General features: G+C 39.5%; 1 protein-coding gene across 10 annotated transcripts; it reads left to right on the forward strand.

The window, feature by feature from the left end:
* The first annotated feature begins 25,935 nt into the window (after positions 1-25,935).
* Positions 25,936-60,716, forward strand: elavl2 (ELAV like neuron-specific RNA binding protein 2). 10 transcript variants are annotated; one of them, XM_078936185.1, is made up of 8 exons: positions 25,936-26,471; positions 41,169-41,259; positions 42,454-42,694; positions 46,932-47,035; positions 52,374-52,527; positions 55,337-55,523; positions 56,223-56,261; positions 58,210-60,716. In XM_078936185.1, the coding sequence occupies exons 2-8, from the start codon at positions 41,188-41,190 to the stop codon at positions 58,538-58,540; spliced, it is 1,128 nt and encodes a 375-aa protein (XP_078792311.1). In that variant the 5' UTR covers positions 25,936-26,471; positions 41,169-41,187; the 3' UTR covers positions 58,541-60,716. The 10 variants fall into 10 exon arrangements, with proteins under 10 accessions (XP_078792311.1, XP_011485642.1, XP_020567219.1 ...); XM_011487340.4 differs by having other exon boundaries at positions 25,937-26,471; positions 42,451-42,694; positions 55,337-55,562; XM_020711560.3 differs by having other exon boundaries at positions 25,939-26,471; positions 42,451-42,694.
* The last annotated feature ends 232 nt before the right edge of the window (positions 60,717-60,948 follow it).

Consider the following 60,948-nt stretch of genomic DNA (forward strand, 5'->3'; position numbering starts at 1 on the left):
GAAATCACTGCAAACTTTGTCACACATGTGCAGATTAGTGCTCAAATATACAGTATATATATATATATAAAACCAAAAAACACTTTTTCTCTCTGCACACTTTCAGCTAAAATGCTTTTTTAACAAGCCTGTTAACATTACCCAGGGTTACCATGGCAGCCACATAATGACTGACAACAGGAGCGCGCTATTTCAGGCTGGATATACTCAGGATTAATGCGAGTTCATTTGAGGTCAAGATTAACTTCTGACACTGTAGTGCGGCTACATCAGCACACCTTTAGTTAGTGAGGAGCAAAAGATAAAAACTGATAAAAATCTGTCTTTTTTGCCGCAGTCTAAACCCATATGTTTCCTCCAATTTGATTTCCTAGTAAACAAAAACAAAAACAGGAATCAGTCATTTCACAGGCAAGAATGAAAGGCCACGCTGTCCTTTATGGTCATCGATTTATTCCCTGTTTTCCCGCTTTGGTGCAGGTGGGAGTTTGTTTTCAGCGCCAAACATGAAATATAGAAGAAGGTTAAAAGAAAAGTGGGAGAAAAAAAAGGTGCAGGCATCGACATCTGAAGTTCAAATCAACACTGTCAAGTAGGTCAATGCCACACGCCTGGACTGGTTTCTTCCCCCTCTTGTGCTGTTGTTGTGGTTTTTTTGTTGGGGCTCTCGGTGCAGCGGTTAATTCACCTGCTTGATCGGGCTTACACAAATGTGGGCGGAGCCTCAGTATTGCACGGGAGAGATCTTCTGGGGCGTCGCTTTTTGTCCACAGCAATGGAATATTCCATCACTTTAAGCCAAAGTCCCATGCACCCGTAAGGGGGCTGACCTGTGCGGGTGCTGCGGGTTCGTGAGTTGTCCGGGACACTGGAGGGTCGCAGAGAGGCGCGGCATCTTTAGGGGAGCGCCAGTATGCCTTACAGTTCCCTTACTACCAGCTTAATGCTGAATTCACACCGAATGCGATTCGCACGGCCTCTTTGCGTGGGCCACCTCTCTCGGTGGGCGGCGAATTCTGACCAAAAATCTGTTCTTTTAAGCTTGCTACTGTGGCTGCGTTTGGGAGGAGCTACCAGCTGATATTTAAAGCCTGATCGCTACATGGAGCCGTTCCTGTGCTTACAGTATCTCACTGACAATGCATGGAAGACACGGGTGATGTTGAGAGATCAGGTTTATTTATTTTGAAGAGTTCCACGTCTCCATGTTTGGGATCATTCTGCCTTCTGTCCCGCTGATGTGTCTAAAGGACAACCAGTTCCGCGGTCTCTCCGACTGAGTTTGAAGGCCTGCTGTCCTAGAACAAGAATACAATCGGGGGACCTTTTTTCTTATTGTCTCGATGAAAAAAAAGAAAACTATCGTTAAGTTCAGGAGGGCTGAGCAGGCTGGCTCCCCTTCCTGCAGCAGGTTTCTGTCTGGGCGCGCACCAGTTCGCCTGTTGGGGGCCGCATAGCGAGCTCAATCGCTCCAGCGCCATCGGCCTTGGAACAGACTGTTGAACCCTTGTTCTATCTTAGATGACCCCACCCTTACATTGACGTCTTCGTCCTACCATGACAAAGGTGGATAAAGGTGGAAAAATTTCATGTAATCCATGGACACCAGTGAAGATCACAAATCATTGAAGAAAAAAGGTTCAGAGCACTGTCTAGTGCAGAGGTGGGCACTGAGGGCCGCATTCCTGCATGTTTTCCAGCATACCCTGCACTGGCATGTTCTAATTGGCTGGACACACCTGAACCAGGTAATCAGCCATGAGTAGGGCAAGATTATTGGCTGGACACACCTCAACCAGGTAATCAGCCATGAGTAGGGCAAGACTATCTGGAAATCATGCAGACACACCGGCCCTCGAGGCCTGGAATTGCCCACCCCTGGTCTAGTGGGTCTAGATGACCCAACTCCCAATGGTAAAGTGCCTAGGATAGCACAAGGGGTAAGGTGTAGCCGCCTTCGCCCAATAGCATCTGGGACATGCTCCGACAACCCTGCAGCGCCAAAATGGGATATAACTGGTTTAAAAAAAGGAATGGGAGTTCAGGAGAATTATGGATCGATTCACTATATTGCATGTGTTTTCTGCCCAAAATTGAGTCCCTGATTGGTTGATGCTAAGTGGCAACCTCCACAGAGTTCAGAATTTTCTTTGAACTCTGGCCCACCGCAGCCATCGCCCAATTCGCGCTGTTGCCAGAGCTACGCACCGCGCCAGGACCTCAGATGGTGACTGTACCGTTGACTTAATATTGAAACTGGCCGCCTCCGCCGTGCGAATCGTGTTCGGTGTGAGCACAGCGTAAGGGACGTCATGAAAATAGAACGTGGGACTGACGCATGTAACAGTCAAAGGGTTGGAGTAGTTCTTTTGGGACTTTCAGTTGTTCCTAACACAACACTGTATTTCCTCCGGCTGGATAGGGAGACCCAGACCTAGGCCCCCTTGTGGCTATATGGTAATATCCTTACCAAATACTTCACAATACACTTATTGCATGCATAATTCAATTCAATTTCAATTAATCTTTGTCTATATAGCCCAATATTTACGACTATAGTCATCTCAATGGGCTGCATAACAATGCACAACATTTTTATGATGCCCCTTGAGGTGGCCGTGCGCGTCAAGACACACTTAAGACGCAGCTGCACAAACCAAAAATCCTGCAGCACCTGAACGGGTCCAATAGAATAAGGCCTAAGGTGCGGGGACGGGCCCCCTCAGAGCACCAATGGAGATTGCACATTATGCACAAGTGGGCACCCACACAAACTGCACTCTGATCTTCTAATTTCCTAATTTCTTACAGTCCGGCTGCATGTATTTATCAGGAGCCCATACTTATTACATGAACGGAGTCCTTGTACAGTGTGCAGGCTTTAGGGGGGGTTTAAAAAAGAAAAAATACACACGACGTGCAGCCCATACTTCACCCCTACTTGTATAAGTGTTCACTACAACCTGTCACTAGTAGTTTGGCTGTGAACATATACGAATATTTTCCCTCCACAGGTTCACCAAGTGGTCTAAGACTTTGATATTTCAGTTTGTCCATTTTCCGCCCGTCTCCACCCGTGAGGGCAGTTGTGACTGAGGCTTTAGGCAAGCGTAGGGATCACCCAATCACACACAAAGAAAGAAAATGTAATGAAGTTCATCCGAAGTTCATCAAATGCCACTGGACATCTGATGGTCTTTAAGCTTGGGTGCCTTTTTTGTTTTTTTCGTCTTTCCTCCCAAGTATAGATAATCTCCATGGGTACCAGCTGAGCCATTCTGGTTGGAGTCATCTTCCTCCACAATTGTACATTTTGCAAAGTGCACGGCATAATGACTTGCACCCTCCACTTCATAAGCCCTCTTCCTGCACACTCAGCTGCTCCAAAAAAGACCCACATCTGACTCATAATAGACCTCATTAGACTTGTATTGAATAAGCCTTGAGCCGGCGTAACCCAGGCTCACTGCAAGTTACTTTTTTTTTTGGTATAATCTCTATTAGAGAATTAAAGATTAATTGCAAAATTTCTCCACTTTAAAGCATTGATTAATTACAGTGAGAATCACTAGTAAATTCAGAAGATTAATGTCAGGAGATTCGCCCCGTTTTTAGATAGCTATTGATTTTGGTTTGCTCCAAAAAAAAAAAAAAAAAAGAAGTGTTTTCTTCCCAGGAGGGCAGGCAGCCTGTGAATGACTTTCTGTAAAGCTTGGCTTTAAATACGAGCATTAGGTATTAACATTCACTTAATTGGACTGCAAGCGGTTTTACTAAAGAGGTTACCAAGGGCAACAAAGAATGAACAGCTGCATTTCGGATAAAAATGGTTCTGCTTAAATTGGATATTACCTAAAGAAGGGATTAAATGTAACCCAAGTTTAAAAAAAAAGACATCTTTGGGGATTTTCATTGTTTCACAGCAAAATACCTATTTAAAGATTTCAAATTCTGTTGTCTCCTCTTGCCGACATGTGAGCAACAATGAGGAAAATTGCCTTTCTTTCTGTTTGTCACACTTTCGCTGCTCAATCTCAGTCTCAGTCACAACAAATCAAAGCTGGCGAAGCGTTCTTGTCTGTTGGGGAAATAAGGTAAGCGAGCATCACAGAGGTCGCCTCCTGAACGGCGAGGATTAGGCTCTTTGTGATCTGCCTTAACGCGCCACATTAGCCACATTCTCCTGAAATCACATGAAAGCCACTTTGAAACATGGCATGCCAGCATGTCAGGGGGAATCTGGCAGCATTAGTTATCTCTGATTCAATTATGAATCCATCTTCTGTGAGATCTCTTTACTGTAAAAAATCCCAAATTTGAAGGCTTTGAAATGGAAATGGTGGCAGTCACAGTATGTGATATAAAGTGAAAGTGTTGTATCCAACGGATTTGCTCTGCTGATTTCTGTCAGGCGTAAATCCCCCCTTTTTTCTTTAGTGTATATATATCTTTGCATGTGAACGAGGGGTTGAGAAAAGTGATGGTAAATTGCCTTCAGCCTGGCGCTCCATCGTGAACGGCGTAGAGACGTGTTGAGGAGTCATGCGGTGCGTTTCCAGCGTCAGGCGCGGCGGTCTGGCAGCAGCGCATTTCACCTCGATGTGTCCAGTGTTTAAATATTCAAAGTTTTGGTGAAGAATTTGTGTTGCCTCAACCAATCAGAAACTCTGCTATGGCCTGTGACGTGTTGATGATGTGAGCAGTAGGTGGAGTCCAAAACCAACATTATTATTTTTATCAAGACAACAATAAAAAGGTCGTGAATTTTACTTTTATTTGAATTTTTTTCACTTATCAGACAGACACAGGACAGAAACTCCTCCAACCGAATCACAGCAAGATGGAAGTACCGCTGAAAGCGTCCGTCATTCAGACGTAGCCTCTGCAGTAGATGGTGAAGTTCACCGTACTGACAGTCTCTGAATGATGTTATAAACCCAGACACGATTACCGATGTTTTTGTAGAGCTCTTCAAAATAAATCTGGTCCAAGTTGGTCTAAGTCATTGTTTCTATGGCAACCACTCTCGTCAATCAGAAGTGCAGCCAGCAAGGCCAAGTGGGCCCCATATGCTTTCAAAGCGGGCAGAAAATGTGGGCCCCAGATGGGTTTGTCCACGGTTTCCATGGTGGCCCCACCGCTGTTTGCTTTAGTGTGCACTCAATGTGTCCACTGGGCAGCTGGTTTGCGTAGCGAGCCAGCTCACTGAATGTCCACTTAAACCAATGTGGGCAAACACAGGTGGTGCCACCATGGAAACTGCGGACAAACCCATCACATTTTCTGCCCACTTTGAAACCATAAGGGGCCCACTTGGCCTTGCTGGCTGCGGTCCACACCTCTACAACTTGGAAGGGGGCTACACGAAATCTGTTAAAGATTTCAAACGTTGGACGTGGGGGGCCAGCAGTCACCACTTACTTTTAATGAGGCATCTGATTGGTCAGTTTATAACTAAAATAACTTGCACTACGGAAAATATAGTCATCTATGTAATGTAGTCATCTAGTCCGGATGCCTCCTGGACGCCTCCCTAGGGAGGTGTTCCGGGCATGTCCCACTGGGTGGAGGCCCTAGGGAAGACCCAGGACACGCTGGAAAGACCACGTCTCTACGGCCTTGGAACTACAGCCTGGGAACGCTTCGTGGTCCCCCCAGAGGAGCTGGAGGAAGTGGCCGGGGTGAGGGAAGTCTGGGCATCTCTGCTAAGACTTTTGACCCCGCAACCCGGTCCCGCATAAGTGAAGGAAGATGGATGTGTGGATGGATGGATGGATGGAAAAAAATGTAATGAAAAAAATTAAGATTATCATGCTTACAACAAGGCATCAAAGCGATAATAGTTATTCTGGCAGATACAGTAACTGATTATATGCTGTTTATTTCTCTATAAAAGTCTATGGGATTTCTGCTTCTTGGAACCAGCGGGTACTTCCTGTTTGGAACATGAGGAAGGAGGGGGTCATTCAGTCCAGTTCCCATATACAGTCAATGGAGCAGTGCCACAAAAGCTTTCTCTTTTCCTTGCCTTGCTGAGAGCAATGAATGACCTTTTAATGGCTGCAGACTCAGGAAAACTATCGATTTTAGTTCTTTTAGATCTCAGTGCAGCATTTGATGCAGTTGACCACTGAATTTTATTACAACGTCTAAAATCTTGGGTTAGTTTTTTTGGCACAGTTCTTAACTGTTTTTATTCTTATTTATCGGACAGGTTTTTTAATGTTTTCATCTGCAATTCTTGCTCATCTAAGGTGAAAATGACATGTGGCATTCCCCAGGGTTCAGTACTGGCAGCTCTGTAATTTCAATTTACATGCTACCACTGGGGTAGATAATACGCTGACATAACCTTAATTTTCATTTTTATGCCGATGATACAGCTGCATTGCTGATATTAAAACCTGGATGGCCCAAAATTTTCTGCAGTTGAATATGGACAAAACTGGTGTAATTATATTTGGTTCAGTTGAGGCCCGAAATGGTGTGGCTCAGAAATTGGAGTCTCTGTCTAACAAGAAATCTGGGAGTGATATTTGATACCAATTTGAACCTTGTTTCTGGCAAATACATAGGTTATACAGGATAACCCCTCTCCTCTCAAAAAAATGTCTTGAGATGGTGATTCACGCTTTTATTTTTTCCCGTTTGGACTATTGTAACGCACTCTACACATGCCTTTCACAGCAGAGTGTGTATCAACTTCAGTTAGTCCAAAATGCTGCCACCAGACTCCTAACCAAAACCAGAATGACAGACCATATCACTCCAGTTTTAGCATCTCTGCACTGGCTCCCAGTCCGTTATAGATTTTAAGGTTTTAATGGTTTCTTTTAAAGCACTCTGTGGTCTGGCACTATGGAGATCTACATATAAGCGGATCTCCTCATTCCTTACGTACCTGGTCGCAATCTTAGATCTTCGGCAAAAGGCCTTTTAACAATCCTACAATCTAGATTGAAGACCAGGGGAGACAGGGCCTTTGCTGCAACTCTGGAAAGGTCTCCATGAAGAGATCAGGCTCGCCGAGTCCCTACCAGTTTTTAAGTCTCTTTTAAAAACCCACCTCTATAGGCGTGCTTTTAATGATTTTACTGATCCTTAGATTTAAACATATGATTTTATTGATGTTATTGATTTTACTGATTCTATTGATTTTATTGATTTTAACCCGCTATCGCTGTTCTGTGTGTGCTGGGTTTTATTTCTACATACTGTAAACTGTTTTTAATCTTGATTTTGTCTCATATTAATTGTACAGCAATTTGTAATCTTGATTTCGAAAAGTGCTATATAAATAAAGTTTATTAATATTATTTTTAATTTATAGACACCGACTCACCTTTGACTTTGAAGTGAAGCCGTTTGAAACCCACCACCCCAAACCTGTTGATCTTCATCAATGTCGCTTAGATGGAATATTGGTTGCAGGTCACGTAGGCTATGCTGAGGGAATGTTTCATTCTGTGATTGAACCATCCCTCCCCTTGACGCCACGCTAATTGAGCTCTCTGTAATCACACGCAGGTCCCTATGATCAGCTGCCGTGCAAACGGCGCCTGACATGATTCTGTTGTCTGGATGTTCCATTTGGCTGCTGTAATCGAAATAGATTTTTGCCCTTTTTTCTCTCTTCTGACAGTTTCTGACTGACAACCTAAATATCTCAGACTTGCCCAATGACAAACGTTGAGGCATCGCTTTTTCCCCGGCATGGCAGCCAGTCGATAGATCAGTTTCTGGTTTTGACGGAAAAATCCAGGTAAAAATATCCAGGATGCCGACGGAAGCAGCTTTAATGATTTTCACCGTGGCCTGACCTTTTAATAAGAGTCGCTCCATCCTGACAACAAACTTTGAATCGAACCAGAGGTGGAATCCTTTAAAAAGGGGATCTTTTTTGTACCTGAATGTAGACTTCTGTGACAAAAGTTTTTACTATTAAGCCTTAAAGCTTAATTTTTCCTGTCACTTCCATGGTATATGACTTAATGCACATGTGGACATGCACACCAATTATACAAACCTTTATGAAAGAACGGGTCGCTCTTTGGAGCTCAGGGAATTCCAGGGTAGTTCAGTGAGAGGATCCTACCAGAGCAAAAGGTCTACCTGTTAAATATCTACTCTTTAAACGGAAGTGAAGTTGGAAGCAACAGCAAAAAAATGACAGGTCACTTAAAAATGGGGGGAAAAAATGATCCAATGGGTTAGAGGCGATGTGCATGCTGTGCAGAGTTTGGAAACTTCTGCAGCTTTTTCAGCAAAAACCAGCAGACCTGATATGGCCTGTAGATTAGTACGTAGGCAGCTTCATGGAACGGCATTTCTAGTGTCACACTGCTGCATCAAAGCCCCCCCCCCAGACACCAATGAAAACCTTTAGGCCTCTGGGTTTAATCCGTTAGCACCGGAGACATCTAAATAACACAAAAAACTCCAAGAGATAACAGTAGTTTTTAAAAAAAATAAAAACCTTAAACAAAAAAAAAAACACTTAAAATGCCTTGTTCCGCATTATCACACCCAACAGAGTTCCACAACATTTGACAGATTCTAGAGGGCTAAAAAGGAACCACCTTGGGAGTATTTCAGGCAGGTAACTCGTGCAGCGCACTTACCTGGTTACTCCTCCCTGAGGGCGGTTCTGTCTAATCAACTCACCTGTTCAGCGTCCTACTTAAGTTCCAGGTGTGCGGTCCATTCCTTCTCTTCCATTTCTGCAAGCTCTGCGTTCGTCACCCCACCCTCCTCCCTGGCTTCCACATGTGAGCTCCGTTAGGGGTGGTTTAATACCAAAAGGTTTTCTATGGAAATCTTTGATTTATTCATCTGAACGGAGCATGAGTTACTGCATGAGTTGTCTGACTGAAATGGTTATTTGCATTGCGAGGTCATGTCAAAAGCTATTCCAATCAAAAACATCTTAATCCATCCAAATTTAACATACAACCCCTGATATTGTAGCAGCTTCACAATTCTTGCATCCATTGAACTTGTGAGTTTTTGGAGAGTTTCTGCTTGAATTTCTCTGCAGGATGTCAGAACATCCTCCCAGAGCTGCTGTTTGGATGTGAACTCCCTCCAACCCTCATTGATATTTTGCTTGAAGATGGTCCAAAAGTTCTCACCAGGGATTAGGTCAGGGGAGGATGAGGGGCCACACCATCAGTTTACCGCCTTTTCTGCCCTTTTCTGCAGCCGATGATAACAGTACGAGATGGTGCATTGTCGTGCATGAAGAGGATTTTGTCAAGGAAAACATGGTTCTTCTTCTTGTGCCACGGAAGAAAGTGGTCAGTCAGAACATCCACATGCTAAAGGGGCCAACCAGGTCTCTCCCCATGATTCCGGATGTGGATGTGAGTTGGTGTCACATCCACCAACCACCCACTGCTCCATCCATCTAGGACTGCACGGCACCCATCAGTGGACAAGACTCTTTGAAAATGAGTCTTCATGTCTGTTTGGCCCCACTGCAGCCATTTCTGCTTTTCAGTGTATTTTAGGAACAGAAGGTTTACATAGAGCTGCAAGCTTCTGCAGGATCCTCCACCTTGATGTTTATAGGACTCCAGGGACCCCAGCAGCTTCAAATATGTGTTTGCTGCTTTGTAATGGTATTTTAGCAGCTGATCTCTTAACTGAACCCCCTCTGTGCTCTGAATCTGTCACGGTTTTGGTTTCTTTGCTTTTGTGTTCTAGTTGTTTTTTTTGATCTGTGATGCTTTGAGTTAACTTCCTGTTTTACTTTGTAGGATTTCCCGTTTTGTGTTGGTTTCGAGTTTTCCCTTTTCCCGATCTGTCCTGATTGTGTCCACCTCTGTCTCGTCTTGTCTGTGTGTATTTAAGTCTCGTCTCTCCCTTCCTCTTGTGCAGCTCCATAGTTTGTAGCTTTGATGGTTTCCCCTCATTTCGCGTTTTCGAGTCTTTCAAGTTTGCCTGCCGGTTCTGCAGTGGTTTTGTGTTTGGTTAAGTTGTTAAAACCCTTGTTCACCTGGAACTCCTGCGTCCTCCTCACTGCCCCTGGGTACGTCCTCGACCCCGTTCGTCACAGAATCCGACAAAAATCTCCTAATAGTACGATGGTCGCACTTTAAGTTTTTGAGAAATAGTCAAGGTTATAATATTTTGTCCAAGGCATTTAACTATTTTACACTTTTCGGCAGCAGACATCCTTTTTAGGGAGCCGGTTAAGCTCGTGCTGGTTTGCGGTGCCTTCCGTCCGTGAAACCAGGGTTCGAATCCGGGCTGCTCCCTGTTCCCTTCTCTACCTCTGTGCCGGTCCCAAGCCCGGTTGCTTTGAGAGGGTTGCTACAGGAAGGGCATCCGGCGTAAAACATTGCCAAGTTTACCATGCGACTTGTTCGCTGTGGCGACCCCTGATGGGAAAAGCCGAAAGAAGAAGAAGAAAAAGGCAGCAGACATCCTTTTTCTTTCCCATATTGCCTGAAAAAGTTGGTCTGCTTAATAATGTGACACATCCTTCTTTATTAGGTTTTGCTTTATTTGAACTCGCCTGGCAAACTCATTATCTCAGGTGTCTGAGATTGATGTCAGTGATCCAAAGACCCAACATCATCCATGAGTTTAATTGAAAACAAAAGAACAGTCTCTTTTCGAAACTTAAATGAACTTTGTAAAATATTTTAGAAAACACTGTTTTATCAATTTTCAAAGGAACGTGATGTGACACACCAGACGTTAGCCGCGTTTGCATATTCACAATACCAATAACTCCCAACCTTTAAAACGTTACTACATGTAGTAGCTGCTATATGTTAGACACATTAGCGTATTCACAATAACACCCAAGCGTTTTGACAGGGTGCCGTGTACCTCTCAAAATGGCTTTAACATCAGTAAGCGCAACTCCTCATACAAGGCGTTCCAGATTATAAAGCACACTTTTGTTTTTGAAAAAAATTAATGCTTCTAAGTGTGCCTTATGGTGCAGAAAATACAGTAAGTGGGTTTAGAAAAATTGATTAATGGAGGTCTAACCTGTTTAGATAAACCACAAAATTTATAAAAAATGTACATTTTAATAATACAAAAAAAGAATTACCCAATTTACTTAAATACTTAGGTATTTATTTTGTCATTGATTGCATTTGAGCAAATGAAATAGTGCTGCTTTTTTTTTTTTAATTTAACTCAAGGCTTTGGTTCAGTCTAGGTTAATCATGGAAGTCTTCTTTGTCCTCCAAAATAAATGTGTTTCCAGTCACACAAACACACAAATAATGGATGAGGCCAGGAACCTGCCTAATTTATCTTCATAGCAGAGCGCGGCTGTCTAATTTGTCCAAATATTTCTTTTGGGTGGAAGCAATTACCAACAGAGCAGCTCTAAGGTGACACCACATGGCTGAATCCCACCTTCCACAAAGACCTTCAAAAAAATGCCATTCAACACCTCTCTTTTTAGCTCAAACTCATTAGGTGAAAGACGCCATTATCTCAGCAAACTGCCACAGCTAAATAATTAATCATCTCATCACTTGTTTGTTTGACCTGAATGTATAACAGTCGTGCTTCGCTTCAAATAAAAAAATAAATTAAAAAAAACTCCCTTTAATTTGAGAAAAAAAGACAGCAAAAGATCTGGCTGACTTGATTTGACTAATGCATAATAAATTACAAATTTATTGCAGGATAGGAGGTCGGGAACACCTTGAGATATTACAGCAGGCCTTTCAGATTTCTAAAAGACGATATATCAGTCCATTAAAATCTAAAAAAAAGGGAATTATCCTTTGGAAAGCCTGAGCTGTCAAACCTTTTTTTAAGCTAATGAGACGAGCATTAAAAGTTTGTGAATGGTAGTACTAACCAATTCTTCCTGAGGGGGGTTATTTTTTAGCATTAAGCAACAGGGCCACAAAGTATGGCCATTTTTCTTTATTGACTTGCTTTTTATTTAATTTCTCAGCAAAGTGGATTCCTTTATTTTTTCTTTTTTTTATATCACACAGCAGTCCTGGACTACAAGAACCAGATTGTTTTTGTAGTTCTTTCTTATTGCACCTTTGAACGGTAATTTTACCCTCGCCACAAAAAAACGTTTTGTTCTTTTTTAACTTGTCTAGCAGCTGAGCGTACAGATTTTACTGCTACAACAGGGGTTTATAAATCTTCTGACACACGAGGCGTTTATTTGTATAAACCCCTTTTGTACTTGAGGCTGAACTTTATCTAATAATCTATTAAGTATGTTTGCATACATTTTCATTGTGGGACCGGATGAAGAAAAGGAGAGAAGAAGAGAGTGGGATGTTATAGATGGGGGGCATATGGGTAAAAAAGAAAGGGGAGAAGAAAAAAAGGGGTGGGGGTTAAGGAAGTCGGAGGGTAATTGAAGTAGTAGGCGGGATAGAAACAGGCAGCAACAGGATGCTGGAGATTTATCATTATTACTGTCAGGATTTTAGTCAAAAGGGCGGGGCCTGTCCACATACACACTCAAATTCTACAAACATACCTGTTGGCTCCAAAGATCTTCACACACAAACATGCCTCACCAAAATTTGCACAAAATGAATTTTTGACCCGGTGAACAACACCCCCACCCCCCAAAAAATGATGATATCACAGCAGGAGAAACGGTAAAAACAAATTGGATGAGGCCAAACATTTCTTCTGGGGTTCAAAAACTAGTTCAAAATCTGGTTACAAAACCAAAACACACATTTCAGGGAATACAAAAGAAAGTGTTTCCAATTAGGAATTGGGCTTGAGTGGAAATGTCAACAAATGTCTTCCTGATAAGAAATACATCTCATACAAGAACGTCTGAGTCAGATTAGACGTACATTTAGTCTCAGTCCCCATTGTGGGGACATTTTCTGCATGTAACCCCTTCATGCCTCAATTTATTTTCAAGCATAGGAGAAACAATCTCCTCCAGTGTTTTTTTTCTGTACAAGGTGATGCTAAATTACCCGTGTAACCGAGTTCTGGATTTAATGGTACATTGCAAATTAGGGGCGTGAAGGGGTTGAACCAAAGAAATGTGTCCTTCCATTGATTTAGGGTTGAGCACGTTTCAACCTTTGACTGTAGATAAGAACTGGACTGAGTGAGTGATGTCATCGATAGAAAATGACTTATTTCAGGCTCCATCAAAAGGAAATCAATTCAATCATCATTTTTTCGCAACACGGAGGCCACCAGACTACATCGGTAAGCAGCAATTGGTCCAAGTTGGTTGGAGTCAATGTTTCTATGGCAACAGCCTTCACCAATCAGGAGTGAGCTTTTTGGAAGTCCACACCCTTACCACGGGAACGCGGGCTCTGGAGAATCTGTCAATCAAACGTTTAATGTGAAACAACATACTTTTGGCTAATTGGAGACAATGGGTACGTCCTTTTTGGCACACAAGGGGGGAGGGGTCAGTCAGTCCAGTTCTCATATATAGTCAATGGTTCAAAATCAACACATCAGCACGGAAAAGGTTCTGCTTCTATTGTGTTTTGTGATCCAAAACTTGGGCATCTCTTTTAAGGTCATTTTTAATGCATTATATTTAGTCATTTTAAGGATTTTCAGACATATTCTCCTATTTTTTACTGTGTAATGTAAAGTTATAAAGTCACAAGTGGAGTTCATGCCAAAGAAATATGATAAAGATGCATAAAAATGTAAATTTAACATGTCTTTTTTCAAGCATTTTGTTTTTATTTTCTTTCGCTGGGATTCTTTTGCAGGTTTTCCTGCACATTAGAAACTCCTTCCACCGTTTGTTTGTGAACTGCTGACATTTGGAGGCTGCCGGTCCGGGGAATCCACAAAGAAACTGTCAAAAACAGGAGAGCAGTGGCGTCCGAAGTTTAAAATAGACTCCGCCTGACAACAGCCGCAGCTAATCAACTGCATCCCGAAAAGGCAATGAGGTTTTCATGCTTTAAAGCCTTAATAAAGTCGAATTAAAACAGCCTCCGTGCTCCTGTGTGTCTCATTATTTCCCTGGATGGATTTTTCTCATTGTAATTGATTGCAGGGTAAAATGATACGCGCTGCGTTTGGCCGGTAAACACGAGTTCAGAAAACACAGGCTGTAAATTGACCCCTGCTTTGTCAGCCAGGATGGCTGCTGAGAAGGAATATCCTCTAAATGAATTGTTTTATTCTCGGGAGTCTTGACAAAGATTTCCTCAATAAGCTTAAAGAAATCTGAAAATGAGCTCATAATTAACTTTGGGGGTGTTGGAGTGCGACTGGTGTGTTTTTTGGGAGTTAAATGCAGTAAATGCTGTCAAAGCCATTTAATTTAGTGGTTTATGTTTTTGTAGTTATTTAAGTGTTTTTCAAGCGGTTTAAAGGAAACGAAAAGTAATCAAACTTCCCTTGAAAAATTCTTGTTTTCAGGTCCCCTGAATGACCTCCTTGTAGACCAAATAGGCTTTTTGCATGCAAAAAAGGGTCAAACCTGTACGGGCCACACAGGTCAAAAGTTCATCTACATTTACTTCATTTACGCGTGTTTATATATAATTTTCATTGAAAGTGGTCGCCTGAACGCGCATTGCCGAGCCGTAGCTTTAGACCGGCACTGGTGAACGTAACCCTTTGAGCATCGATTTAAATCAGTTTTAGAGGAGCAAATGCGGAAATACTAAACAAATAAGACTTGAGTCGCACAAGAAATAAAACAAAATGTCTTCTAGGATGTCTGAAAGGTCAAAACAGAAAGCAGAGTCTCTTTTAAAAAGTTATTCTCTGGGAAATTCCCTTTTTTAATCTCCCAAACTCTGTAAAGCCTTCCGAGGCTGAGCGATGCCACAAATAAAATGAAATACAAAAAAACTCTTGACTTCCTATTTTACCTGCCGACAACCAAATTGATCAATGTCTGCCTTTGCACCTGCTCACCTCACTGCCCCTTGCATCCCAAAAGCAAAGGGCTCTCCCATCAGGCTTTTCAAACCATGCTATTTCAGGAGGAGAATGAGGCCCTCGGTGGTCAAGCGCTCCTCAGTATCTTCAAGAGACAAGCGACGCTAAGAAACGAGAGAGAAAAAAAAAAAAACATTGAAATTTCCCAGGATCTTGACACGTTTAATTGAGATTTCATGCCCTATTTTCCCGGAGATTCCCATCTTCACTCATCTCTACAGAAAGTAGTATTTCCCCGAGGATTGAGATGAAAGAAAACGTGCTCATCTGTTATTGGCTTGTGGATGCCAGGAGGGTTTTTCAGTTTTTTTTTAAACCAGAGTTTATTCAGTTTGTCTGAAAATCAAGGAAAAATAAATATTTTTGCCAAAAATCTTATTTATCAGCCTGTTTTTTTTCTCTCATTTGGGTGTTTGATGGCTATCAGTTATTTCAAAAAGATCACAGGGAACTTCACCTGAGGATGGGGTTTCTATTGAATTCAACTCACCATATCCCCTTTAGGGTTTGGGCGGATCAATAGCTAAATAAATACGCAGCACAGTTGAGGTTGGGCGTTGGGGTTTTGCGCCGCACATCCCTCTTCTCAGTGCAATCTGCTGCTGCTGCTGTATCACGATGCTGTTTCTGGTCCCTGTGCCCCTGCGGTGACATCATTTTGTCTTGCATTACACGCTCTTAACAGCCACAGTGGGAGCTCCGGCTTCCCAGCAGAATCCATATTGGACGGTCGACAGTCGGTGACATCACGCGCGATCATCATCCCATAATGCAGTGGGGGACGTATGCAGAAAAATGGCAGTGAGCTCGGACCTCCTGAGGCGATATTTTTCTGTTTTGCTTTTAGCCCCCTGTTGGTTAAAATCCGGTTGTGTGATAAGATATGATCATCGTAGGAGCTCAAGATTGTGCGATGCTTTTCTTGAGGGTCTAGATTATTTATCTTTACCTGAAAACAAACCAGAACTCTCTTTTTACTGTGTTTACTCATCTACTTTGGTTTTTATAGGTTGGTGGTTTTAGCGACATTTTTTACTTCTTTAGGACGTTTACAGACCCACTCCAATGAAAATGGCCTTTTTGGTGTTTTTAATATGTTTTTGTGGCGTTTTTATGATATTGGAGAAAATGTATAAAGAAAATTAAGATTCAATTTTATTATTTTTAGAGTATTTCTCTATTCAAACCATTGTGAATCAGGAGCAGATGAAAAAATTCTGTTAGAAAAAGATTGTATTTGTGACGTAGAAAAATACCACGGACAGGCCGGAAGCTCCCTGCTCTAGAGTTTTGTTTTTAATTTTGAAATTAAAAACTTTACTTCTCTTTCCTCACCGACTCTTCCGCGAAAACATTGTTTTATTTTTTTTTGCTTGGGGGCTGTGATTGTAATTTAGCGTTCGGCGTAGCTGCTTTAAGAAAGTAGAGGGTGGATTTCCCACATGTGACTGACTTGACTGGCGTCAAGAATGAGTCGGATGTGGTGGAGAGAATCCAGTAGTAGAATTAAAAATCCCTCTCAAGCAAAATTTAATGTTATTTTTATTATCATGAGTTTGATACGTCACTGTATGAATGTAAAACTGATGATTGTACTGTTTTTGTGCATTATTCTTATTTGATTGCTTGAAGTAAACCATTTCGAATCAAATGAAATAGAAAACGGGGGAAAAAGTAGGCCGCGTTTCTGTTTTTCTTTGTTTTTTTGTTTTTTCTTCTGCAGCCCACCCTTACATTGACGTGTTGTCCCTACCATGACAAAGGTGGATGAAGGTGGAAAGATTTCATGTAATCCATGGACACCAGTGAAGATCACAAATCATTGAAGAAAAAAGGTTCAGAGCACTGTCTAGTGGGTCTAGATGACCCAACTCCCGATGTTAAAGTGCCTAGGATAGCACAAGGGTTAAGGGGTTGGGGAACACTCCGCCGGTCCGCCGTCCCTCCTCCACCCCTCTCTCCACCTGGAATGTTGCTTTGCAATGATGTGGCCTCTCGCCACCATCAGCGTTTATGTTCTGGAGTTTATTCCTCTACGGTCATTACAAGAACACAAGACACTGAGCCAGAGGCTAACCGCCAAAGACTATCGGCTTGTTTGATGCACAAATTTCCACAACTTATACATTTTTAGCGATGCCTCTCCTTATTGAAATAACATTGCTAGGCTCCAACAGTGACAGGAGTAACTGTGTGATGTAATTTATATAGATGTATATGTAATCAGGACTTTTTACACACGTATGTAGTCAACATAGACATGACTGACATCCGTCTGCGGTGTGTTAGACTGTTATAGCGGTTTGTTGCTAAGCAGTCTGATGGCCCGGGGCCAGTAGCTGTTCCTCTGGTTGTTCTGCAGCACATGCTGCATAAAACATATTAAAGTGAAATAATTGATACCCTGTTTCACACACTGTGTATATGCCCTTGTTCATTCGACACATTCTTTGTTTTTTTTTCTTTTAGAGGTTGTAAAGGTTTTTAGTTTGTGTTTGCTCTGATGATGGAGGTGAAGAAGCCACACCAGAGTCCCTTTAGGGCTTGTTTTTTGATGCTGTATATAATTCCTTTACTAATTCCTAACAGTGTTCAAAATCTATATGTTTTTATAAAAACATTCATGAATATTTGGCATTTAGCTTTGGGTTTCAGCTGCATAAAACCAGGACGTTTCTGTCTTCAAACAGCCTCATTATGGAGGCTGTTTGTTTCCTAATTTGTATAATTGCTCGTTTTCGGTTCAGTCTTTAACGGTGTAAAGAGTATTTGTGAGTTTGCCTGCATTTAAGTCTTTTAATTGTATTTATGGCGGGGTTTTTTTTAGCCAAAATCCAAAAGCCTGTGTTGTTTTCTGGGACATAATCTCTGCAGAGCGGCAGTATTTCATCAGAAATTTGCCTGAGTTGTGAGACTAACTGTTTGCATGGAGCAAGCCCAGCCCCACTTCCCATCCATTATCTCTTTACTATCTCTACTGCTGGTTTAAAGCCCCTCACACGCCCAACCTAACATGGTGCAACGAAAAAAGTGGTTTATTTTCATTTTTATAGGCAAGCGTTTGGTCGCACATGAAATTTAGCTCTGTCATTTTACAATTTGCAGCTTTTATTGGGTCTTATGTTTTTCTTTACCTTCAAGTCTTTATGTTAATCACTTATTTATTAAATTTGTTTCTAATGGTTTGTTTAGCTTTAAATGTGCAGCGCTTTATGTTTAATTGTGTTAAAGCACTTTAGAAACAAAGATGATGACGATCATTTTGATAAAAGTTCCTGTCTATCCTCTTCAGCTCTGCGTTCCAGCTCACCTTTGGAAAATTGTTTGTCCTCTTCCATGTCTACAAAACATGCAATATAATGCATAATTTTTCTTTATTTCAAAGGGAACATCTTAAAAGCCTTAGAGGAGTAATGACAGCTGGGGCTACTGTCTGAACTAGTAAGAATAGTTAAGCGTTAAACTTCATGTAAGGAGCTAAATGATCTGCTAAAGCGGCCAAAGTACTTGTTAAATTCAGGGGTGGAGTTACAGGGGGGCTAAGGGGGGCAGCTGCCCCCTCAATAAATAGCTTCGCCCCCCAATAATAGTAGAATTGTTGACAAAGATTAAGAAATCATCAATTCGAGCTTCTTTAAGTATTGCAAAAATAACAAAACATTTTTAAATAAAATAAAAACAAAAACAATATTAATAATAATAATTTAATGTTAGAAATAAATATTTAAAATTATTTCATTTGTCTTTGCCTTGCAAAGTCTTTTGCCCGCCTCACATATCACGTGTTCTAGCTCCGCCCCTGGTTAAATTGGCTTAAGAAGTCAAAGAAAACCTTAAAAAGCTGAAGTAAATTAAAAACTTGACGGTAAATGTACTGGTAGAGGTCAATTTGGCCAATTTTATTGCAATTTTTCGGGGAGAGACCTTTACATAAAAGAAACAATGTTACAGATGCAAGAAAAAGGGATACCATAACTGGTAAATTAGCTTTAGTAGCTTATTGTTGTTTTTTAAAGTGAAATATTAATGAAAAAAGACAAAAGATGATGTAATAAATGTACTAAATAATCAAGAAAATGTATGAAATACTAAAATATTTGGTTTTCTCTGCCGCGTCTGTTTTGTCTCGATCCCCCACTTTGGCTTTTTTTATTCAATACTTTTTTAAGAAAGTAATAAAAATAAATTTGCTTAAATCTTAATGGCCAAAGTTCAGATTATCTTTGGAGCAGAAAGTGGGCTGAAGTTGAAAACTCTTAGGAAACAAAGTCGAAAGGATTTGGAGGTCATTTTAAAACAAAATGAAAAGAAAAACCAATCCTGAAGGAATTGAAGGTTTTAACAGCAGAAGCTGATAGAACATCATCCTGTAATCAAATCCCAGCCGTCATCTACGCAGGTAAACTGCGAGGCTGCAGAGGTCAAGAGATTTGTCACCCCTGACATTTGAAAGCACCATTTGGGTCTTGGTGGATCATCAACAAGCGTAGTTTTGATGAAAGGATCAGAATGGTTCAGAGAACTAAAGCTGGAGTGAGTCATGACTGATGTCAGGACAGCAGCTTGGTGTCAGAGCTGGGGGTTTTTTTTCTCCCTGATTTATTGACGATTTGAAGAAAGAATGGAGTCGAACAGAATAATTTGAGTTTGGGCTTTATTTTGGTGTCATAATTTTTATCGAAATCTGTGGTCCCCATCCTTTTTCAGGCCATGGAGCGGTTTAATGGCGGACAGCGGCTTGTACAAGCGGTTGAAAGCTCGGCCCGTGCGAGGCTCAATTCCTTTTTTATTATTTAAGCATCTAGTTTCCCTCAACTTTTTAGGGTAAAGTTTATCTTCATCCTCTGTAAAATATGTGCAGCTCCTTTAAACTGTATTTATACTCCAGATTTCATGTTTGAAGGTGTAATGAATAAAAACTTTATTAGCAGCATCCTTGTAACATTAGACAGCCGGTGGCTGAATATTATACATTATTATTGTTATTATTATTATTATTACTATGGAGGATTTGACCTCTCTGTCCAGCTCCTCTCTGACTGGTCAGACCGCTGTGCATGTGTTGCATTCACTTAAGCCAGGAAAAGACAGAACTGCCAATGTTATTGAAGTTTTAATGTTAAAGTGTCTAGGTTAGCACAAGGATTACATCAACTTGATACATTTTTTCTGGCAGAGTAAAAGACTTTGACATTTTCTGTTAGGGGGAAAACAAAGCAAATAAGCTGAAACTAAATGCTAGTACAGAAAAAAAACATTTAAATGAATAAATAAGACTTTATAATGTAAAACACTGACACACATAATTGAGCGTGCTTAAAAATAACAATCATTCCTGTATATTCTAACGCAATGAAAATTATATTTAATTCATATTATAATAAATTATACACTATGTTCTATTCTGAAAATGGATTTCTAATGTGTTTTTGTTTATGCTTTTAACTGCTCGCCGCTTGTACAAGCCGCTGTCAGATCCCATGTTGAAAATGTCATCCATCACTGGACCTCCTCCACGCAGCATCGGCACGGACATTTATGAGCCACTCAGGCAGAATGAGGCACTCTTTATTGTTTAAATGCTTCAAGGGCTCAACATTACAAAGATAGATTAGGCTCCTGACCCCAGCATTGACCTGCCCTCCCTCTTGGGAGGTGGGTTTAGATATTAAATGCATTTTAATATTTCCCAGCCCTGAAATTTAGATGGCTTTCTGATCCCTGGTTAGAGGGGAATGCAGCAGGTTTTCTCTCCATTACAGTCGTATTGCTTTACAGTGAGAAGTCCCCTGGTGTCATGGTTTAATGTCGTGTTTTAGCAAAGGAACTATAAACTCCACACTGCTTCTCAAGGTCATAGATCCAAGTCTTTAAAATGCTCTCAAGTTGATTGTTTTTATTAAAACGGATTGATTTTTGGAATAAATGTTTCATGTTTACAAGTCTTTCTATTAAATTTTCAACTATTTCACACATTTTTTTGCAATTTTGAAGGTATTTTAGCAGTTGTGGCACACGCTCCATGGAATTCCAAGAATAAATCCCAGGGAATTAAACTACAGAAAAAATGAATCAAATTAAAGCAGCGAGTGGCTTCGTATGGCCATACTCAGAAAAGATGCTTTTTTTTGTTTCAAAATCTTGCTTTTCTATTGCTTTTATCTCCATAGCAACCATGCTAATTTTTGGTCGCCTGGGGGCGACGGACATGTCAATATAGATTTTAGAAGAATCGGCAAAAGTTAACTTTTGGATTTCCTTGGCAACAGAGTTTTATGTTGACCACGCCCACATTCCTGATATGTTCATGCTGCATGTTATATTGTTTTAACCAGCTTGAGTCAGGGATTCATGCGATCAATTTTCACAATATTCCGGTAAAACTTGTGCGAGTAACACGGGAATGCCACTTTTGCTAGCTTGCCACTCTAACGCCGTTCAAAATCCACAGTTTCTAATTCGAACAATTTTTCCCAAGTAACCAAGTAAGAGGCAAAAGATCAAAATACGTTTAAACTTGTAGAAAGTAGTACAGGTTAATTTTTTTAAATCCAAGAAGTCAGCCTCTTCCTGAGGTCAAAGGTCAATATAACTTCTGTTGTGGTTGTAGGCTTAACCTGGTGGTATGTTTGAAATTTTGCAAAGATTGCTTGAAGAAAAATATCAAAATAGCAACCAAGTCGTGGGTCTTGAGGCCATCCCATAATAATTTCACATTTTTTCAAATAATTTCAAAAAATGTCAATGATTTTTTGAAATCCCTGATGTGTCTTTTGGTTTCATTAGTGGATTTAGAAAAAAAGTTTTTAGCCACAAAAACAGATTTGGGCCCCATTTTTTTTAAATTGATGGTTGTGCCTGCTGTGATGTCATCGTTTTTTTAGGGGGTGGGGTTTGTTCACTGGGCCCAAAAGTCATTTTCACTTAGTACTTGTGTGCAAATTTTGGCGAGTTTTTGTGCCAAAAACAGGGACCTGTTATCTCTGCTCTGTTCCTTTAAGGCCACGCCCCCTCTGCCGTGCCCATGCAGGCAGGAAGTGGTTTGCCCAACTCCCAGGATTCTTTGTTCCAAACAAAACAAAATGCCATCAGGAAATTTTGTTCTCTAGAGCAGAAAAGAAATTGAAATGTCAAACAGAACGATTTACAGCAGTGCATTGTGGTTAACATAGAGACTGCCGCTTTTCTCTGGCTGCTCCAATCACTTCAGATTTGTTTAATGTGTGCTATATTTGTAGGCCGCCCCGGCCGTACTTTCACTTCCACGTCCTTTAACAACTCTAATCAGATTTTCAGTGACGACTTCTAGTAATCAGAAGTCCAGGTTTGCTCCTTTTGCAGGAACTGTGGCATGGTCCGGTTCTCACGACTCCCGGGGCGTGGCCCCGTGGTGGTGGTACTGCTGCCAGGGCCCGACAGGAAGACGGGGCCCAAAAGAAGCTGCAGGAGTTCCGGTAAGAGCTTGTAACGACTGCCGCCTGGACTCCCATGTAGGAAACTCTCCTGACCTGCGTAATCTGCATTACATCAGTGATTATTTGTAGGCTGGTTATTTGGTCCCAAGGCCGAATTATAGACTGCGAGATGGTGATGATGTCTCTGGCCATTGAAGCTGAAGTGTTTGGACGAGTAACCAGCTGGTGCTTGAGGTGAAACAGCAGATTTCTGTAGATTCATCATTTTTTTAACCGTCATGTCAATTTTTTAAAAGCCAATTAAAAGGGAGGTAGATGCTATGATCACCTGACCATTATTGGTGGATGGTTTTTCAAAATAAAAGTCTATCGTAACCACAACATTATATATAAATTTATATATATTATTGGGCTTTCCTCAAAAACTCTCCAAAATCAACCTATGATAAAATATAAATAAAAAATGAATAAATGCCCCCCCCCCCCCCCCCCCAGTGATGACATCACAGCGGGCAAAGAAACTGGAGCTTATACAACTGTTTTTTTTCCTTTTTTTCCAAAATCTGCTGACTAAAAGCAAAACACACGTGTCAGGAATATTATGGGATGGCGGCAGGGCTTATGGCTTGGCAGCCATTTTGTGGCAAAGTGTGAAATTTGTGCGACGTGTTCGTTTAAATTTTACTCCGCTAGGTCAGGTTTACAACCACAACCCAAGTTTAATTTTATTACTCCAATGAAAATGGTGTTTTTTGTGTTTTTAACATGTTCTTGTGGCATTTAACCCTTGTGCTATCCTAGGCACTTTGACATTGGGAGTTGGGTCATCTAGACCCACTAGACAGTGCGCTGAACCTTTTTTCTTCAATGATTTGTGATCTTCACTGGTGTCCATGGATTACATGAAATCTTTCCACCTTTATCCACCTTTGTCATGGTAGGGAGAACACGTCAATGTAAGGGTGGGGTCATCTAAGATAGCACAAGGGTTACAGATGGAGGACATGTATAAAGAAACTTAAGATTAAAACTCTGTTTCTGAGTCTGTTTTTAATCAAATCGTGGTGAGTTAGGAGCAGATAAAAAGTGCCATTTAGAAACAGCTTTTAGTTACAAACTACAATTGGTGGGCCACAAGCTTCATGCTCTGCTCCATTCTGATACAGAAATAGATCCACGTACGTCTTCATTTACCTTGTCTGAGCTAGTTTAAGGATCAAAACTGTATAGCTCCACTATTGCTGCCGTGTCTGTTGCTCCACTAATGTTAGGTTGGGGGTGTGAGGGGCTGTAAGCTATCATGACAGTGTAAATAAATGAACAACGGTCGCAATGCAGAAACTACGTCCAAGAAAAAAAAAACAGTTTTGGCTTCATATGGCATAATCATGACCAAAATACCCTTAAGATCAACAGATGACTGGAGTGGGTCTCTAATATTTAATACAAATCATACAAAAATGGTTGCTATGGAGATAAAACCAACAGAAAAAACGTATTTATATTTATCTATGATCTTTTTCTTTTTCCTTTTGCAATTAGGTGTCACAATTTACTTGTGTTAGAGTAAATGCAACATGTGCCATTGGGAAATGACCAATAAGGTTATTTTTATGCGTCCCATTTTGCTGTTTTCTATCCATTCGCCTAAATGTTTTTACGTGTTTTTTACGGGAAATAACCATAAAAACTCAGGAAAATCAAGAAAATTAGTATGAAAATTTACCTTCATGTTTAAACTAAATAAATGAATAAATCAGAAGACCTACTCTAATTCAAAGTTTTGGTGTCTTTAACTTGTTCCTGCTCCATTTTTCTAATGATGGAGGACATGTATAAATAAATTTTAGCTTAAAATGACAATTTTGAGTGTTGTTTTAGTCATATTGTAAATCGGGAGCCAACAAAAACTGCAGTAGGACAAAGCTTGCCACAAACTTCCTGCTCTGCTCCATTCTGATGGATCCACTTGTGGATGACTAGATTTATGTAAGTCTTTGTTTTCCTGGTATCCGGCTCAAAACTGTAGGGCTGGATAGCTCCAAGATTGCTTGCCAAGTTTGTTGCACTGCTAATGCTACTTTGGGGATGTGAGGGGCTGTAAGCTGGTAGGAGAGCATGTAAACAGATGGATGTCTGGGAGAGGGGGTGGGCTTACTCCAAGCCGCCAGTCCTGCCCACAACTGAGACTTCAATTCACAATGAACTCCCGCAACTCTGGAGAAACTATGTCCTAGAAACCAGCGCAGATTTTTTTTTGGGCTAAAACTAGCATAATCACAAGATGATCAAATGATTTTTATCATTTTTACTGTTCAATTAAGGTCTGCTTCTTTATTTATTTGACTGTTTTCGACTGCTTTGACATTTTTTTTTTGTCTTTTAATCTTTTTAGATTCTGTTTCAAGTCCAGTATTTTCCTCAGGGGGATCCTCCCCTCACCGGCCAACTATTCTCTTGGAACAGGGTCGTTGCAGCGGTATGATCCGGGTCTGGATGCTTGCCATGACCCATTGGGTCGGTCCCTGGCATGAACAGTTCCCCCAAAAATCGAGATCAAGCCAGGTTTCCACGCCAGTTTTTATTTCTATTAACACTTTGAGTTTTATTCATGTCATTCTAGGTCTCATTTAGTTGGGTGCGAGGGGGCTGAGGGCATTCTGTGTTTGTATAGGTTTGTTTTAAACATGTAAAGCACTTTGTGTTGCTGCTTTATGAAAAGGCTTTATAAATAAAGTTTGAATTAAAAAAAAGATGGTCGGAGTGAGACTTTAGCAGAATAAATAATTGTTTTTCTAAAGTTTTCTTTAAAAAAAATGATTTAAAAGTTTATGTATGGGCTGATAAGGTTCTAAAAGTTTTCCTGACTGAAAAGCTTTTGTTTTTTAGGTTAAATTTAGTAGATTCATGTCAAATATGGACAAATCTAAGGAACGTTAAAATACATCAGTGCGCTGATACTTATTTTTCGACTTTAGCTTGTGTTACAGATCCCTCAAAAATTGCTGCACAGTCCCTGAAGTCAACAGAAAGGAGTCAGACTAACCCCCGCTGGTGTTTTTTTGAACCTCCAGGTCGGTTCCTGGGGGGCTGCCCGGCGGGCAGCGTTTATCATAGCTGCGTCTGTGGGGGGAGCGCTGTCCGCGGTGCTGAAACGCAGTCTGTTGGGAAGGACTTGCTGCAGCAGAATCAAACGCTCGCTTCTGGCGCAGACAGAGATGTGTCGCAGCTATAGTGAGGCGGGGACTGGGACGGGGGGGGGTGTGTGTGGACGAACACTGAAAGTCGTACTGTGTGACCGAAAATAAGAGAACCGTCGCTTTTTCACTTTTATCTTCGTGTTTTGCTCTTTTCCCCCCCACTGTATTTAATCGTAAACATACATTTGTGTTTTATTGTCTTCCGCGCGGCGCTGCCCCTCCAAGTGGCCCCGCGAGGCGATGTTTGACTTCCAGAAAGGGCTTCTTTGGGTAAAAAAAAAAAAACGCTCGGTCGCTTTTGATTGACAGCCAAATTTGACGAATCGCGTTTGCGTGTTTTGTCCCTCCCCCCCCCCAAAAGACGAGCCAATGGCGTCGCAGAGCCCCGGCGAGCATAAGCGGGGGGGACGGAGCCACTCCGCGTATACTTCCGCGTCAGTCAGTGCGCGCGCCGTGTGTAGGCTGAATGGGGATGAAACGCCGAGTGCGGAGAGGTATAGGCACGCTGTGATACGGCCCTATATAAATTCGCCGGCAGGACTACCTTCTTTTAAAGACAACCTCCTCGCCGCTTTGCTTTCCTCTCAGTGATGTCGCATATTTGTGTGGCGCACCTGTAAAGAGCGAGACAGGCAGAAGCCGGGTGTTTTTTTTTTTCCTCCCAATGATTTGATTCCTTTTTTTGTCTCTCTTTTCTTCTGTTGTGTTTTTTTTTCTTTTCGTTTCATGCATTTGATCAAAAGAAACTCCATTGTCTGTGTTTTTCATTTAATAAATATTTAATTTCCTCATTTTATCTTGTTTGTGTTGGCTTTTATGTTTCCAAGTTTGAACTGACGGAGCGGAATCCGTCATTTTACAGTGTTTTCATTCAGAGATTTGTCCTTTTTTTTATTCCCCCTCCCCTCTTTTTTGTGCACAAAAAGGACGTCCCTAACTTTCAATTGTAGAAACGGTAAGAGTATTTTTTTGTATTTTTTGTACATATTTTTTTTTTAATTTTTTAAGTCGATTGTTTGAGTGCGAACAGATGATGCAGATCCCTGTGCAGTCGCCCCATCTTCTTGCATGCAGATGCAATGGGGTGGTGGTGGGGGGCCATAAGGGGAGAGTCACCGTGCTGCATTCGCTGATCTTCAACTCTTGAACTGCCGTGACTTGCAGGACTTGCACGTGGGCTTTCCAGACGTGGACTGACGCATTGTCCCTCTCGCGTAGGCGAATTTAGGCCTGGATTATTATGATTATTGATTTTTCTTTTTCTTCAAACGATCTTGTTGGGAATTGTGCATATTTGACTAAAATCCTGGATTTAGACGTATAATCGCAATCAAAATCAAATATGTTCACAGTGAAAGTGCAATTTTCTCTTCCTTTTTTCAAAACAAAACAAAAAATGTAAAATTGTTGTGCAATAATATTTACTTTTCAGGTTTTTAACAAACAACAGAAACTGCATCCATGCTTGCTAAAGTATGATCGGTATTGCTGTCAAGTGCCTCCCTATATAGGTTAGAGCAGGGGGAGCCTTTGATGTGCTTTTTGTTTCAATGCAATACCTGGAATACTGGAATCCTCCCTTTACATAGTCCGGATGTGCTCTTTTATTTTGAAATAATTGACTTTTCTAATCTTCAAAGTGAGTCTAATTAAATAAAAAGCAGAAAAATACACGGCGTTTAGCTTAAAATTTCGTTACATTTTCCTATTACAACTGAAAAAACATTAGTAACGTGTTAATCTTTGAATTTTCATTAAAATACGTAGCACCTGCAGCAAATCAATTGGTATGGCTGAATTTCCGGGTAGGCGCGTGCTCTTCGCTGATTGGCTGAGGCTCTGATTAGTTTATTTAGCTGGGCAGCTTTCCCGCCTCCGCCCCCTTTCCGCTGCGCCAAGACCGGCAACCAAAAAGTTGATGTCTGCAGACTCTACTTCATTAAATACCCACTACGCCGACCCAACACCTCCAGGTAAGACATGTCTGAAGACGTTGGGTGAAGTTTTACCGCGTGGAAACAGTGAACGACGTCGAAGAAACTCCTCGAAAGCGAGTCGAGCCACGGAAGCTAGCAGTCCAACGGATGATGACCTAGCTTAAATGTTTTCATGTTTGCCTCGTAGCGTGCTGCTGTATTCGGGCGGTAAAGCGATTATTTGACACTTTTAGTCTATTTTAAAACCTTTGCATATATTGGTAGCGTAATATTTGTGTCCTCCAAGTTGAGGAAGTAGTTTTTAAGGCTACCATGTCCTGCTCGGCTAAACAACGCCGCTTTGTGGCGCAACGGAAACACGACATGATGGAGTTGCACAAAGCATAACGAAAAAATATATAAATTCAGTTAAGGTGTCGAAAAGTCGTAAAACTAGGTGAATAAGCTGCAAAAGTCAGCATGGCTGCACAGTTTGAACGCAGGAGCACAGGTGTGGCTAATTAACTAATAATCAAGCCAAGTAGTTTGGCAGAGCAGATGAATTGAAATGAGGGCAAATAGTTTTTTCCTTTTTAAAAAAACACGTTTCATTAATTTAAGCCATAATATTCATTCCCCTCTCCCCCAGTTTTGTTTAAAATAACCGTACTTAAGATAAATGTAATTATTTTTTAAAGTAGTTTTTTGTCTTGAATCCTGCTTTAAATTAGTTTTATTTTAATAAACTTGCTTTAATTTATTTAAATGTGTATTACGTTACTACCTATATTTTTCAAATTTAGCTTTTTTTTAAGCAAATGGAACTCAACATGTTTGATTTCAAGCATGTTGTTTTTAAAACCAGTCTTTAAATGTTTAACCTGTTGAAGCTTAAAGCAAATTCTATAGTAATTTAATAGACGAAAATGTAAAAAAAAACATGCACAGATGCATTTCAGTAAGAGATGTGGTGCCAGCACACAAGATGATCATAAGTCATGATTCAAAAAGGCAGAAATAGAAATGTGCTTAATTATAAATAAAATGACATAAAAGTGTAAAAGGTACAACATAAGTTAGCTCAAACAATGGATCTTAAATGTTGCCACATACCTGTTAAAGCATTGAAACTCATTTGTTTCAATAGAAAAAATGTTCAATTTTCAATGTAGGCCTTTCCCTACATGGTCACAGTAGCTTTATTCTAATGAAGTGGCTGCAGATGTGGTTGCAAGCATGCCATGGATAAATGCTGCTTTCAGCCCCCCTCCCTGTTCATGCAGCATCAACAGTTTTAACAACCGCTGAGGACAAGAGATAAGTGCGCTTGTCTTTACGTTTCAGGCCCCTGCACTTGCATTTCTAAATGCAGCTTGCTGACAGCGACCGAAAATGCAGCACAGGAAGGGCCACGCATCAGTCTGTGCTGTGCAGCAGCGTGTACCGCTGTCGGGGGGAGGGGGTTGGTGTGCGCTCGGTGGCGTTAGCAGGAGGCAGCTGTCGTAGTTTGTCCTCCTTTCGTCCTCTGGCTTTGTATCATCCTCATGGTGTCGCATCCTGATCAATGTTGCAACTGACTTTGGAGGCGTTTCGAGACAGTTTGCACAAAATAGTCCTGCTTTTTACCTATGGATTTACTGCTGAAGGCAGAGGCCTCCATCTATTTGCATCGCAGCAGCTTCTATTTAAGCAGCTGCTTTTATCTGAGGCCGTTTATCAAAGCCTTCAGTGCCAATCTGTGTCTAACCTTTTGTAGTCTGGGGGTTTTAAAGCATTTTATTATATTAGTTTGCTGTAATAATTTATTTCAACAGTTTTCTGTTGAAATGCTTTATTCATCTTTTAAGTACAACCCCAGCTTCTTTTTTTTTAAGAACATAATTTTTTAATATCACAATAATTCGACGATGAAACTGTCCAAAATACTAAATTCTGAGTGTTAAATTTAGTTTTTTATTTTTACTGCAAAAATTACCAAAAAAATTTTGATCAGTTTCAATGTTAAATAACAAGATCTAATTTGTAGAGCCAAAAATATCCACAAAGCAAAGTAAATACGACGTGAAAATGTCTAAAAAAAAACCAAACAGGTGAAGCTCATCATCCACTCATAGTTCCAAAGATTCTTTCCCAGGGGTTTCACAATTATTATAACTCTTGTTTTTTGTCCCAAAAATTTAAAGACTTCTAGAAAGCTTCCATGCTGGGTTGGTGTCATTGTAAACAGTAGATGTGATTGGCAAACTAAGTGATTTCAGACTGAGATTTAAACTGATTTTCTTATATACTTAAAAAAAAAAAACTAGATTTTTACTTAACCTTTCAAATAGGTGCAATGTACTCCCAAACCCAAATTGACTGCAACAGGTAAAGTCGGTTTCCTTGCATTTGAGCTCTTTGACTTTAGAGCGATGTGACGTTTATTAAATTTTGCTCGCGTTCCCACGAGAAACCTTGTTTACATGCCGCTACCTGAGAGGGAGTGAGATTGATCTTCAGGAGTGCAGAGGTGCTGCAGCTGCTGTGAGGAAAGTGTGTTGCTGCATCTAAAAAGGGGGAAGCGGATGCTTACAGTTACATGAGTCATGTTTTCACCACCAACTAGCCAACATTACAGTCTTTCAGTTCCATCTTCCCAGAACATGTTGACAGTTTGTGCAGAAATGATCCAATCACAAGGGGGTAAAAATGCTATCTCCCCCCCCCCCCACCACCACCACCACCACCACCATATATGAGCAGTTTTATCAATGATTGTTAGCCATCAATATTTTTTTATTTCTACTTTGTCATTAAAAGGCAAATTTCTTACTTTCTTCTTTACTCTTTCAAAAGAGTGTACTTTAGTGACTAAAGATGTGGTTTTGTCACTGCATTACATGTTGTCATCGTTAAGAGAATCAGCACCTTTTGTGCCTCTGCTTTTGCTTTGTGTACCGAGTGTGTGGGTTAGCGATCGCATCTTGTTTTCAGCCGATATTCTGAACTGTTATTTGGGCTTTTAGTTTTCAAGGACAGCTTGTGCATGTCAGTGGATGCACTTAGACGTTCTTTACTCTGCAGCTTGTCACGCATACTTGGTCGATTTAATCCTCAGAGGAGTGAGGAGCAGAGATTCGTGCCTCCACGTTGAGTGCTCTGTCACATCAGTGCACGCTGATCTCGCTGTTGGCTTCATCGTCAACCTAAAAAAATGTTGTTTTTCTTTTTCTTTTGGCTCAATTTTTAAATCATTTTTGGTGAAAGTTATCTGAAGCTCATGTCCAAATTAGCTTAGATCAATTAGTTTTTTAGTTGTAAAATCTGTTTTTTACAAACGGTAGGGTGGTTGACTTCTGATCAGCTGATTGCAGGTTCGATTCACGCCTTGGCCGTTGGCGCCAGTGTTGGGCAGCGGAGCCGCCATCGGTGTGTAAATGTATAAATGTGGACTATACAGGGATTGTGACTTTAAAGTGCTTTGGCCGTTTGAGGAAGGTAGAAAAGCCTTCTTCAAACACTGTAAGCTAATGTCTCCCACTAGCTTACAGCCCTTTACAACCCCAAGCTAACAGCCGTACAGTTTTAGCGAGATGCCAGCTTAGACGAGGAAAATAAAGACATAAATCGATATGTTTATCTGCAAGTGGATGCATCAGAATGGAGTGGAGAAGGGAGACTTTGGCCCGCCCATTTCACTTGCAGCATCACTTGCTATTTAATTTATTTCATCTGCTGCTGAATCATCCTGATTGAGGTTTGGAGCTAGTAAAACATTTGGATTTATGACAAATTTCTTCTTCTGGAAGATGAGGGATTTGAGGCATAAAATTGGTGTTCTGAGTGTTAAATTGTATGGCTTTTTGTTTTTAAATTTACGCATGTATCAAGTTCCTGTCTGAAATATACCTTTGGTCTGTAGATGAAACAAAATAGTGAGCTTTAAGTCCCCCCACATTTAAATGAATTTAACAGGTTTCGTCCCACAGTTACAACTTAAGAGAGAAGCAGTTGATGTACTGCTACTATGCTAGTTCAGAGATATGGAAATCTGCATAAGAAAACATTTGGATTTGTCTTTACTAACTTTATTTTCATGATTAAGTTTTTTACTAGCTAAATGTATTTGTATTTAGTTAAAAGCTGAAATGATTATGGATGGTCATTGCACACATGACATATTTAAAGTCCACCTCAAAGGAAAAGCTGTCATACCTTTGCCTGTTTTAACAGAAAATGTCTTGTTTTGCTTCTATATTTACTGTTGGGAACAGCCAGGCAACCATTAGAATCATTTTTCTCCATGTGCTGTACCTTTTAAGGCCACCACTAAACCTTTTCTTATTTTCTACTACTACAAATTCATGTTTTAGAGTTTGTACTTCAATGGCATTAGATGTGTAACTGGAAAAATTGTTGCTCATAACTTCATTTGATGTTTAAATTTTACTCAGATGTGGTAAATATCAAATAAGTTGGGCTTGAAACAGAGTTTTGTGATCTGTCGATTTGTTTTTGTTTTACACACATCTTCTACTTTTGAAAAATACTAACCGGTCTTTGTTTTCAGAGCACCTAGTGCATGAAGGAAAATTTAAAGATTTTTTTTTTTATTTGATTTGAAATGGTTTATTTCAAGCAATCAAATAGAAATAATGCACAAAAACATTACCATCATCAGTTATACATTCATACAATAACAAATCAAACTTAGGATAATTAGACATATTAATAAATATTGCTTGAAAGGGAGTGGAGGGAAGCGAACTACCATTTTACTACATGATTTATCATTATCCGGTTCCTAGCTTTTATCAGACAGAATTAAGAATCTTGAAGTATCAATAAACCCGGAACCGGAAAAAGAGTCCCCTGTAAAATAATTCTTCCTCGTGATATCACCTTTGCTATTATATTTAGTAATGTTTTTATTAAAAATAAAGATTGTACTTTAGGTTTAATAAATTTTTTTTTCTAACGCTTTAAATGCAGCTTTGCAGATAACCAAAACTATGTGATTGAACCTGGAAGCTTGCTAAACTCTAAACGTGCATCCTCATGACAACATTGCTTGTGTTTGCTTTTACTGCAGTAAATATTAAAACCAGTGAAACTTGTATTTTAGGGAAAGTGCCATAAAACTAAGAGGGGCTGTTTTACTTAAAGTAAAAGGCAGCTTTGCTAAACTGGTAAATGGAAACACTAGGACTGTGGATCATTGATTCACGAATCAAGCTCAACGATTCACAGATCAAACCACGATTCTTACTTTTTAATATTTGTACAGTTGCATTATGTGTCTTTACTGGATGTATACAAAATGAAATCATATGAATTAAATCACCATCATTTATACTTTTTTATTTAGAACATGAGATCAGAATCAATGAAACTGATAAACACAAAGATTCATTCATCTTCTTAACCGTTTATTCCCTTTCGGGGTCACGGGGTTGCCGGAGCCTATCCCGGCCACTTGGGCGTAGGCAAGGGATGCCCTGGACTGGTCGCCAGTCTGTCGCAGGGTGGAATATCCTCAATCACACATCCACTCACTCTCACACCTATGGACAATTTAGAGTTGCCAATCAACCTATGTAGCATGTTTTTGGATGGTGGGAGGAAGCCGGAGACCCCGGAGAAAACCCACGCATGCATGGGGAGAACATGCAAACTCCACACAGAAAGGTCCCCCATTGATATTGTGTTTTTCATGTCCCCCAGCCGGGACTTGAACCGGGGGCCTTCTTGCTGTGAGGCAAGAGCGCTAACCACTGCGCCACCGTGCAGCCCTAAACACAAAGATTTAGATAAAAATAAATAGTGTTTTGTACTGTAAACAAGATTGTTTTTTTCCTTTAACCTTCTGGTTAAGTTCAACAGTAACATAAACAACATAAAAACATACATATCACTGTTGTTTTGGATCATTTAACAATAAATCCTAAAATTTTCTATACAGATTTTCCATTATCAAAGATCTTAAACAAACCCTTCACGTTCTGAAAAATTGCATATCGGTGCAAAGTCGTTGTGAAAAGCCGCTTTTCTCCATTGCACAATCAGCTGATTTGCGGTGATTAAATAAGGATTTCACTACTTTGTAATGCTGCATATCGGCGCAGGGCTGCTTTCTCCGCTTCAGAATTCGCTGCAGTTGGATTAATTGCGTCAACGGTGGAAGAGTAACTGTATTGAATGTCAAACAGTGAATATTAAAGCAATTATATCAGTAAACGGAACTTAACGTATAATTTGTTAACCAACTAAAAGCAAAACACTCGATAGTTTTACTTTGAAAATGGAAAGCTTCACTGACACTTTATTTTGAAGATTCGTATACTTACTGTGACGCTGCGCAGTTGGCTTTTTTTAGTTTATAAACTTAAAATCCAACATTATTCTGCTTTTCAGAGAAAGAAATACATTGTTTCCCAATTGTGTTTTTAGTACACTCTACTATATTTTTAAAGATTGTAAGTGCGACTGTTCGTACTCGAATTATCGGGAGCAGATTGCGCTAGCCCTAGGAATCATAGCATGTTTTTATCACTCTGTACACCTCAGCAGTGATCAGTGTTCTATTTGAAGAAATGACAATTACCTTTATGTACGGGGTTACATAATAAAAATATTGATGATTACACCAAATGGCATAAGCTCAGTGTTTTATTTTGTTTTTTTTATTCTCTTTTATTGGTTAGAAGTTGAAGGGTGATGAAAATATTCAACATATTTACTAAGAAGGCCACAATTCTCAGCTTAAAACTGAACTCTGTTATACTGTTAAATTGTAGAGAAAGTAATTCTCAAACACGTGTTGTGCTAAGTTTAAGAACAATTTATTTTAGTAAATTACACCAAGTTTGGTAATAAGTCATTGGTGCCCACACTTATTTTGGCATGTGAGCTACTTTTAAGATGAGCTCCAAAAGATCTAATATAGTATTGTAAGTCTAGTCTAAAATACTTAAGCACTAATAATTCAAAAGTTGACAATTTGTATAGCACTTTGAGCTATACAAGTTCACTTGTGAAGTACACTTCATTTTCCTCGTCTTAGCACTGTAAAATATGTTTATGTACTAGTAATTAAAAAAAACTACACAGTAAGAGTACACAAATCTTTGTAAGGAGATAGCTTTGTCGTGTGAATTATTTTTGTAGTAATACATAATTAGAACACGAGAGATTTCCAATTGCAGAAAGAATTCGCATTCAGTGTATTAAAACAAGCAACGCGCAGTGACGTATGGATCAGAGGATGTTCCGTTGGCCGTTTGGCATGTTAATCAAGTCACGTACTTCTTGGTGAGGAAGAAGATTCGTTGAAGGATTTAAAAAAAGAGAAACATTTTTTAGTTATTTATTTCTGAGTCAGTTCAAATGTTTTTCTGCATTTCTGCCCATTAAGAAATTTAAAAAGATCTTTTTGAACTTTTAGTTTTTTACTTTTGTAATACACTAATCATATATAAAACCGAAACAACAAAACAGTGACCAAAAAATTCAGGTTTGAACCAAGTGAATTGTTGCATTCCTAACGTATGTGTGTATATATGTGTGTGTATATATATATATATATATATATATATATATATATATATATATATATATATATATATATATATATATATATATATATATATATATATATATATATATATATATATATATATATATATATTGCTATGCTATGGAGCGCACCTCATTACAAGCCGCACCCTCCCAATTTAATGAGGATTGATCACTTTTTACATACACAAGCCGCACTTGTATACAAGCCGCATGTTGTGACAATTTCATTGGCATGTTACTGAGACCGCGGCAATCTCAAGAGAGGGAGGAGTACAAAGTAGTTTAGACTATTTATTTGAACACACCCACATCTGCCAAAAAGCATGGACCTCACTTCAGCTAACAGCTCCCTCAATTATGGTGTGGAAATTCACACTCAGATTCCCCACTTCCCATGAGTCTTAGGGGTTTAAGGCGGGGCTAACCCCCTGTTGACCACACTGTGTAGATTGAGGATGTTTATGTGCTGAAACCGCATGCATGTTTAAGGAGGAGCATGGAGCTGCAGCGGAACGCGAGAGCAGCTCCCACCTCCTTCCGTCTGTAACACGGCAGCAATGTGGAAATAATGTGGCTCGCAGCAGACCGGCTTTTCTAAACCCGTTGGTGATGGTGGATTTTTTTCACACTGCTTTTAACGATCGCTTTTAACTTGAAAGCTGCGTCATATTGTAGAGGCGGGCATGTGCATGTTGGATCTAATGGTCCAAAGGATTGTGGCTGGGCATGGGTGTTTCTTTTACTGCACCATGACTGAAGTATCTAACAACTGAAGCTAGGTCCATGCTGTTTGGCTGCTTTAGTGTGTGTCAAAGCAATCACGCTTGTTGCTGGAAAACTGGTTATGCAGTATTATGGAACTTGAAATATTTTACAGCTGTTTCCTTGTTTGAAATATTTATGTGAAGTGTTTGAAGTTTCTATTAAATGTCGATGTCAATAGTAATCTATCAGAATGGAAAAACGTTTTCTCATGCCGTAAAGAAAAAATACAGAGTTAATGTTTTTGATCTATAGGTTATTCTGAATACTTTCCTGTTGGGTTCTATTATGTTCAACTGAGAAGTTTAGATGCCATGAGAGATATTAGAAATTAAATAGGAGGAATGGACCCTGGGATGGATTTTTGATGTTTGAAACAGCGATATATAAAGGTTCACTGTAGGGTGAAGTTGTGAAAGTTGCAGGCTGATGAAAATTAAACGAAAGCGTATAAATAACTAAAAATATTCTTATTGTTTCCCTGGGCTCACACTGGATTCAGTTCGTCTCCGGTGCAGTCACCTGAGCGGTCTAGCTACAGCAGGCGACTCAAATTGGTTACGAATGGCTGCAGTTCTGCTGCAGCCCGGGGTCTGTCCTTTTTATCGTTATCCTAATAAAAAGCATGTGCAGTATCGTAAAGGATGGGTGGTTCTGGACCTCTGTGATCAGCCTCTCGTCATCCATGGTGTTAAATGATAGATCTGATGCTCTACCACACACTTGGTGACCCCGTGTCAGCGAAAATAATGTAATGTTTGAAAACATAGGGAGTACAGCGGAAAATAGGCTTTATTTTGAAAAATGTACCAGTTGTACTTAACACTGTCGTTTAATTTGCCCCAACTTCACATTAAAGTGCTCCGGCTCACTCTGGCATCTGAGCAAAATTTGAAGTTAACAAAACCGATTTAAAGCACTGGGGAGGCCGGACCGGACTGGATTCTGTGTGAGTGCATCTCGCACTCTTCAAGTTATGTAAATACTCTGACTCTTGCACCGGAGCTGGACTGGGTTCAGTGTGAGCCCAGGGTTACTGTGGATGAATCACAGCTTTAACAGAGGGCTCGGTTATACACACAATCCATAGAGCTGTCTTTCTATTAACTTAAACCTAGTATGTCCTGAATCCTGTATTTACATTTTAAAGCTTTTAAAACATTTATTTATACACTAAACAGAGTTTTGTGCACAAAATTGAATTCAGAACCAAACATGGTGGTTTTATTTGGGTTGTTTGTGCAGTGGGCATGAAACTCACCTGTACTGAATCACTGTTTGTCTACATCAGTGTAGTAGATGCTTTTCACCATCCTGATGTTTACTCTAATTTAAAGCAAAAAGGCAATTCCTATGTTCAAAAAGTGCACTTTGATTTAAGGTCAGTGCGTGTTATGTTGTTTGAGTGTGGCAAAATACACAAGCGTTTGAAAAATATTAGTGGCTGTCATATGCTCTACTTGGGCAGGGTTTAGGATGGGGACTGCCTAAGTAGTGATCCACTAGTTTTTGTGTAATTCAACTGTTTGTTTTTTCCCTCTTGTAACACCTTTTTTCAGTTTTTATGCTGCTCTGGCTTTAAAATATATTGATGTTGAAGTTGTAGAAAAAGGAACTATCTCACATTTAATATTTATATTTCTAAAATCTAAAGTTATTTACCAATTTTTAACCATTAAAAGGCTAAAAACTGAGTAAGGACCATATGTGTTTAAAAAAAAAATGGTTACCTTTTTTTAAAACAATAAACCATTTTTTGTGAGCACTGAGAAGTGACTGTTGATCGATGCATTAAAATATTTACAGCACTCCATCGATTGTCAAATCTACTAATACAATATGCCAGAGGGATAGGCCTTAGACTCCAGTATGAATCAGTGTTCTGCTTTCCGACTGCTATCTTTAGTGTGTCTCTAAAGAAAATAAGAAATCCTTAAAAGTTATCAAATAAAAAAAACAAAACTCAAATCTGACGAATATGTCTTCCACCAATCTGGGCTTTGGCTTAAAAGTCTTATTGGTTTAGTCACCACAGTGACTCAGCAATACCAACTAAGACAAACCCCTGACATGGGAGTAATTGCTAGTAAATTTACCTGTATTTGGTTAAAAATCCAATGAAACCTGCTGTCAAACACTGAAAGCTTAACAAGACCCACTAATGATCATGTTTTTGTTTCGTTTTTGACATGCTTTTTTTTCTTTTTTTTTTTTTACATACTCCCTGCTCCGCTACATTCTGATGCATCTGCTAGATCCATGCCCTTGTTGGTTTTCCTCGTCTGAGCTGGCATCTGGCTCAAAAATGTACGCTTTGATAGCTCCAATTTGATAGCTCGCCGTTTTTTGTTGCACTGATATTGTTGGGTTGAGGTTGTAAGCTGTAAGCTAGCAGGGAGAACATGTAAACAGAGAGCTTTCAATGATGGTGAAGGAAAGGGAGGTGCTTTGTGCCAGCGGTCCAACTCGGAGGCAAATTTCTGATGAACTACTGCCGCTCCGCAGAAACTATGTTCTAGAAAAATACTTTTTTTTTTTTTTTTTAAGGCTAAAAACGGCATAAACATATTAAAGACCACTGGGAACACACTTCTGATAGCCATACTTGATCTTCAATTTAATCACCTCTTAAGGAAATTTGACGTTAATTAGTTATGGCAAAAACTCTCAAGTGGATGTTTGTGGGGGTGCATAAATATTCTCAAAATAAATGTCATTCAAGTCTGTCCATGCAGAGTACCCATTTGTTAAAATATAATAATAAGATAATCATTGATGTTTCAATTAAAGAGAATTATCAAGCAAAAAATGTGCGTGTTGTGTAGTTAAGGTTTATGCTTGCAAAATGTAGTTGATAGCAAGTCCCTCAACGATCTTTTTATGACGTGTTGGCCAGCATTTGCGATAAAGGAGTGTTTTTCTAACTTCACAAATTGGTGATTATGCATGTTCCTAATCAAGGCAGCCACTCAAATCCGCATGTTTTTCTGCTCCAGCATAACTGGCACAGCTCTTTGGATTGCTGTCAGGCTTCTGTGGAGCTTGATGAGTTGTGTGTTGGAGCAGGAAAATCAGTAGAACAGGCAAAAAAAAGAGGTTTTCTGACCGGTCTTAAGTGAAGTCTAACCGCAGTCATGGTTGGAGAAAGCAGAAGCTGTTAGCTGTAGTACAGAACTTTCTATTTTTGGTGGGGTTATGCAGTTGGTCGGCTTTAACCTTGGTTTAGGGGCATGCCACTGATTCAGATGACTCATGTGTTTTTGCTTGTGTAATGCAGTGTTGACACACTAGTTCATTCAAGCAGCTGAAAGTAGCAGTGATGATTGGAATATTTGATATATCAGAAATTACTGTTTAATTCGTTTTACTAATCAATATTCCTTGACATTCTTGCATCTTACATTTTTTCATTAGAGTAATGTCCTGCTTCTGTTGGCATAGCAGGACATTAATGTCTAAAATGTTGGTACATTTTAGACAAAAACTGTAAGAGTACACAGATCTCTCAAAATACACAAAAATGTTGTATATTTTAGTATTAGTTGATTTATTATATCAGAAACCTTGATCTTGACATTAAAGTAACGTCTTGTATTGAAATAGCTCAACCTGTGAGAATATTGGTTATTTTTTGGCAGCTTAACCCAAGTCAGTGAATTGATGGTTTAAATGGTTCAAGGATGCTTTTTTTTTGTTATGGTGTATTGTGTTGGACATTATTTTAAGGAGAAAAGAAGAGCTATAATCTCTAAAAATCTTCAGAATTACACCAATTAAGCAACTAGTTTTTGTGCAGAAGTTATGTTACAGGTTTAAGATATTTTCTGGTTTTATATCTTTTTGAATCTAGGTTAAAGAAATATAAGTGATTAATCCGAGTTATTAAAAAGTGGCATTTTTAGTTGTGTATTGTTTAATTTTTTTTCCCCTCTTATAATTCACTACTTGCTTCCTGATTTAAATTTTGGCATTCCTGATGGCACACTGGTACTCGAGAAATGCTCATTAAACTGTGAATTTTTAAACCAGCTTGTGTATGTTTGTAAAATTGTCCTCAGAAATGACACTGTGAAGATGCAGTGACATGTCTTTTACCTAAAGCTTACTGTGGATAAAAGAACCTCTATTCTTGTTATCATACCGTATATCTTCCAATAGTACACACTGTTTATTCCAAATATTTGGCAAGCCGGCCTGGCGTTTATTAGAGACGGGCGTCTATTGGAAACCAGCACTTATTTCCTCATAGAGAGAATGGGTTCATTTCGTGGTTAAATTTGGTCAAGAAGTGCAGAGAAAAACACCAGATGAACATTTTGGGATTTATTTAAAAGGTTGAGAACATCGTACATGATGATTAGTGTATGTTTCTTTTCCCTTTAAGCAAACCCCTCCGTATCAAAAATCCTCTGTGGAAAGGGTGGATCATTTTCCTGGAGACACACGCACCTTTTAGTCTTTGCTGAATAATCCATGTTCAAACCAGTTCTTCCAATTCATTGCTCGCTTTCTTTGCAGCTTCACCAGGAAACCGGCTTGTTCCTTTTTCTGCAGCCGTCTTGTCAAAATCATCCATCTGCTTGCACTATTCATGGAAAAGTGACTGTCGTGCAGATTCCTCACCAGAATGATTTTTTGCGTATGCCACCACACAAAGTCTAAATCTAATGAGCGTTTCTTGGCTATCGTTACCTGATTGCTACACTAGCTCACAATGCCACAGACACTCTGGGGCGGTGGGGTTGGGGCTCTTAAAGGAGCCTGGCTACTATTGGAAGATATACGGTATATTGTCAGTTTCTAAAATGTTTAACTTATTTGGATGAAGGTAAACTTCTGTAGTTCTCAGTCAGGGTTTTGGAATACGTTTGGACCAGCATTCATGTGGACCAAGGTCATTATGAAGTAATGTTTCAATAACATGTATTGGGACATAAATGGACGAACAGTTGTATCGTCTCTTTTACGTATACATTTTCTAAATTTTACTTTAATTTTTGGGTTTTGAACTCATTAGCAGTGTCAATACAGGTTTACACTTGATTACTTATGGTAACCAAATGAATGGATGTGGTTTTCGCTTGATGATATTCACGTTTGCCTTCTGCAACTTCTTTCTGCATGTCTTGTGTACCATACCCTTGAGCTTTACAGGTTACCATTCCTCATGCTTTATTTGTCACCGTCTTTGTGGCCAGATCTGTTGTGGTGAACTGTACGTTTCTGGGGTTGGCTTAGTAGAAATGTGGTGACTGTGGCCTTTTACGACTTTCACTCTTTTGTACCAACCAATCTGCATGGACTGCCAGTAAAGATATTAGCCTTCCCCCTACACCCCAACAATGACTTGTGATCCTCTGACTGTTGCTTTTTGTTGTTGATCTAACATGAAGTACTTTTTGTGTCCACATTTTCAGACGGCAACTCCACACTAACATGGCAGTCAGACTGTGCGATGTGGCTTCTCTGCTTAGAAGTGGTTCGTGGGCGCCTGAGCCTTGGACTGGGGTCTGTGGCACTTTCTTTTCTTGCAAAACAATAATTTAGTCTGCTCCCTTTATTTTTTTATTTTTCCCAGGCCAAAACAGTAATGTTAGCTCTATGTTTCAATACTCAAGTTCAATTTAATTATGTTAAAAATTTGAAATCCAGGCACGTCAGGGGTTTCAGGTTTGCAAAACTAATAAGGGGTTATTGCAATCTGCTCATAAATACACTTCTTTTCCCGCTTCTGTAAACATATCAGCTAAACTGTGATTTCTCTTAAAAAATACGAACTGTGGTGATTACAAAGAATTGCCGTCTGCACATGGTGAATGTTTGATTGACTGATTATTATCTTGAAGGGTTGTGGTTTTGGTGCTAGTGTAGTAGTGGCTGCAGATCTACTGCTGCTGGAGGTTTTGTGCACCCTGGTGTGTTCAGTGGTTTGGTTGCGGTTTAGGATTCTGTTTTACCTACATTACTCTTAATGGTGACAATACACTATTTTCTTTTCAATCTTTTAGGACGACCAAGTTTAAGCAAAATTTAGTCTCTCAAAAGTGTTAGAATAAAAATGCTAATTATGAAGAAAGCAATTGGTGCGATTCAATCCCACACCTATCACCATACATCCCTGCCACCACTATTAACCCTTAAATACTGGAGATGTCTATGCCAACGGCTGAATAACACACACTCTGACATATCGCAGCTCTTTGACTGTTTATGCAATCGTGAATCTGCTTATTCTGCCGCAGAGTAAAGTGGCTTTGTACTAAAAGGCAACACTTCTCTGCAACAGAATCAGCTGATCTATGTTGACTACATAAACACATGACTACTGTAAAGTGTTACATATTAGCGCAAGGCTTCTTTTCTGCACTTCAGGACTCGCTGGAATTGAGCCAATTGCACTAAGATTTGAAGAGTTACGGAAGTCGAACGAACGTTAGCACTGGGGCTAAAGCTCCGGTGTCAAAGGGTTAATAGAGGCTGGGTTACTCAAGCCAGTTGTGATCAACCGCTAAATTTAAACAAGTCTTTGACTCAAAGTAAAACATTTGTTGTTTGTTGAGTTTGGACCTAATTAAAAATGCAGTTCCCATTCTGTCGTGTGCAAAAAGTGACCTTTCATAATTGCGACGACTTTTTTCCTTTGAAATAAAAATCTGTGTTGTTCACTTCTGATCTTTTTCTCTTATTTTCTCTCTTTAGCAGGTAATTGCTGCCATGGAAACACAGCTGTCCAATGGGCCAACTTGCAACAACACAAGCAACGGTCCCTCAACAATGTCAAACAACTGCTCCTCCCCAGTAGAGTCAGGGAGCATAGAGGACAGTAAAACTAACTTGATAGTCAACTATCTGCCTCAGAACATGACCCAAGAAGAGCTGAAGAGTTTGTTTGGGAGCATCGGAGAAATTGAGTCCTGTAAACTCGTTCGAGACAAAATAACAGGTAACCCAAGTTTTTCTTATATCTTAACTAAAGCCGACTATTTTAGTGTTAAAGGTGAAAGTATGGGGTTGTATTGAATTCCTTCAATACTCACTACTTTGTGTACTATATTGGGCGTTCGCCGTTTTGTCAGGGTGTCTGAATCTACAATTCCAGAATTCCAGTGCCCTGGAAATGTCCTAGAAGTTATTTAAAAAGTTTTCACGTTTTAATCATCAAAACACGATAGATTCATCACTAGTCTTTGTAAAATGATCATATTTATTAGGTTTTTACTTTAGCGAATAGGTGAAATCATATTGGTAAGTAAAAATCCAGGGCGCTGTATTGTACTGCACTATGTTGTCTTGTAGGGGTTTAGGGAGTAGTGAGGGAGTTCGAACCAAGCTTGGGTTTCACATTGTCTTTGAAAATTGCTTGGACAAAAAAGACCAATTAAAAGGCAAAATGGGTTATATTTATCTTTAAAATTTATATTTGTTTTGGATTTCACTGGACAAAGTTGATTTGTTTTATAAAAAATGTAAAGACGTCTACATGTATCTCTTCTAAACATGTTGGTTGTTGTGAAAGGTTAACATGTAGCAAGTCTGTGACTTATTAACCTTCGTAGCTCCCGGATTTACAGTCTATCCACTGCTGTAACTCCACAAATTAATTCAAGCAGATTCTGAAGCAGAGATTCACATGTCAAAGTGTGCGTGCTATTTAGGTGTTGCTGGCAACATCTCTGGTTTTGAAAGGGTTAAATGACTCCTGTAAAATCTCATGCTATAAAGCACACGTGTCAAACTCAAAAGTGGTCCACCATGTCATTTTATGTGGCCCGCGAGAGCATAAAGGTTTTTAATTTCTTAAAATAAAATATAACGTGTATTTATTCATATCTAGGGGGAATTGGACTTGAAATATGGAATTGGGCAACTATACATTACGACTGAAACACTGTCCGTAGAATGTAACCCAACAGAATCAAATTTTAAAGGATTTCTGCTGAGTAACAAGCAAACATGTGTTTTCTATGCAACTCTAATTGTCACTTTAAAAAGTTCTAATAAATAAATAATGAGTTATTTAACATTAGGAGCGGTTACGTTTATTTTTCATTACATTTAGTTACATGTATAAGTTATATCTGGCCCTTTGAGGACAGCAGCTATGCAGATGTGGCCCTCTGTGAAAATGAGTTTGACACCCCTGCTATAAAGTGTATGAAGCTTATAAATGCTACTATTAAAAAGTGGCATTTCTGACCCCACTGGCCTCCTGCATGGATGGACTGGATGACTTGGATATAAGATCAGGTTGTTCTCAAAGGGCTGTTGCTAACAGGGTGGCATTCTAACACCATTGCTTGAGTAGGTAGATGGTGGCTAGTACTCCTGTTTTCAGCCAACTGTTTTGGCCGCTCTACCTAATATGTCCAGCAGCCCACAAGCCTTTTAATGTGTCATTAGCAGCAGGTGGACAGGGCTTTTCATTTTTTAACTCTTAAATACATCACAACCGATGACTTTGGCTCTGCTGCAGTTGACTTGAGTCGCACGGGCGGCGGGTGCAGCTGTGCCTGGCTTTTTTATATATATAAATATGTATGTGTGTATATATATATATATATGTGTGTGTAATAATATATGCTACAGCGTTCTTGACCATACTCACAAGTATTCAAAGATTGCTGCATTTCCCCTATGATTACTGATGGTTTCATTGCAAAGTGTGGTTTCAAGTGCTAAATTCGTTTTAGCTCATCGCCTCTTGAAGGGAATTGCGTTGACCCGATTGCAGTGGCTCAGAATAACAACAACAAATTGGAAAAGGAGTAGAATGCAAGAAAGGGCATGTGGCTGTTTGAGTCGAGACTTGTGAAAGTAGGCCTTTGAAAGTCTGATGGAATAATTGCCGCTTTGGATGATTTATAATTGATATGGATTGATTTGCTTTAAAATTGCCTGTACTCTTTTTAGCGTAATGGCTGACAACATTGAGTTTTTCTTTTTTTAATCATCAGTTTTTGTGCTTAAATGTCAAAACCAGAAAGACACAGAGGCATTTAAATTTGAAAAAATGAGGTTTAATATCACTTGACTGTTTGGGTTTTTAATGGGGAGTTTGTGTTTTTGTTTAGCTTTGTAACGGACGACATTGTATTGTGGCATTATTTTGAGTTCGATTTTAAGCTTCGATGATGAGGAAAAAATGGAAAAAATGTAACATGTTTAAGACCCAATTCAACAAAAATAGGGTTTCAACATGGTCTTGTAGCATTTTTCTGATGGACATGTATGAAAAGCTTAATCCTATTTGAGGATTTCTTTGGTCAAATCGTTGTAAATCAGGAGCATATGAAAAAATTGTAGTTTGAAAAAGCTTGTACGCGTGACGTAGAGCCTACAGCGGCAAGACACAAGGTTCCTGTTCCGCTCCCTTCGGATGCATTCACTTGTAGGCGACTAGATGTCTTTGTTTTCCTCGGGAGAGCTAACATGTAGCTCAGAACTCTACAGCTGGATAGCTCCAATATTTCTCTCCATTTTTGTTGCTAGCAGAAGAGCATGTAAACAGATGGATCATGGGAGGTGCGGTTGTGCTTACTCTGCACCAACAGTCCCGTCTACAACAAATTTGAATTTCTAGTGATCTCATATCGCTATCAGAAACTGTTCCAGAAAGCAACAGTTTCTTTTTCCTCCTTTGGGCTAAAAACAGCATAATCATAATTATAAGACCACTGGGAACGCTTTTATTATAGATCAGAATATGATTGGTGTGGGTCTAAGAACTAAGCTGGTGTTCTTGCTCTTTAGTTAACTAAAAGCTGATAACATCCATTAAATAGAAAACTATTTTGGTGGTGACATGATTTGTCAAACAACAGTATAAATAGTGCAATCAGTTTTCTTTTTAATTAAACATTAGGATATTACTGTTTCAATTCTAAAGATCATATTTTACAGATGAACTGTAAATGGTTGCTTTCTCCAGCAGTAATGTACATTAGATTTGTGACAGTAATGGGCTCAGTTTATTCTGGAGAAGACGTTTAATAAACAGCCCATGGCATGGAGTGAATGTTCCTTTGGAGGGTTTTGATAATTGAGTCTGAAGATTTGCATGTTCTTCAGAATGAAGTCTGTAAGATCAGATAAAGGATGAGCAGATTTTTAAAAAATGTCCGTCAAAATTTTATTTTTTTCTCTTTTAGTGGTTAGGAGAAAAAAAAGTTCTAGTTTTATTGCTACTCTTTATCAAACCTCTTTGCAGTAATGTTTAAATTGTTTTAATTGCTGCCGTTTCAAGTCCTGTGTTTGGTTTGTCTTCATGGTCATACTTGACTCATACTTTTGCACATTTCTTCTGATTTGAAACTGTCCAGCACTAAAAATTATTTACGTCTTGTATGTTTATTTTAAATTAAATTTCGTTTGGCACGTAGTTCACTCAGATTTACTGGTGTTTTGGACCGTAAACGGTTTCTAAACTGTTCTTAAAGAAATCTGTTCAGGTGATTTCATTTAAGGCAGTGTTTAAATCTCATTCATAACTCGGCAGAAAGCAGTGTCAATTTTTTAAACCTCTTAGTTGACATTTTTCCGAACTACTGTAACTCAAACCTTTTACGCAATTAATCCAATTGAAATAAATGCGCTTTTTTCACTGCATCAGAATTGGCTCTAACACCCACGTTAATAAATCTGTTTTTTCCTCTGCGTTGCTGCGGAGAGAGATATCCTAGATAAGTTGCTGTGGCCCCTCCTTAAAAAAAAATGGACACCACTACAGCTTCAAATATCCCTACAATTGGAGCAATAGGGAGTTCTGCTTTGATCGCACATCACTGGTCAGTTATTGTGAGTGAAACTAAAATAAACGATTCCAGTGACCTTGAACTTGTGAGCAACACCTTTTGTGAGTGAAGACTATAGAGTGGACCAGTGAGCTGCCAACACTTATGTACATCTTGGAGGCTGCTAGTCTTTGACATTGCATTTAGTCTGACCGGCTCATGACTAAGGCTGTGTCTGGTTCCCCCCACTACTCGCTTATCTCTAAAAGACCATATAGTGGAGGACTATATGTTATATAGTTATAGTGGAGTTTTACAAAAATGCTGTTATTTCTGGCAAAAACACTCATCTTTGAAAATTGTACCGTTATAGTTTATTTTGGTCCGATTTTTTTTTTATTTATCAATTTCATTTATTTTCCCTAATTATGCTAATGTTTGTGATTGCAGGGCAGAGCCTAGGCTATGGATTTGTTAACTATGTGGACCCTAAAGATGCAGAGAAAGCCATCAACACCTTAAATGGCTTAAGACTTCAGACAAAAACCATCAAGGTAAGACACTGTCTTGTTGCTTTTAGGAAAACTGTGTGCAGATTGTGTCTGGGTCCACGTGAACGTGTAGAACAATGCAGGTAGAGCTTTAAAATCTGGGTAGAGAAATCACTGCTTGGGCCTCAAGTAGAGCAGAACAGTTTCAGTTTCTACGGAACAGCTTCTGTTAGCGTTCATCAGGCAGTGTAGCTCTGTGCTGCTGGGAAAAAAAACAACCCTCATTTGCTTCAGACGGTTGCTGCAGGATTTGTGGGTGTCGGAGCCAGATTTTAAAGTCTGATCGTTTCCCTGAGGACTTACCTGTAAATTTAGCAGTTCTAATCAGACAGGTGGGGTTTGGAAGAAGATGTCTGATGGAGAAATTTCCGATTCTATTATAATTGGCACAGAAATGTTCTGAAATATTGTGTCGTAGCAGAAAATCTGTTATACAATAGCTGTTAATTTTTTGTTTGGCTGGGCGAAGTCTCAGACTTTATGCTGATTTAAAGTGTATGCCTGTGCAAAAGATGGAAGCTGTTTGTGTGCCTGCAGAAACCTCGCAGGTGTAAGGAATAAGATTTTAAAAATGTATGTGGCTGACGATCCTTATCCATTTATGTCTGCTTTCTACAAAAGAGAACGACCATGTCTGCTAATTTTATTTGTGCTCTCTAAGAATGCAATAAAATGATCGCTTGTTTTTTTGACAAAGAATCAGCACCTCGTTATAATGAGACGCACCAATTGTTTTTGAGTTAAGGGAATAACAGTTGCTGACTCGTTATTTTGAATAGAAATTTCAAGATGAACAATCTCTGAAAGTAATATTTCTGCTTTATTCAGGGATCAGTAGTGAAACATAAGTTCATTGTAGATGTGAAGTGAAATGACAAACACAGGATCGGTGCTAATTGATGACCTTATTGTGTGTTAACTGCGTAGCAGCAGGCGTCTCAGGTGATGTAGACATCACATGTAAAGTAGTGCTAAAAATGAGAAGCGAGAGCTGACGCTCTGAACTCGCAGTGTCTGTAGTCGCTGGCTTAACACAACTGTACAACCTGCTGCTCTTTATGTTAACAGGAACATGTAAAAACAGTTTAAAAAAAACTATTTCACCTTTTTTTTTATCCAGGTAAACATATTAAAAACAATATTCTACTTTTCAACTGTGCCCTAGAAAATGAGGTCTTTTTTTTTTTTTTTTTAGAAAGGGAAAGAAAAGGGGTTGTAAGAAGCAAAAAATTACCAGTAACAAAGTCTGAAATAACAACAATCTATGGACGGTCTGTTATAATTATTTCCGTCCGATGCTGATATTTCCCCTGCAACTGTTGCTGATAAATGAAAACAGAATAATATTGGTAAATATTTTTAAATCGGACCGATAAGAAAATAATCTCAAAATAAGCAAATATCGGACGATATCGATACTGACACCAATTGTATCGCCCATTCCTATCGTATCAGTTACATTTTTCTTTATCATTAAAGTCTCACTCTAATGAAAACTGCTTAACATGTTTTTAAATCATTTTTGTCATAATGGAGGCTATTAAGTTTCTAAGTATTTCTTTATTCAAATTGGTGTGAATTAGGAGCAGACCAAGAAATGCTGTTTGACAAAGATGCTAATTATGTTCAAACTCCACTCGACAGGCCTCACGCTGCCTGCTGCGCCCCATTCTGATGTATTGCAGAAAAATAGAAACCATGTACGTTTTCATTTTCCTCATCCAAGCTGTAATCTGGATTATGACAGACACTTTGTAGCAAAATGTCTGGACTGCACTTACATTGCTTGCCATTTTTGTTGCACCGCTAATGTTAGCTTGTGGTTTCCAGGGGCTGTAAGCTAGTGGTAGAGAGTGTACAGAAAGGAATGATGGGAAATTAGTAAAGGCTTACTCTCCACCAACAGTCCCGCCCACCTTTAAGGCAAATTTTTGATAAACTCTTGCCGCTCTGCAGAAACTATGTCCTAGAAAATGACATATTTTTTATTTATTTTTTGCCTAAAAACGGCACAATCATTATTAATAGACAACTCAGAACGATTTTAAGATGAATCAAAACATAAGTGGGACTTTAAAATGACTTAAAAACTGCGTCCAAGTGTCCAATGTCAGCGTTTTTTTTGTTTTCATATTTATACGGCCACTCACAAACATTTAAGATCATCAATGGTGACAGGTGTCACACTATAAGTAAGGGTTAATGACTGACGAAGTGTGCATTGTCACTTTTTATACCATGGTCCAGGTAAATACTCGATTCTGATTGGCTGTTGGGTGTGCATTAAAAAGTGATATACCACAACAGCACGGTGAAAAAAGGAGTTCCGGTCACCTAGCTTAAATGTTTTGTATCACTGCCCCGGCTTCTGTAAAACAACCTTTTGCTTCATCATCTGGACAAAAACAAGCACTAAGAGGTGAACTTTCTCTCTGAACTGATGCTTTATTCAACCCATCGGAAAGATCAGCATAGATATATCGCTTTATATCGCCGAATCATGACTGCAGCGGTGGTGAGGTGCACTATTTGTTACGTTGCACTTTTTAATGCACTTCGTGGAAGCAACCATCCAATGTGAAGCGTTTAATGGCGATGGTTAAAAAGAGAGAATGCATACTTCATCGGCCATTAACCCTTACTTAACGCACGCCGTGGAAGCCTGAACCGTCAGACGCAAAGCGTTTTTTCAAAGTGCATTAAAAAGTGATGATGCACACTTACAAAATAAATTAATATTAACCAGTTTTTATTCCTTAATTCGTGTTTTTCTCTCTCGATTTGGATCGCTTTTTTTTACGAAAAGCGGACTATTTGTTACGTAGTGCGGTGACAAGGCGCCACACCACTGCTACAGTCTAGATTGGCCGATATAAAGCAATATAAATATGCTGATCGGCCCTATGGGTTAAATAAAGCATCAGTTCAGAGAAAGTTCTCCCCTTACCGCTTCTTTTTGTCCAGATGATGAAGCTAAAGGTTTTTTTTAAAGAAGCCAGAAGATTTAAGATAGGCCACCGGAACTACTTGTTGGGCAGTTATCACTTTTTAATGCACACCCAGCAGCCAAAAAGAATCGAGTATTAACCCGGACCATGATGTAACATCATTTAATATTTAAGTCGCGGTCAAATTGTGCTAATGTTGTCAGATATCATTGTCAAATTAACCAGTCATTTAGGAAGGGGATTAACAAAATTTAGTGATCTCTAAATGAAAGTCTTTTTTGTTTTCCCAGAGACGCCGACCAAATAAATCAAAATGAAAAATGAGCTAAGCCTATATTGTTACAGCAAGGAAACTGTTATCTCGTTTTGACAGTTATTTTAATAACAAGTGATTAATTTATTTTACTGTCTCCAGAACCTAAATTTATGTCAAAAATGTGCTGGATAAAAAAGGTTATCAGACATGGCCGTCCAGTGTTTCTTTTAGAGTTTGATCGTCTAGTTTGTAAAAAAGCAGCTGTTTATCACGAGCATTTAATGCAGACATAACAGGCTCAATGATGTTTGACAGAAAGCTGATTATTGAGTTGAAGAAAAAAAAAATTGTAAAAAAAGTTCAAGCTTGTGTTTAAACCACAGAAAAGCAAAGCTTTGAAACCTTGTTTGCTTTTAAAGCGCCTTTGTTTCTCCCAACAAGAAACAAAACACTTTTTCTGCATGGCTGAAGATAGGAAGGTTGCCAGGGAAATTAATTTGATCTGACTTGTTTTCCATAAATATTCTGTTGATACTTAAAGCTCACATTTCAGTGACAAGAATGCAGAATGACAGCAAAACAAATTTATCTAGTTTGTAGCTCCATGGATAGGAAATGTGCTAATTAAAATCCAGTAGTATGAGTTATGATAAACAATATTTTTTTTTTTAAACCAGAATTACATTAATTCATCCTACAACAACCACTGCTTCTCTTCATGATTAAATCTGTCGCCTCATGACTAAACTCTGGTTTATACTCGATTTTTAGTCTGTAGATCCTCAGACTTGGAAACGGAAAACCCATAGCTGACGGCTCGTTTTGCTAGTATCTCTTAAAATAAAATGAATAAAAATCTGCCATGTGAATCTCTTGGCTTGTTGTTAAATTGAATAAATTGGAAATGTCTCAGAATTTTCAGAGGAAAGAAAAATATTGTGACAATAACAAAATGGCAGACGGGTTTTTTTGCTTCACCTTTTGTTCTACAGCCAGGCAGTCGTGACAGCATAGTTTCCAAGCCAATTTAATATTTTGTTTAGCCTGAGGATTTTGTATCGCCCCATATTCAGCAACAAAGTCATTGTCTGCTAGTTTTAAACCACAGTCCTACTGCTGTGATTAAAACAGAAATTAAGATTTTATTTTTTAATAAAGATGAGCGAAGTAAGATGATGCCCTTTTAAAGTGTCCATTATCAGAAATTAATATTAATTACCGATAATGGTCGTTTCAAAGGGGATTATCCCGCTGATACCATGGCCACTTAAGAAATACCTTAAATCAATTATTTAGTACTTTCATCTTGGTGTTTTTTTACGTTAAAAGCATTTCTTACACAAAGACTATTTGATGGGCATTGTGTCGTGTTGTCATGGTAATAAACATGTATTGCTCTGTTGCAATACGTTAAGCAAGACAAAGACAGTATTTGAAATAAACTGCAAGATTGATTGCTGTATTTCATAAAATCGATAGTGAGGCAGTGTTCCTTCGTCATATCGTGGTTTACCTTTCGCTGTCTCGTTGTCCTGATTGGCGTTTGACCGTGTCAGTTACCGTGTCATGTCCTTTGTACAGAATATTTTGTTTTTCATTCCACGCCTGTCTTTTTTTTTTTTTCTATGAAGCTTTAAACTTTAAGGGTTAGAAAAAAAAGTATGGAAATGGTCTTGTCTGCTGCCTTAAAAAACTTGTAATCCTACTTTACGGCGTTCCGCCATCAGAAGTTATTCATGTATTCATGGAACGTAACCCCCGTGATGGACCAGGAACCGCTGTACCACATGTCCATCGTGGAGCGACTTGCTGTGTGCAATAACGCTTCTCGATCTGCATTCTGAGTGTCTGTTTCTATAGTAACCAACTTAGATTAGCAAAATGATATGGAACATTCAGGTTATTTGACTGGAACTACTTTTTTCGGTGTCCATTTTCAGCAGCCAATCAGACTCGATCGTTCTTCCAGAACATGGCTCAAAGCTGGTTGAAACCAAACGTACCGCTCTCACGTCAGGCTAATCATGTTGAATGTTGCGGTTTGCGTCGCCTGCTGCAACATTGATCACGCCATCTAAGGTTTGTTGGTGGAAAAATTGGCATCTGTCACACAAATGGCCATGTTTTGTATCTGCAGGTGTCCTACGCACGCCCAAGCTCCGCCTCCATCCGAGATGCAAACTTGTACGTCAGTGGCTTACCGAAGACGATGACGCAGAAAGAGCTGGAGCAGCTCTTCTCCCAGTATGGACGCATCATTACCTCGCGGATCCTGGTGGACCAGGTGACCGGTGAGTAAATCGTGGTAGCTTTTTTCCCCCTCCTTTGTTCCTGTATTCACACACCTCCACCACCACCACACGTCCTTTGGGACTGCTGAACAAAATGACACAAGACTGAGAAATGCATGAGTTGGTGACGTGAAGCTACCAAAAAAGCAATTTTCCAGAAGAGGGGTTCATAAATATGCATCGACGGGAATATGAAAATGGTTGTAAATGGCGAGAGTCACTGCTTCATCATTTCTCTTCGACTTGCTCTTACCTTCCGCTGCTTTTTCTTTTTTCTTCTGTACCCATCCCCAAGGTGATCACGGATGCCTGTTTTCATGGGAGGAAATGAAACGCTTTTAGAGCGGTTACATTTTCTGTTTCTCAGCCATCATATGGGAGCAGAACTCTTATGAAACACTAAACAGAATCTTTCACCAAGACATTTCCCAGCGGCGATGTGCCTCCGTTCTGCTGAAATGTATAATAATCTCCCTGACATGCATTGTGGGAATTTATTTTTCAAACGCAAAACTCTCAATTTCTAGAGATTTTTCTTTTTCTGAGTAATAATGCAACAAGCTGCAATCCAGCAGAACAAACCCGGATTGATGAGGAACGTCACTCAAAGGGGTTCATTTAAATGTTCAAAAAGGTGAAAACGTTGATTTGAGGGCAGGAATATTTAGGTTGCAGGAGGCAACAATTCGATTATCAAGGAATCCTGAATCCATGCATTTTTTTTTCTTTTTAAAAATGTTCTGTTCACCACAAAAAAAGATTTACTGGCTTACATCCACCAACGTGCTTTTGTAAGTAAAGACAAGAACTGTATCCTAGTTGAGCTTTTATTAAGAAAAGTCACTTTTTAAATGAGCGTCCAATCTAAGAGTTGCAACGCTACAAAGGTTTTATTTGACGACCTAAAACCTTTCGTAGAATCAGCGATAGATGAATTTTCAAGAATTTTGTTGTCCTCTTAACTCGGCAACCTCATTAAAAAATTACTTTTCAAAAGATCATCTTTAAAGTCCCACTTATATCATTTTTTTTATCCATTTTACCCAATGGTTTTTTTAAAATTATGATTATGCTGGTTTTTATTAACAAAAAAAACCTGTTGTGTTTCTAGGACATAATGTCTGCAGAGCGGCACTAGTTCATTACAAATTTGCGGAGCAACCCCGCCCCCTTTCCCTCTCTGATGCTGAGAGGTCTGCTAACATAGGGGAAGATGACACTAAGTGTTGACATGCTCTCCCGCTAGCTTACAGCCCCCTCACAACCCCATCCTAACATTGGAGGTGCGACAAAAATGGCGAGCAATATTGGAGTTATCCAGCTGCTCAGTTTTGATGCCAGGTCAGAGGTGGAAAACCAAGACTTGCGTGGATCTAGTCGTCTAAAAGCGGATGTATCAAACATGGCGCTTGATGCCTCTGCATTGACTTTTCTATGTCACAAATGCCATATTTTTCGAATGGCGTTTTATTTTTGTCTGCTCCTGATTCACCACAATATGAATAAAGAAATACTCAGAAATGCAACTTTAGGATTATTTTCTTTATGTCCTCAGTCAGAAAAATGCCGAACACAAGAACATGTTTAAAACACCAAAAACATGATTTTCATCTGATCTTTAACTCGACCCTAGCTAGCTACTGAACGTATTTTAATACCGTGTGCGTTATGAATTCCCTTCCCAAAATGCTTGATTTAGGTACGACACAAACTTTCACGATTGTTGTCGTCATTATAAAGCCAAACTACTTTAAAACATTTGCTCTAAGCGAAGTCGTGCCGGTCGGATCGTGTGTTCTGCAGGGTCAGCCGCGTCTGTGCTCGTCAAAAATGACCCTAAAAGAAGTTCCCCTTAATATTCTTACGTTAAATCACAATAATTTCTCGATTCTCTTATTTCAAATTATCAAAACAATTAATCTTCTATGGATCACGATCGATGCATCTATAAATTTATCTCCCCCACCCCTAACAAGAGTGGAATGTTTTGACATTTGAACAAAACAACAAATCTGTTCCAGCAGCAGCAGAAGTTTAATCTGCTTCTAATGCAGAAGCAGATTTTTTCAGGTGCATTGTTTATTTTTCTGCACCTGTTATTCCGAGCTGTCTGCTTTCCTCTCAGGACTCTCGCCTGCTGATGTCTCCAAACGTGCCATGTTTGCTGAGTTGTTGTTTTTTCTTACTCTAATGTATGTTTTTATTGAATGGGAACGACTCTAAAGTTTTCCACAGCTCTCCTGCTTTGGTTATTGGTGTTATTTTTTTTGTGTGTTAACTTTATCTGCAGGAAAACTGGAATAACTCTCAGTGCAGAAGCTGCACCACAGATTTAAGACGCAAGCAGAAACATGGAAATGAGTGAAGGCATGAAAAATGCAGCATGACGCCATATTGAATGTTTGTCACTTATTTTGAAAATGAATGCCATATTTTGTTTGTGATGCCAGACTTTCCTGTGGAAAGAAATTCTCCATTATCTTAATGTGGCCCATCCAAGGTTAGGTTTTGCACAGACGGTGCAGTAATATACGATCTACAGCTTCACACCTGTTTCTAATCCTTCAACAAACAGACTATTGCACCTGTGAATATTTGATTTTTTTAATATGTGCAAATTGACGACACTTACTGTACAAACTTAAAGTTTGTTTTTCTATAGCCAGTTGAGATACGGAACAAAAATATGCACATTTCCTGAAGGCTTTTATTCTGAAAAGATGTTCAAAAGTTCAGAAATCTGAACTTTTGGCTCAAAAGGCTCAATTCGGCTCAATTCGACAAAGTGAAATGGTCTGTGCCCCCTCAGGTGTTTCCAGGGGAGTTGGATTCATTCGTTTTGACCGGCGGGTCGAGGCGGAGGAGGCCATCAAGGGCCTGAACTGTCAGAAGCCGCCCGGCGCCACTGAACCCATTACTGTCAAGTTTGCGAACAACCCAAGCCAAAAGACCAGCCAGGCCCTGCTGTCCCAGTTGTACCAGTCGCCCAATCGAAGGTACCCAGGACCCCTCGCACAGCAGGCACAGCGCTTCAGGTAAAAGAAGCACACTGACCAAGCTAGCGGAGCGCCGCCCACTTCATATGTTAACCCCATCCCCCCCCTCAAGGCCGTTTACAACCAGCAGGTCACAGAAGCGGAATCTTAGGCTCAAGTTGGAGCAGATTTTTAAGGAATGTAGAAAAAGAAATGAGTCGAACTCAAATCTGCTAAAATGATTTGATTCCATGAATAAACTTCTCATGTGTGACTGATCTCAGTGCAGCCAGCTGTCTGTTTGGAACCATCGACTGTACTGTAAATGAGAACTGGACTGAGTGTGACGTCGCCCGTAGAAAATGACTGACTTCCTGCTCCAGCCAAATTAAGTCACTTGATTGATCAGTTTAAAACTTTAGTAACTTGTACTACTGGGAAAATATCATGGAAAACATTTACTACAAATTGTAGCAGAGCAAGAATAGTTATTCTGACAAATTTAATGACAGTAATAGCTGTTTGTTTCTCAATAGAAGTCTATTGGATTCTGGCTTTTTTGCGACCAGCGGGTACTTTCTGTTGTGGACGCTGGGGGGGGGAGTCGCTGTGTTTAGTTCTCGTGTACAGTCAATGGTTGGGATTCACCCCATTACACACCAGTGTCACACCTGAAAAATGCCTCAGAATTGGTAGTAAAACTTGTGTTTGTGTTTGAAGGTTGGACAATCTGTTGAACATGGCCTATGGAGTGAAAAGGTAAACAGACTATTTATTCTTTTTGTTTTTTTGCTGTCTTGTAAAGAAGTTTTTTTTAAAGCGAAGCACTAAACACATTAAACTGAAGTCGGTGAACGCTGATGGAGTTCTGTTTGATTCTCTTCATCATAAAAGACAAATCCTCTCCGGTTTCCAAGGTATTTGTGGAGCCTTTAACTAGAGTTTCACGATGTGAGCACATGAGTAACATTAGTGATAAGTTTTGTCAATATAAATAAATAACATCTAAACCATTATTTCCATTTCTATGAAACAGTTTAGTTTAAATGAAAGTCAACATAACTTAATTTTTACTCCAAATGACCCGGGTCTACATGGGATTTGGGCATCTAGCATCAAAGGGCTCAATCCGATTGGTCAAATGGGCAAAGTGTTCTATTTGATTTTGTTTAACATTTCAAGCTGCCATGAGAACGTTGCTAAACATTAAGTTGACCATTTATCGCAGTTTCTGCTGTTTTCTATGCTACGCTAATATCGCAATGGTGACATATTTGCGGTTTATTGCTACTTTTAACCATTCAACCAGTGTTGACATTATCGTTATCATTTTTGAGGATCATCGGTTTTGCAATGAATGCAATTCCAGCGTAATCTGAAGTGGCGAAAAGATGTGGAGGCAGAGATGCTTTTCTGTGTGACAATCGTTTGTCATGGTTGTGCGTGTCATTTAGGGGTCACCTACAAAACATCTGGCATTATAGGCTTACGTGTTGCATCACCTGAGGATTTGCCATGATCGGCCTCATTTTGGACCCACGAAAGCAAAATCCAACAGTCTAGAACAGTCCAACAAATTCCCTTAAGAATGATATAAACCTAAACCGAGGTCATTTGATTAAATTCTTCTTATAAGTTGTTCATTAAAGTATTTAACCGTATTTGATGTGGTGACAAATAAAAGGCATTTGTGACCCACATGAGGTCAGGTGCTGTAATCTCCATGCAACTCCAGGATTAAAGTCTCTGAATCTTTCACTGGAATGTGGAAAAATTGCATCCTCATGCTTTGAGCTCAGCTTTTTTTGTTACCTTGATCTATTATGGACGGCGCTGTCCTGCTTTAAACCCGGTTGCGTCAGGCCTCTTTCAGGGTTCGCCAGGTTTTTAGCCGATTGAAGTCCGGCTCCTCGAAAAGCTCAAAGAACCATCCCCACTCACAATAGACTTGTGACTCCTCTCGCCTTGCTTGTTGATGGACGTCTTTGTTGGCGAAAATGTCTCTAGGGGTCTTTGATGCTTGGAGCACACCTGTCAGAGGGGATGTTCCCTCGGAGGCCAACTGGAGCGGTTAATCCAACGCGACTCCTGCGGCAATAATTCATGGGCTTTCCAAAGTTGTTTCTTGAACCGCAGACCGTATTTGCTCCCCGCCCGAGCTTTTCGTTGCTGTAGTCTGACGGTACTCGAGTGCTGCGTGTTGTTTTACTGGAAGATGCATGAGCTCGTTCAGCCGCTCCAGTTCTGAAGAGGTTTCAGAGTCTTAACAAAATAAAAGCTTTAAAAAAAAAGCTTAACAAATTCTGCTTTTGCAGCAAATTAGTTCTGACATGGAGTTTTTAAAAAAAAAAAAAAACATTAAGTTTAGCTTCTTCAATAATTTTTCTGTTTTTAAATGGCCAAGTTTAAAAATATCTATTGAAATCAATGGATGTTTCCTTCATGAATCGATATTAAACCCAAAAAGCTATTTTGCTTTTCAGAAATTCTTGGTGGGGGAAACAAATAGTTTATTATAATAATAAAGAAAGTTTCGCTGTTATTGGATTTAAATCGGTAAAAGATTATGACCAAAGAAGAATTGGTGAACAGAAAAGCTGTCGGGGGGAAAAAAGTGTAGGTGTGTAGCGCCTGCAGGTCATAAAACATCGCTTTATGGCTTTAATTTTTTATTCCTGACGTGCCTTTTTATTTATTTTTATTACAGCAGATTCTCCCCCATGGCCATCGACGGAGTGACCAGTTTGGCCGGCATCAACATCCCGGGTCACGCAGGAACCGGCTGGTGCATTTTCGTCTACAACTTGGCCCCAGACGCAGACGAGAGCATCCTGTGGCAGATGTTCGGGCCGTTCGGCGCCGTCACAAACGTCAAGGTCATTCGCGACTTCAACACAAACAAGTGCAAAGGATTCGGTTTCGTCACCATGACTAATTATGACGAGGCGGCGGTCGCCATCGCCAGCCTGAACGGATACCGCCTCGGGGACAGAGTTCTGCAAGTGTCGTTCAAAACCAACAAAACACACAAAGCCTAAAAGTAAGGGGGGGAAAAAAACCACTGAGATTGTTCTTAAAAAACAAAAAAACTCACCAGAAAGAAGTGGAACATGGGAGCTTTTGACCGTAACTTTCTACATTAGTAAGAACAGCTTTGTAATCGATATTTAGCCTCCAACATTGTGACTTTTTGTTTTCGTTGCTTTCAGTCCTTAGTTTCAAGCAAAAAAGTAGTGCAGGTCTGAAGGCCTGTCGTGTTGCCGATGGATCACCTGAAATGTTCTGGGTTTTGTCGTTTAGTTGCTCTTTGATTTGACCCAGTGAGTCTTGTACGGCTGTGACTTTTTCTTTCTCTTCTGCTGTGTCCCCCAGTAGCTGCATCAGGCTTTTAGTGGTAAGCTAGTACTTCTGTTGGAGACTTTTTTTTTTTTTTTCCTCTTTCCGTTCTGTTGGTTTCTCGTAATGCGTTGGTTATCGGTTGACTGCATCCAGTTGCTTATTGTAAAACTTAGCCGATTAAAAAATAAAAAATACATACATAAAGGGAAAAAGACAAAAAAAATTCTTAAAGCAGTACCTTGCCAAAGAGCTAAGAACCTCTTTGATGTGGGTTTAAAAAGCATCTATTTTTATAAACAGAAAAATTTGGAGAAACTTTTTACTGGACCTGGAACAAAAAAAAAAATATTTTGACTTGGATACTTTGAGAAATATCTTCATATGACACCTTGTGAGCTTTTGAACTTTACAAGAAAGTTTGCAGTGGTCGACATTTCTGGAGAGATGTTATGATGTAAAAGATACCTTTTGAGATCTTTGTATTACCTTTAGATTCTAGAATCAGTGGCAGTGCTGGTTTCATTCGTCAAATCGTCTGTGGGTTCTCCTCCATCCCGGTCGTCCGCTCGACCCCCAACGGTGCACTTTTCCCCCCTCCAGACAAAAGCGAACAGTGCATGCTAAACGACCGCTAGAGGAGATCTTCATGGGAATTAAATCAGTTCTTCCTTTAAGATTCCCTTCAGACGGAGCCGCGGTGGTTTGTGGCGCACCCACGATGTATCGTGAGACCAATCTTGGCTTGAAATGAATCATTTGTGGTTTTTAAATAGTTTGTACGACAGACTGACGGAGGCAGAGACAAAAAAAAACCCAACAAAAGCTCTGAAGAATCGGATGACTCCTAAGCGTTGAGCTGTGTAAATAAATCTTTTGTTTGTTTTGTTTATGTTGTGTATTGGACACTTTTCTTTACAGTTGGATTCCTGGGTATGGAAAGTGATGATTTTTTTTTTCTTTCTTTCTTTCTTGGAGTACGTGAGGTGTTTACTGTTTTTGAGTTGGCAAAACCTTAATTTATATTTTTGGTTTTCCTATGGACGAACACTGAAGTGCATCAAATTTGTTGGTGGTTTGGTCTGTAGTTAGTCTTTGTTTGTTACAAAAAAAAGTATTCAACTATAGACAGTTTTTTTTTAATATATAAACATTATAGATATATATTTATGTGGTGAAGAATGGATATAAACCACATTTCTGGATTTTTTTTTTCATACTATGTAAAAACAATGCATATAACCTGTCTTTAAAAATCGTAAAAAAGGTGTCTATTGCTTTAGGAAGGACGGTGAAGCAGAAACGAATAGCAGAAGTGATTGCAACAGTTGTTGGCGGCGGTGGGCGGAGCCTAGCAGTCTCTGAATCCTGCATCCTTTCTGCTATTTCAACCCAGTCATGCTTCCCTTACTGAGCAGTGTGCTATGCATTCAATGATCCTTTGCAACTGCTTTTTCTTTAGAGAACTTCTTTGTGTTCCTTGTAAAAGTTCCTCTTTAAGTCTAGATGAGTTGTGATACTTGCTGCTGTAGAGGAGGGTGGGGTGGGGGGGCATGCTTTTTACGCCTGACCCATCTGGGCTTTTTTTGTTTTTTTAAAAATTCATCGATTTTTTTTTTTTTTTTTTTAATAGATTTGATCGTCCGGCGTGAAAACGTGTCCCCCTACGACCCCGGCCCCCCCATTCTTCTGATCTCTATTCTTTAGTGAGAATGATTATTTATTTGAAGTTGTATAGTCCGACTCGGTTCACAGCGTTTTTGGGAATAGAATATTTTTGTTGACTATTTAAAAGGATGTACATGTTCTTTACTTTGTGTTTGGATACTTTGACTTTTTTCAATGTTCAGTACATCAATAAATATGTTTGAAGGGCAACGCAGTCCATCCGATCTTTGCTTTCGCAGACGAACCTTTCGGTGTCGTCCCCATCCATTTCCCCAAACGTTCATGTTTAACCGTAGCAGTCTGTCGATTTCCATTGTTTACCGTATATGGGAGCTGGACTGAGTGACCCCCCCCCCCCCCCTTCCAAACAGGAAGTATGCGCTGGATCCAAGAAACCAAAATCCCATAGACTTCTATAGAGAAATAAACAGCTGATTTTCAG

Source organism: Oryzias latipes, chromosome 18 (genome assembly GCF_053564925.1).
Source record: "Oryzias latipes strain Hd-rR chromosome 18, Olatipes_Hd-rR_3.1".
In the NCBI taxonomy this organism is placed as follows: domain Eukaryota; kingdom Metazoa; phylum Chordata; class Actinopteri; order Beloniformes; family Adrianichthyidae; genus Oryzias; species Oryzias latipes.

What these genes read in the sequence shown, in the direction of transcription:
- elavl2 (XM_011487340.4), top strand. Translation starts at nt 41,188, where the DNA reads ATGGCAGTCAGACTGTGCGATGTGGCTTCTCTGCTTAGAAGTGGTTCG. An exon ending in CGTTCGAGACAAAATAACAG is followed by an intron (nt 42,695 to 46,931) that starts GTAACCCAAGTT and finishes TTGTGATTGCAG; the next exon opens with GGCAGAGCCTAGGCTATGGA. An exon ending in TTCAGACAAAAACCATCAAG is followed by an intron (nt 47,036 to 52,373) that starts GTAAGACACTGT and finishes TTGTATCTGCAG; the next exon opens with GTGTCCTACGCACGCCCAAG.